Source organism: Henckelia pumila, chromosome 1 (assembly GCF_033568475.1).
Source record: "Henckelia pumila isolate YLH828 chromosome 1, ASM3356847v2, whole genome shotgun sequence".
Taxonomy (NCBI): Eukaryota; Viridiplantae; Streptophyta; class Magnoliopsida; order Lamiales; family Gesneriaceae; genus Henckelia; species Henckelia pumila.
In genome coordinates this window covers 32,560,639-32,632,727 of record NC_133120.1, presented here as the reverse complement: position 1 = coordinate 32,632,727, position 72,089 = coordinate 32,560,639, and the positions used below count along the sequence as shown (strand labels likewise).

At 39.2% G+C, this 72,089-nt stretch overlaps 4 protein-coding genes across 6 annotated transcripts; 3 read left to right on the top strand and 1 right to left on the bottom strand.

Moving 5' to 3' along the window:
- Window positions 1-34,294: 34,294 nt before the first annotated feature.
- LOC140861013 (uncharacterized) lies at window positions 34,295-35,119 on the top strand. Its single transcript, XM_073264014.1, has one exon. It carries the CDS (start codon window positions 34,295-34,297, stop codon window positions 35,117-35,119), a length of 825 nt encoding a protein of 274 aa, XP_073120115.1.
- A 57-nt stretch (window positions 35,120-35,176) lies between these two features.
- LOC140861009 (uncharacterized) lies at window positions 35,177-35,744 on the top strand. Its single transcript, XM_073264008.1, has 2 exons — window positions 35,177-35,357; window positions 35,593-35,744. Exons 1-2 carry the CDS (start codon window positions 35,177-35,179, stop codon window positions 35,742-35,744), a joined length of 333 nt encoding a protein of 110 aa, XP_073120109.1.
- A 3,564-nt stretch (window positions 35,745-39,308) lies between these two features.
- On the bottom strand, window positions 39,309-43,734 carry LOC140860997 (uncharacterized). The gene is made up of 6 exons (XM_073263997.1): window positions 42,017-43,734; window positions 41,410-41,551; window positions 40,979-41,234; window positions 40,503-40,762; window positions 40,234-40,379; window positions 39,309-39,852 (listed from the first exon to the last, which is right to left on the bottom strand). The coding sequence occupies exons 1-6, from the start codon at window positions 43,732-43,734 to the stop codon at window positions 39,309-39,311; spliced, it is 3,066 nt and encodes a 1,021-aa protein (XP_073120098.1).
- A 10,626-nt stretch (window positions 43,735-54,360) lies between these two features.
- Window positions 54,361-63,503, top strand: LOC140879778 (TNF receptor-associated factor homolog 1b-like). Of its 3 annotated transcripts, none has more exons than XM_073283696.1 (13): window positions 54,361-54,608; window positions 55,337-55,553; window positions 56,607-56,718; window positions 57,232-57,320; window positions 57,397-57,465; window positions 57,551-57,680; window positions 58,359-58,517; window positions 58,802-59,150; window positions 59,680-59,792; window positions 60,409-60,556; window positions 60,876-61,345; window positions 61,434-61,620; window positions 61,792-63,503. In XM_073283696.1, exons 2-13 carry the CDS (start codon window positions 55,376-55,378, stop codon window positions 63,244-63,246), a joined length of 3,459 nt encoding a protein of 1,152 aa, XP_073139797.1. In that variant the 5' UTR covers window positions 54,361-54,608; window positions 55,337-55,375; the 3' UTR covers window positions 63,247-63,503. The 3 variants fall into 3 exon arrangements, with proteins under 3 accessions (XP_073139797.1, XP_073139783.1, XP_073139789.1); XM_073283682.1 differs by having other exon boundaries at window positions 54,362-54,608; window positions 61,428-61,620; XM_073283688.1 differs by having other exon boundaries at window positions 54,362-54,647; window positions 61,428-61,620.
- The last annotated feature ends 8,586 nt before the right edge of the window (window positions 63,504-72,089 follow it).

Below are 72,089 nucleotides of genomic sequence, written 5' to 3'. Positions count from 1 at the left end.
ATGTCTCAGGGCAAACACCTGGCCAGAAGCTCATGGCCTAAAATGAGAACTCCCAGCAGACTATCCCTGCGACCTCTGCTATACGGTGGCCTGAGAACCTGATCCTGAACCAGATCCAGAACCGCCTCCCCCAGACAGTGGACAATCCCTTCGGATATGACCAGTCTCTCCACAACGGAAACAAGCTCCAGAAGCTCTACGGCACTTGTCGGATGGATGGTTCTTCCCACAGTGATCACACTTGTCCTTCTTACCGTAACGGACAACACCTCCAGAACCAGAGGAAGAAGAAGATCCAGACTTCTTGAAAGTTTGGGCACGGGGACCCAAAGAACTAGCAGGCCTCGACTGAGGGAAAGACCTGTTCCGCCGAATGCTGTCCTCCGCCTGGTGACAACGGCTCACCAAACCCTCGTAGGACATGTCGTCGCCAACCGCCACACGGTCATGGATCTCAGGGTTAAGGCCCTGAAGGAACAGATTATACTTCATCTCTGAGCTATCAGCAATCTCGGGGCAATAGGATAGCAGATCAAAGAACCTCTGCTGATACTCATCGATAGACATGGCTCCTTGTTGCAGACTCAGTAGCTCACCTGCCTTCGACTGACGGAGTGCAGGAGGAAAATACCGCTTTTGGAAAGCTGTGCGGAACTCGGCCCAGGTGGCCACTCCTCTCGCCGCAACAAAAGGTGCAGAAGTAAACCTCCACCACCTGCGCGCACGCCCATCCAGAAGATAGCCAAGGGTCTCCACCTTCTGCTCCTCAGTGCATTGGAAAGTCTAAAAAGTCGTCTCCATGCGGTCTAACCAGTTCTCCGCATCCTCCGGAGACTCACCTCCAACTAAGGGCTTAGGACCCATAGCTAAGAATCGACGCACAGTGAAACGCTCGTCGTCATGATGACGATGACGCCGTTCTCGACGAGGCTCCCGGTCGGCATCACCCCAACGCCCACCAACACTGCCATGAGAACTCCGGTCGTCACGATTTGCCATCTACAAAAATACCTCAAGATGAGACTAAATCCCAAGAATTCTTTTGCATGCTCTGATACCATAAATGTAGTGACCCTTACCCGGATCACCTACTAAACAGAACTTATGCATGAAATTAACTTAATTAAACAGATATCAGAATAAAACTGCAGAAATCATAAACAATATACAATCCCAAGTAAAGGAATCTGTAATTTATCCAATAATATACAACCAAATCGAATAGCTGTATAAACCCAAACAACAGTAATAAAACCTAGACGAAGCTCCAGCTGGCCAACCACTGACTAGCCCCTCCTGGATCCACCCTCCTCGTCCAATCGCAAACCTGCCCCAATGGAATAGGGTGTCCAGAAAATACAGAGTACGAGACGTGAGCATAAAACGCTCAGTACGAGAGTATGAGTATACATGCATGCAAAGTGAACTCCCTATAGACTCGAGGTCAAGGATCAGATAACAGAGACAGACTGGGCCCTGGTATGTAGCATGTTGTGTCGTCGCTTCAGGAGGTGGCTCCCATACCGAGATAACCGTGGATACGCCGGACCCAAATTGATGGAAGTCCATCCACTAACAGGATAGGGTACAACCCTACTAACAGACATCTCGAAAGAAATACAGCAAGATGCAAATGAATGCAGCATAATATCATGGCATATAAATCATGCAGTCACATAATACATGCATACTCAGTCAGGATATCTCGAACAGTACTTTCGTACCTCAAAACAGTGCAAGCTCTACCAACTCTAGGTCCACGCCTATAGTCTGCTCTACACTGCCAAATGATACTACTATCATTAAAGTGCTCTAAAAGCCTTAACTAAGCTATTGCATACTCCCAAATATTTATAGGAAGCAAAAGCTATACCTTCGTCCGTCGTTAGCCCTTTGATGTCGATGCCTCCAGAACTTGGGCACAACTCCGCTACGACTACCGAACGCCTCGCCGACCTCCGGACCAAGCCTAAGAAGACTAGAACAGCTTCAAAAGGACTAGAATGGAAAGGAGAACTCGGAATTGGCAAATGAAAGTGAAGCCTCGGCCTTCTATTTATAGACAACGATCGGAACGTCCGAACCTTGATCGGAACGTCCGATCCTGCCATCGGAGCTTCCGAAGATCCTGATCTGCCACGTGTCAAAATATCACTTGTTGACTCCGGATAGGGGTGATCGGAGCTTTCGGTCCTGATCGGAGCTTCCGATCTTGCCACACGTCATGCCTGACGTAATATCGATCGGAGCTTCCGATCCTGTTCGAAGCTTCTGATCCTGATCGGAGCTTCCGAACTCACCTTCGGAGCTTCCGAACTCTACCCAAGTAATTATGATTAATTCCTTAATTACTGATTTTGGTTACGAGCTACTACAGCGAACAATGTTGGATCCATATCCTCCAACTAACGGTCGATGAAGGTCCATCAGAGTGCGGTTGTTCTCTTCCTCAGCCATATTTTCTAACTCCTCTTGAGATTCAAAATTAATGGCTAAGTTATGTTGTCTTCGTTCTCTACGTATACGACGAAGAGTGCTTTCAATCTCTGAATCAAGCGGTATGAGGTCTTCAGAATCTCGAGCATGGCTCATATAACATGAGATATACTCCTGAAAAAATTTAAAGTGCACAAATCAACCACTTGAATAACAATTAAACAACGTAAAATAAAAACCTAGTCTCAACTAAATAATCAATCTTAATAGTAAACAAATATTCCCCGGCAACGGCGCCAAAAACTTGACTGATTATTTTGGTATTAAAAATAATTACTGGCAAGTGTACCAGGTCAAGTTATAATATAGTTGGACAGAGTCCAAGTCGATCCCACAGAGACTAATGTTTAAATACTAAGATATAGACTATTCAAATTAATCTAGGCTAAATAAAATGAAGGATTTTTCTGAACTATTAAACTAATTAAATTAAAATAAATTATTCTAAAACAGAAACTTAAATTAAATTAAAAGAGCAGAAAAGCATTAAGACTGATTCAAATTTTAGGAAAACGACCAGGAACACACAACGGTACCAGACATCGATAATTGCCACGTATTGAATTTAATCAAACAAAACTCATTCATATTCACGACGAAATTTCCTAGAATAATTATTAACCTATTTCTAGAATTAATAACCCTATTTTCATTTAACAGTCCAATTATTTCTAAATGAATTTAATTAAACAAAAACTCATTCACGAGTTATGGAATTTCAGCTTTCGCCGAAAATCGCAAACTGAAACCGAATACTATTTCTAGTCGGTTTAACCATGTGTTGATCAATATTTTTGAAGCTATATTTCAATCTTTTCTTTTTCAAGTCCAGATCGAATGACATACAGGCAATTAATTGGCAAGATTAAAAGCAAGAATTATGCACAAACATTAATCAATAAATATTCCATAAATCAAAATTTAATCAATCCGTTCCATGAACAAAAATCAATAGTCTGGCCCTATTGTGGCCCCGGTCAAAAGACGACTACTCCATAATAATAAAATCAAACAAAAGTTTCATGTTTGAATTCATAATAAAATAAAACAGAAAAAGAGGAAAAGAAAATTCTCAGCAATAGTGCCGAATCTTGCTTGCGTTGCGCGTTTCTTCTCTTCCAAGCTCCAGCCGTCAAATCCCGAAAATCTCTCCAAAATTTATCAGTCTAAAATCAGAAGTTCAAAAGTCCCCCTCTAATTAGGGCTTGATTCCCTTTTATACCTCCCTTATTTTCGTCCAAAATAATATCCAATATAGCCCAAAATAATCAGAATTCCAAAATTCCCAAATTCTGCGCGAATTATTTTTTTCCATATTTGCGATGTACACGGACCCCGGAATCTGGTCCGTGCCTAGGTCCGTGTATTAAAACTTCAGCAAAAACAAAATACGAAGCCACACGGACCCTCTTCCAAAAGGTGCACGGGGTCCGTGCATTTCTCTGTTATGAAAATCTCAAACGCCGAAGGTACACGGACCCTTTCCCAGACAGTGCACGGGGTCCGTGTATTATTTTTCTTCCAAGGTCTTTTGCTTCGAACATGCACGGACCCCTTCCAGACGATGCACGGGGTCCGTGCATTATTTCCTTCCTTCAATTCTCTTTGCTACTTAAGATTTTTCCGTGTTCCCCGGCCAAGTTCCAACGTGGCATTGAATTGTTTGACTTTTTCTTCAATATTCAGTTCTTCTCAAATCTTAGTCAAACCTAAAATCATAGAAAATAAGACGATTTATGCACAAAACTCGGAATATAAATGCCAAATAAGCACGAATACGACAAAATAAAGTGCCAAATAAGCTATAAACTTCGTGCTTATCAGTCTCCTTAAATTATTTAGGAGTATGCAATAGCTTAGTTAAGGCTTTTAGAGCTTAATGAATGATGCATGGGTATTTGCATTGTAGAGTTGATGATAGGCTTGGAACCTAGAGTTGGACTGCTAGAACTGCCTGTAGAAAGGTACGTAAGTACTGACTGAGATTGCCAGCGGATATGCATGCTTATATGTTGCATTTATGTGTTTGCATGTCATTGTTATTGATATATGGCATGTACATATCATCTTGTGCCTGTACGTCTGTACATCTTTTGAGATGATCCAGTTAGGGTTACTCAGCCCTGTTTGGGCGTTTGATATCAAGTACCCTTAGGTACTGATACCTAGAGACCTCCGTGGTCTGCATCCGAGATTCGGGAGTGAGTGGTCGCACACAGTGGTTAGCTACCCCGATGTGACGAGCTCGTACTCCAGGCGCCAGTCTGAGCAGTTTGTATACAGTTATCCCAGATATGGATACCCTGTCATTTGCATGCATCATATTTGTATGTTTATCCATGCTTTCGTATTGAGCTTAGCGCTCACGTCCAGTCTTTTCTGTGTATCTGGACACCCCATTCGACGGGGCAGGTTTAAGTGCGGGATTGAGCACCAGGAGTTTGGAGAGACCAGTAGCCCTTGAAGACAGCAAGATTAGCTGTAGGTTTATTTTAAGTAATTCGATTGGGTTGTATAATCGAGTCTGTAACGCCCCGATTTTATCTTAATTGACTTTATTTGAGATAATCGGAGATTCGAGAGTTCAAGAGCCGACTTTATTTTGTTCAGGGTCCTTTTTGCAAATTTCGGATTTTTGAGGGACTAAAATGCAAATATTGGATTTGTTAGATATTTATAGGAGATTTTACTATTCTTTTCACTGGATCACCTTCCTCTTCACGCCTCCCTCCTCCATTGTTGAAGAAATCGATTCTCCAAGCTATCAGATTTCATCTCGAGCTCGATCCGTCCGTTGAAATTTATTTCTGAAGGCAGATTAGCGATCACGGCTGCGAGAACTTCGTTCTACAGTAAGTATTTCTCCGATCAGATACGTTCTAGTTTTGGGATGTCGTTAGAATCGTTTGAGATTCGAGTATGTTGATCTTTGCAGAGTTCTGATCGTTTATTCTCTGTCGGTTTTGAAATAGAGTGTCGTTCGGAATTGTTATGAATTTTTGAAGGGATTTTCGAAAATGTGAGTTTGGATATGTGTTGGATTTGAGTTTGAATGTTTGAATGTTGATTGATTTGAGTCTATTGGATTGATATTATGTTGTCTGCATTTCCGGTTTGATCAGATTATAGCCGTTATGCCGTCGGTTTGAGTTTTGGATTGTCTATCGGTTCGAATTATTTGAGCCAAGCCTTCGATTGAGTTGTATGTTAATCTCGAGCCTTATTACTTTTTGTACAGATTGATTTGAGGCCAGTGGAGTTGCGAGATTGCAGCTTTGTGCAACTTGGAGATTGGAGCCGGTATAGTATCGATTCTCTTATTATCGACTAGGAAGTTTGATTGAATCTTGAATTGAGGAATCGTTGTTGTTTCCAGGTTTGGAGCATCGACGTTGTTGAAAAGAGGTATAAGATGACTTAGACTGGAATGGAACGTGTGACTCGAATCCGACTTGATTCGAGTGTTCCGAAGAATCACATATTTGCATGTTATTTCTCTTGAATTTAGTTGATTGAGTTATGTTTTGCATTGCATTCATCTTGAGCCAGAATCCTTGATTTGAACAGCGGGCAGGACGACCCTTTTATGATAGACGTTTTGGGGATTATATTGTGAGTGGCCTGGGTGTAGCCGTTTCACCTAGTGCTAGCATACTCCTTATAGTCGCACCAAAGTCTAGAGGATGGAGATACGTAGCACCACCTCGATCGGGAGAGTCGGTGAGTTGTTTACATGACCTCGTCCTCGGGATCCCAAAAGCAAAAGCAGCAACTCTTTTGATTATCCGACTTGATAATCCCAGATTTAAAGACATGCATTGCATTTATGCATCTGAATTGAGTTTATATATGCTTTCGAAATTGCATGGTTGTTAATTGAATATCTGGAAGTTGATGCATTTCGTTTGAGATGTTTTTATGATATGCATGTTTGTCTCTTTTACTGGGAATTATATTCTCACCGGATTATCCGGCTGTTGTCTTTGTTTGTATGTGTACTTGGCAACAGGTGGGGCAGGACCGAGTCAGAGGCAGCATGGCTAGGTGGTTGAGATGATAGACGTGAGGCCTTGTTGTTTTAGAAGTCGAATATGTAATCGAACGTAGATTGTATTCGAACTTGTTTTGTATCGGTTATGGAACTTAGAAGTGATGCATGTTCTACTAGATTGATTATTGTACAACTCTAGAACTTCATGTATTGTATTTTGACAGTTTGGTGTATCAATGCATGCTTATGATTAAGTTGGTTTATGGTTTTGCACTTTCCCAAGCTTTAGTTTTGCTTTTTGAGAGTGTTTTTCAGTGCAGGTCGAAGGGGCAGCGCGCCCGCACGACTTGAGGAGCGCCCGCGCCTCCCCTGGGCTTGGAATTTCGCATTTTGCGAAATTCCGGCGCGCCCGCGCCACCAAGAGACGCGCCCGCGCCTGAAGCTCGATTTTTAAAAAAAAAAAAATTTGTTGTTTTGCGACGTGATTCTGCGTCGCCAAATGTCCGATTTTGCGTCGCCAATTGTGCTGGATTAATTTTATGTTTTCTTTGTCGAGATTTGATGATTAGAATCGAGGTCTCACAGAGTCTGTTTAGCCGGTTGTATTCTGCCGGTCTTCTTGTATTTAAGTCTTCCGCAGCGATTTTATTTAATGCATGCTTAATTATGCTCTTATCTCTGATTAGGTAGCGGATCCGGTATGGATCGCTACATTTATGGTATCAGAGCCGCATGCAAGGGACTTAGAAAATGATAATGAGACTTTTGATTATCCTTGTAGGATTGATGAGGCATAGCGAAAGAAGATTTGGTTATTCATTACCGAGGCTTGCGACAGAAGTCTTTGTTATAAGGAATGCAACAGTGATGAGAACACCTGTAGTAGCATATCGATAGATAGATTGACTGTTGTGTACGGATCATCATTCGGTGCATTGGGATACAGATCGAAGAACATATGGATTCCAGCCAGGAAAGACTGGAAGAGAAAAACGAGTATATCATGTCAGATACCTTTGAGGGCTTTTTGGAACGAATGGTTTGTAATAACCCATTTGGTTTCAGTTCGAAGATATTCTCCACTCATAGTTGGAGAGAGTGTCATATAGACCTTCACCAGGAAATGCCTCGAGTGCTTAAGGCATGATGGGTTTTGAGTGTAAGGTCATTAAACTCATGCGGAACATGGTTTTGCCTGTATGCTTGTATCGATGCTTTCGGTAGGCAAATGGGAAACTTCATGTTCAAAGGCATGATATGGATACAAGAAGAACGCTGATGGTAGATCGTGAGCATAGGTGGTCGACTGACGTGCACTGACGCAGAGCATAGCTGGTTAGCTATCACGTGCCATTTCTCCGAAGTTCTTCGTAGGAGGACATGTAGAGAGACTTGGATGGGAGTATGCTTGTATCGATGCGTGTGTCGATTAGAAGCTTCATGCTCAAGAAACGAAGACTAGTACGATGATTTCAAATACTGTATTGTTGTAGTTGTAAACAGTATTTCAGTTGTAATGAATCATCGGAATTTGGTTGTATCATTTCAAGTTATTGGTTGTACATTTAGTTGTATTTTGAATACTGTATGTATTACATGGGATTGTAATAAAGAAGTTGTACATAACTTGAATTAATGTATATGTATTAATTATCCAGGAATTTGTGAATGACTGCGATGATTTTCTAAGTTTGGCTTGGTCCTAGTTGATTAGTGATCAACTATGCTAGCTCATGGGTTTTGAGTAAGCCAGCTGTAACTGATTGACATGGGGTTAGTCTAGGTGTTTCCTAGGATTGAACTAATTAGCCGTTTGACTGGCCTAATGTTAGGTGATGAGGTGATTCATCTGGAGGTACGTAAATATTGTTCGAATAGGAACTTTGGGCTTTGTTCTAGGTTGTTTCCTTAGAACGGTAATCTGATTGACCTTCGTTAGGTTGAGAATTGCGATGATGGGATTTCATCAGGAACCAGGTCGAGTATATGTCGAGTTGTGGACTATGATCATGACTAGACGTGATGGGGCGCGACCCTATGCTGGTATTACTCTGGGAGTCTTCGCACTTCGGAGGTTGTCTGGAAGCCCTTGTGCTTCAGGATCGGCGGTGGGAAGGCTTCTCAGTATAGAGTCTTGGTAACAGTCACGACGGGATATGACCATGGATTAGGTACCTGGTTAGGTACCAGTGGTTCAGATATTGTCTGACTGTCGTCGGAGATATTTGTTTGGATTTCTGCCGTAAGGACTAGTCCTGGAGGGATTTCCTTGACGAGCGTGTATTCTGAGCAGATAGTTTTAGTCAATGGGATACTGCGAGACTAGTGGATCTAGTCGATGATTGGGTTCTCTTGTGGTAGGAGTTATCCAGGAGATGGTTTTGTAAAATTGTCTGAAACATTGACCCGGGGGAAGTATCTTCCAGCAATGATGGTTTCCTTCAATAATGAGCTATATCTGATGCTAAGGATTGTACATGACTATTTGAGACGTGAGGGAAGCGTGACTTGTGATAGTGTACACTTGGTGGTAATTCCAGGTGGGACATCGTGGTAGGTTACCTCAGTCTTGATTTGTTTCGGTCTTAGCGAGGGATATAACTATCAGGAGCGTGTTCAACGATAGTTGGACTCTTTTGGACTTGTATTGCATCCTGAGTTTAGAAAGTCCTAATAGTAATTTTGAATGAATATAGACAGTGGATAGTATGTCTAGACGGGTGCAGGCTTAGCACTAGTGACTACGTGCAACTGTTGGTTGACTCTATCAGAGATAGAGGATTGAATCAAGTGTGATTATTTTGATTTCAAGTATTTAGGATTTGCGGACGTGTGGCAGTGAGATCATCGATACTGATCGAGCCCTGAGAGTTTGTCATTGATAAGTAATTGTCTGATTATAATTGATATCGTCAGGCGGAATGAGAGCTACAATAGATCGACTGGAATCGATCAGATTATTCCAATTGGTGCAGATTGGGATATAGTGAATCAGGAAGTACTTGGGATAGTACTAGAAATATGGTATGCTTAGATTCAGCGATTCAAGTGCATTTAGGGAATTCTTCAGCCATTAGGAATCCCCAGGAATGCGGGAATCGGGACTTTTGGATTCTGCAGATCACGAAAGTGGTCTTAGGTTGACTTGTGTGATCATAGTTTGTTGATATCGTTGCTGAGATTACCATGGACGGATTTTGATCTGAGCATAGCTTGGTGTTAGCAATGAGTGATCCATTTTGCGGAAATATGATTTAGTGATTGTCCCAGGATTGTCAGCGGACAAAATTTTGGGGACTGTTAGTCGAAGTGTTTTGCTTGGATGCTTCCAGCATAGTTCTCAAGAGTTGTTCTTGAGGGACGATTCGACAAGTGCTTATGGATTTCAACGAGCATTTACTGGTTAGCATTAGTTGCTTCATGGGATGAGACAACAGCTGAGACTTGTGTTTCTGAGTCTGGCGGGAGTGTTGTCGCTGATATCCCAGTCAGTTCTGTTATGCTGTGTCGTTGAGAGGTTGAGATAGCGGGATTGCCGCTAGTATTGATAGATTATGTGTGGGATCAAGGTGAACCATGGTGGTTATTTCAGTTAGCGAGTCAAGGGTTTTTCGTTATCTAGGACAAGATAACTGAAATCTTTTTCGTCGATACTATCTTTAGTGACGAGATAGAGTTAAGCGTTCGATATAGACTACTAATGCTGAGGATGGTGTTAGTCCATCCAAGAGTTTCAGCAGGATGGTAGTATATTTCGAGGCGATGACCTTGAAGAGTGCTTTAAGACAAGAAATTGTGTACAATGATTTTTTCACAATTGGGGTTAGTAGACAGAGATTTTGTCATCTGTTTACTTAGTTGGTTTTCTTGGGAACATCCGTCAGCATCAGGCAGGGTAAGTACTGAAGATACGTGTTATGATGCCAGGAATTGTTAAGATTTGGTTGTTATCCATGGCAGGATGACTAATGCGATCGAATAGATACTATCTACGATGGCGAGATTCGGATAAAGATCGATCGCAATCAGTCTGAGGATTTCAGATGGTTAGAGCAGGATCTAGATCTATTGTTGAGCGATTTGCGATAACATCGAGGGATGCGATGATATCGTTAGATCAGGGATATACAATGTGTTGTATCTTGTTTTGCTCGTTAGGCAGCGATGGAATTCGTGCGTGTCTAGAGATAGCTGAGAACTAGTTACGATCTTAGCAGGAGTGTCATCGCTAAGATTTGGAATCAGTGCGGATTCTAAACCAAGTATATGTTCTGATGTGATTGAACAGACCCTGCAGGTTAGCGAGGTTTGGGGTTGTCAAGGTTATTCGACCAGATGTTTCGAACTGGAACTATTGGTGGATTGGGCTAGTGGTCTATGTTACGTTCTCGGGGTTTACCCTAGATTTCGAGGACGAAATCTTTCAAGGGGGGGAGAATGTAGTAGCCCGTAACCAAAACTAACAATTAATGAGTAAATTAATTGAAGGATCATGTTCGGATTAAGTAAAACATGATTAAGGAAATTTCAAATGGATTAACGGAGTCCAGAAATGGATCCAGGACACTCAAAAATGGTGAGTATGTCTCGGCAGGTTCGGGCTCTTTGAACTTGAGTTCGGAGGATTCGAACATGGACGGAGCCAGGCTTCGGAGGCTCTGAAGACTTCGGACGGTCTGAAGTGGGTTCGGACAATCCGAACTCATGCGGCCAGCTGTCCCAAAATAATACGTCATTGGTGATGTCATCGGGAAGATGTTCGGATGACCCGAACAGTGTATTGGACAGGTGTATGGTTGCATGCGATTGGTTGGACTCGTGGCGGAGATCGGATGATCCGATGAGGCGATCGGACGCCCGAAGCAGTTCGGACGATCCGAAGTCAGGATCGGATGATCCGAACGTGCTCTATAAATATGAGGTCCGAGCTCCTCATTTGGTGTGAATTCCGAGTTCCTCTCCTTCGCCCACGTGGCTCTGTTTTAGGGCTTTGGGTACTCTTATTTTAGAGTTGGATTAGGGAAAATTATTATAGTATAGTCAGACAGTGTCTGACATAGTAGCAGAGCAGTGCTCGTGTAGCGGAGCAGTGCTCGAGGCTGTGGAGCTGCAGCAGGGGTGTGCCCCTAGTTGCGGGATAGTCGCCATCAGTGGACTGACGACGGACGCAGGTATAGCTATGGTCTCCTTAAATTATTTAGGAGTATGCAATAGCTTAGTTAAGGCTTTTAGAGCTTAATGAATGATGCATGGGTATTTGCATTGTAGAGTTGATGATGGGCTTGGAACCTAGAGTTGGACTGCTAGAACTGCCTGTAGAAAGGTACGTAAGTACTGACTGAGATTGCCAGCGGATATGCATGCTTATATGTTGCATTTATGTGTTTGCATGTTATTGTTATTGATATATGGCATGTACATATCATCTTGTGCCTGTACATCTGTACATCTTTTGAGATGAGCCAATTAGGGTTACTCAGCCCTGTTTGGACGTTTGATATTGAGTACCCTTAGGTACTGATACCTAGAGGACTCCGTGGTCCGCGTCCGAGATTCGGGAGTGAGTGGTCGCACACAGTGGTTAGCTACCCCGATGTGGCGAGCTCGTACTCCAGGCGCCAGTTTGAGCAGTTTGTATAAAATTATCCCAGATATGGATACCCTGTCATTTGCATGCATCATATTTGTATGTTTATCCGTGCTTTCGTATTGAGCTTAGCGCTCACATCCAGTCTTTTCTGTGTATCTGGACACCCCATTCGACGGGGCAGGTTTAGGTGCGGGATTGAGCACCAGGAGTTTGGAGAGACCAGTAGCCCTTGAAGACAGCAAGATTAGCTGTAGGTTTATTTTAAGTAATTCGATTGGGTTGTATAATCGAGTCTGTTTAGCCGGTTGTATTCTGCCGGTCTTCTTGTATTTAAGTCTTCCGCAGCGATTTTATTTAATGCATGCTTAATTAAACTCTTATCTCTGATTAGGTAGCGGATCCGGTATGGGTCGCTACAGGTTTACACTCCAATAAACCTTCCCAAAGAGACATTCTATCATTCCTGTTACACTTCGCATACACAACTGACAAATATATATCCACATGAAAAGCAGTAGACGACATTTTCAATTGCAAAAACTGAACATGATCCACCAAAACTTGCACATCCACTTCACTACCATAAAAAAAAACCAAATTGTGTTACTAACATTTGCTATCACATCCGAGAATCCAAATGATCTAGACATCCCAACCACATCAAGTTGACGCATAGGTTTCAAAATTGCCACGCACAAAAATCTGTTAACTTATTTAAGAAGCTTAATTCTTCTTTGGTCAGATTTATTATCAATCCCTCTAATATTCCAAATTAGACAATTCATTGAGAAAGATCGTTAGAGACTTCACCTTGATTTTTTGACGGAGCTTTTTTCAACGACGCAGGCACTGATTTTTTTCTTTTAGGAGGTCTACCACGACCACGTCCAGGACCCCATTTTATAGAATTATCCATTCAAGCAAATTGATCATCACCCATCTCGACAATCTCCTCAAACTCAACCATTTTCAGAATGGATCCCCTTGCCACAGCAGATTCGAAAATTGACTCATATGCACCTTCATCAATATCTTCCCAAAATTTTCCTATCAAAGTATGAGCTGGTATCATCTCACGCTGGGCCACAGTAGCAAATACACTAGTCTGCTCAATATTTTTTTCAGGCTCAACACCATCATTACCAATGTTAACATGATGTATAGTTTGATCATCCACATCTTGTCCCTCATAATCGTTTTCCAAATCGGCATTGGCTTCCATGTTCGATTCAGGAACTTTACTACCTTGTGGCTGGTCTGAACTCTAAGCTTCTGATTCTTTAAGTTTCTCAAAAACAACCACATTCATGGAAAAGGAATAGTCGACATCTTTTCCTAGGAACACCCCATCAACCCATCTTCCTTCTATTTCTTCATTCACGATTTCGTTACATTTAAGATTTATCTTTTCCACAGTCTCCTCAAGAATAACAACATCACTGCTACTGTTGTCTACTCCAAGATCCAAAAGAAGAGGATCAAATCTGTTTGAGGAATAAGGACTATTTCGAGCCACATTAACACCATATCCTTCAACCGCATCATGCATACCCCCTTCCGATTACCAACCTCCTTCCACTCCAATCTATTCGAATTTGCCTGCTTAGGAACGTTGGAAGTGGTGTTCATAGAAATGATCCGGACAGAAGATAAATCCGGTGGTCCACAGAATGGTGAGTTTGAAGAACCTTGGGTTCCTCAAATACCGCCTTATAGTTGGCTATAAGGTTTTTCACGAGATTAGGAAGCTCTTGCGGAGTCGGACTTGCTGTAGCAAGCAAAGACATGGTGATGGAATAACGAGCAGTGACGAGAGAAGTTCTCAATAGAGTGCATAACTTGTTATAAGATAGGGTCTCTGCATTAGTAACTTGATTACCCTTCAAACAAATACGTGTCATTGCCATGAGAATTCCATGGTTAAGGCCTCATGGTCATGGAGACACAGACCAAGTGTGCATAACCATTGCATTCCGAGGACCACATCTAACCCCCAGATCGATAATACGAATAAATTGATGAAAAAATCATGATCCTATATGAGTAAATAAACCTAAAGACAACATTTGTCACACCATAAATATTGGCCATTACCCATGTAGACCCGAAATCATTTGGCATTGTCACAAGGGATCCCCAATTTTTCAACCAACCCCTCTTGAATAAAATTTTTATGACTTCCCGTGTCAATCAAAATTTCAACTGGTACCTAATTGTGCGATGCTCTGATACAGAAAATACGAGGATTTTTCACATTGGTAAAAGTATGTAAACTGAACTCCATGTCCTCTTCACTCTTTGTGGACGTTTCAGTGCCCCTTCTGTAATAGATTTATCAAAGTGTTCCTCCCCTTGTCTGGATAAAACCATGATGCAATTTTTGCAAAGATGAGTGGGGCTATATTTTTCCTCACAACTGAAACACAACCCTTTTTATTTTTTTTGTTGATTCTCGATAAGGAATAATCGCTCTTAGCTGGCGGGGTGACGAACGGATTATGGTGTCTAGTAGACCCAGGTGGAATAGCAAATTATCCACTTTATGAAAAAATACCATCGGTGGTTTAGGATTCAGTGACACACTTGATCCCGATTGTGGAACAGCATTATAGAGTGCCCCTCGTAATTCAGCATTCTGATCATCAAACAATTGAGCTTTTTCCATGGCTTCAGTGAGATATTGAGGAGGATTGAGTAATATTTCTCGACAAATCTCTTGTTTAAGTCCCAAATACAAAAATTAAGAAACATAGCTTCTGAAACGCCAACCACTTGGTTCATTAACTCCTCAAAATCAGCACAAACTTTGAGACGCTCCCTGTCTGCACTAGTTTTGAAATATGACCCAAAGGATCAGCATAAATCGATGTCCCAAAATGCTCAGTAAGGGCGATAAAAACTGATCCCAATTTTTCAACGCCCCATTATAATCCATCCATTTAAACCACACCGCTGCGTCGCATTCAAAATGGAAAACCACTATCTCAAAACATATGTCCTTAGGGATAGCATGTAGAGAGAAATACCTGTCAATCTTATAAGTCCAGTTATGGGCGCCCTCGCCTTTGAATTTGAGTGTCGAATTTGAAGCCCTTTAATTATGATGATAACTCTTTCTCAACTACCCTTGGTTGTCATGAACAATCGCCCCCCGACTGAGAGGAGTCCCGCAAGTTTACTTTTTCTTCCGTGACGTGTTGAAACATTGGAGACATTTGGCCAAGGCATAACTCCATGGTATTCATGTATCGTTCTAGTAATTTGGTATAGGTGGCCAATTGAGCTTCAAAATGAAGCTTGAAATTGGATTCCAATTTTTTCATGGCTTTGGCAATATCTTTGTTTCTCATGTTGGATACTGGTAAAAGAAAGATCAACTATAGCACCAATATGATAGTAAACCAAGCACTCTTCGAGTTGTGCAGACTCCAAAGTAAACATCAATACATTAAAATATTCTCAATGTCCCTCACTTTTCTCAATTACAGAATATAAATCTCTTCACTTGAATAAAGCTCGAACAATCAATTAAAAATGCAAACAAATTCGTAACTAACTAGCATAAGCAAAAATAGTGCTCCTTTAACCTATGACATAATATTTCATCCATGTGGGTTTGGTATGCTAGCGTGAACGAATGTGTGGGTTCTCTTCCTTCTCCTCATCTACATGTGTATCTGCATCAAGAGTTTCCCATTTTGGCTCTTGGGTTTGATCAATATTAATAATTCCCTTCATAGCCCAATCGAATAATTCTTGGTCCACTACCTCTAGACCCATTTGAATTGTGATGGGCTTATCTTTGTCGATCACCTCTAATTCCACAACTTGATTCTTCATGTGCCGCCTCACATTTCTCCTTCCATTGCCACCATCACCCTCACTCTCACACCCATATATTTTGTAATGAATGCTAAAAAATTTTAAAAACAGATTTAAGAGTACACATAAATAATGAACATGCAATGAAAGAATATTTTCATAACAAGAATAAAATTATAATGGTATAACATGTTGCAGTGATGAAAATAACCCAAAGCTTGAACAAGAATATTGAACCAAACACAAAAATAGGTAAAAAAGACTCGAGAAATGAAACTAAGTAACTCAACCAATTTCTTACGGTAAAGAATGAACCTTAGTATACATTTGATCAAAAACATCAACTTCGTTACCCCTAATGGGTGTCTTAGTTGATGGAGTAGATAAACACTTTGCAAGATATCAACAGTTAGATTCTCCTACTAACACTTTTTTGGACTACCCTGTTGCACAGGACTTGCCCAGTATAGTTTACCTAGCTAGCATAGTTTGCAGGCTATTGCGTTAGTCCGGAGATTTATCGAGTGCGCACCGAAAATTAGCGGTTGCGGGTTCTCACGTCATAAAAAACATCAACTTCATTATCAAATTATGAATGTCGAAAAGAGTGATTCTTGATAAATTCCAAAAAAAATGGGTTTCAAGAGAGAATGCTGATTTTTTTTAAAAAAAATCATGACAGGGTTGGTTTAGGGGTGTTCTTCCTCGATTGATACTACTGTAGCAGTTGACCCTCGAAATATTTGATTTATTTCAATTGAGGTTGGTCAATTTAACTGCTTCCTTCTCGTATGTTGATGTCAAATTGTTAAACACTTAATATGTCTGGAATGATGTCAACTAACAGATTAAAACTATAATCAAATAACAAGTTTGAGTTTGTGAGTGAAAGAAGGTGCTCGACTGATATAAGAGTAAAATTGTAAAGTAAAATGCACAAGTGATTTTTTTATAGATGTTCGGAGCTAAAACTCCTATGTCACCCCTTCTTCTTCCTCGAAATGATTTACTCTCAAAGACTTTGACTATTACAACACTTTACAATAGCCCACTCCAATACTGGACTTACACTCAATTGCCTATCCCAGAACTCATGGACATAAGAACTCAGCCCTTGATTGATTCTTGTTACAATGAGGTTTGCATCACCTCAACTCATAAACAATTACAACACTTGTATGACAACTCAACACTTAGCACAATAAAATCTTAACTGATCTGATACATTGATATGCGTGCTTGTGTTCTTCGGCTCTTGATATATTCTTTGAAGCAAGATTTAAGCTCCTCAACAGAATATTTGTGATTAAACTGAAAGTGTTCAGTTTATCTCTTGATAACTTGAATATATTTGTGAGTTATTTATAGAGACGGATGCATCTTCAAGAACCCCTTGACATATATTTATACTTGGATTGTAACGGCTCTTTTAATTCAAATTGTGGGCGTTATCTTGTCTTGTCTGGTACCTTATATATCTTCTGACACAAAGGTGCACTTGTGGCGCATTGTGGCTTTGCGGCATCAGCTATATATGGAAGATCTTATCCACAAGAGTTAAACTGATGTAATGAATTCAGTTTTGATCACGAAGCCTTAGAATAGTTCAGTATTGCAATCGTTTAGTCTTGGTAATTCAGTTTCGCTTTTTTGAAGTAGTTTGGCTCTCTGAAAAGTTTGTCTTTGTGGGAGACTGATTCATTTTAGCTCCCTAAACAGAATACAATTTACCAAGTGAATTCAGTTTGATTTCCTTGATTTATTAATGAATTCAGTCTGGCTCTGGTCAAAGCCAACTCAGTTTACACACTTCTGTTTAACTTGGAATATTGTTCAGCCGGCCAAATCGACGTTTGAATATCTGTCGGCACTGTTCATGTGTTCTCCGCCCGTTGTTTCTCAGATCCCGGCATCGTCCAGGTTGATCCGACCATTTGGGTCTGCAATATGGAATCCTCACCTCTAGACACTTCAGCTGCATCTACCCTCATCATTTTCACATCTCCCAATCGACGGGAATTTTAGATCTACGGTGCGGTCCACGGATTTGCATGCACCGATTTCTCCTTTTTCCAATTACTCCGGCGTCTGTGCTTTGATTCTCAATCAATTTGGTAAGTATTCTCCTCTCTTCATGGGTAATCATATGGTACCTTTAATTGGGTCATCGGAGCTCCCGTTCGGAAATGCCCAATTTCCGATTGGGTTTTCCACTCCCGCAACCGAGTTACCTCAATTCACGCCGATTCTGACCGATTCTGTGGGAGTTGTCACCGGCTCTGGTCTCCCATCACCTTCGTCAGCGTCCCATGCACATCACAGTTCTTGGAAAACATCGGTAAGCGGGTGAAAAAATCCATTGTCACGTGCTCTCACTTACCTTTTTAAAACAAAAGATAATTCAAGTTTCGAGGACAAAACTCCCAATAAGGAAGGATGAATGTGAATACCAAACCTACAACATCAATAAAAATAAAAAGAGCCGATGGAATGAGGCATAAATACAATATAATTTTGAAAATTCAAAGAGCCAGATTCAACTGATTTGAGAGGAGTTGTGACAACACAATGAAGGAGGAATAATGGCGCTATTAAATGGAGTAATTAGCCATGAATGGAGGACCTTTCAGCTGGTTATTTGCAGCCTATAAATAGTGGCCAAAGTTAGAGTGAAATCACACCCAAAAACCTCACTGTGACGCCTAGAATTTCTTAATTTAAGTTTCATGCCTGAATTAGTCGTTAATATTTATTATTTTAATTATTTTAATTTTCTGTGCTAATTGGCTAAATGTTATATTTTTCCCGCGCAATAGAATTTATTATTATTAACTTTTGCGAAAATTAATATTTTTATTTTCGGACTAGTAAAATCAAATTTAATATTTTAAATTAGGATTCTAAGCTTGCATTTTTATTTAGTGCGATTTTAATTGTAGTCCTAATTTTTTTTTTGGTTTGGCATTTTTTTAGTGTATAGCACTTTTCCCTAAATTTCATAACACTTCAATTTTTTTTTCTAGGGTTATCTATTCTAACACTTGGACTCAAATATCTAACCCAAATCACTCACTCACTCACACAACACATGCACACATACACACAAAAGCGTCGACCTCCCCTGTTCTTCAAGAAACGCACGGCCTCTTTGATTCTGCTTCTGGAGCTCTTCAATCTCCGATTTCTTCTCTAGAAATCGTTCCATCTCTAGCTGGGAGTGATTCTTGAGCTCGATTTTTAGCTTTTTCCAGCTCTTTTCCCCAGCCCTGCTCTCGACCGCAGCTCACGAGATTTCTGGACATCCATCGATTTTTTTTTCTTCTTGCTTTAGCTAGGCAAGATTATGGCTTCATTGCTCACCTTGTAGACTATTATTGTGTGTTTCGATTGGTGTTAGATTTTTGTATATCTCTTTTTCAAAAATATCATGTATGCGTGCCCTGTTTGTTTTTTTTCACGGCCGGATTGTTTTTTTTTTTTGGGATTTTGATTGTTAGTTGATTTAATAATGTTCATATGTGAAGAATGAACAATTTTAAAGCATTGGAATGAAATTGTAAGCATGTTAGCCATTTTTCGAAAATTCAGAAATGTTCTTGGTTAGTATGTTCGAATTTTGTGTATTTTGATTGTTGGTGGATTGGTTTGGTGATTTAGGAGCTACCACGGGTGATATGTAGTTCACGTGTTAGCGTTAGATTGAATGAAATTGAAATATGGTCTTGGATGGGGAAATTCGAAACTGCCAGCTTCTTAGGAATTAGTTTTGGTTGAATTTGGTGGAGTTACGGATGGGCTGGGTTATGTTAAATTTTCAAGAGTTTTGGGGGAGCTTAGAAGTTGGTTAGTGATGCTAAGACAGTGGCTTGGGTTTGAGGTCAAATGGACAAGTTTGGTTTGGATTTGAAAGGTTGAACCTGAGCAGATTTCGTGGACTTAGGGGCTGTCCAGAACCGTGAGTTCATAACAGGGTTAGAGGCTGGTCTAGGTTAAGGTCTCGGGGCTAGTGATACCTTAGGATGTTATGGAAATGACATTTTGAACGGAGTTCAATTTGGTGGAGTTTTCCCTAAGTTTCAAGCCTTGGGACTTATGAGAGATAGAATTTTAGACGACAAGTTGCTGTCCGGGTTTGAACATTTAAAACAGTGTTAAGATAGGAATTTGGGTAAGGGCTCGGGACTGGAAGTATCTTAAGAGGTTAGGATTATGTCGTTTCAAGCGGAATTCCTTTTTGGCAAGTATTGAGTGAGTTATAAGATTTTAAGGCGTACCGCTCCATTCACCTAAGTGTTATAACTTTGGGTTAGATTCCCATCCTTGGTGTGTTCCCTAAATCACCATTCCGGTCATTCACCATCGAGTCTCTTGCATGTTCATGTAAGAGTGGGTGCCCAGTGAGCCAACTGTGTGGCTATGGGCTTTGTTGACTCTTTGTATAAACAATCTTTTGTATAATATTATTTACACTTTTATGGCAATGACTTTATATTACTTCATATTGTTATATTGTGATATACTATTGTTGTTTTGATAAAGACCTTGAATATACTATAGTGTATGTAAGATGTGGTAGAACATGGAGATGTCTATCATGAAATACATCTTATAGTCACTGTATATTCTAAAACCGTTCCTAGTCGATTGAGCCGTCCGATAATAAGGATAAGGATCGCTCGAGTTTGAGACTAGCATTTGCGATGCGGAGTACCACGTTTCATTGGTAGGGAACATGGAGATGTTCGAAGCATGCAAATGGATATTCATAGGATGAATAGTCGAACTACCCTATCCGGACTTTCCAAGTGGTTATCACTTATCGAGTGGATAAAGTCCGCGGTTTTGGTTGTACACCATTAGTCCTTACGACTTGAAACATCATGGAGACTCTATATGCTAGTACTGTGCTTTGACTCGTTTACCGACTCTGAGGGGGTCATCAGGTGTCGAGATTGGGTACAGTTACGACACATATAGGAGTCAATGCATTGTTGTCAAGGATTCACCACATACTTGCGAGTGTGGATATCCTATGCGATCTGAGGAGATATTAGTGTGACAAATCTCTGGCCAGAGTACTTGATGTGATTTAAGAAATGGTTTCTTAGTAGCACATGCGATGTCACTAATTTGATCTTCAAGATGCATTGCATAGTTATCGAATCTTGAGCGACTCTCGATATACCAATGGTTGTTGATTCGATCGGGATATATGGATGAAGGGACCGTACTGTACGCTAACCAAAATCTACTGGTTCTTGTAGGCACTATCAGTGATACCTAGGGAATCATGGGGCGATGTTGCTAGGCGCTTTACCATGATTCGTTGGGCAAGTCGGAAAGTGTTGTTCCGAGTCACAAGGAGTTGTGAGCCCACGGCTAGCTGTATCCCTGAACCATTGAGGGTCACACAGTGTAATGGAGTTTTAATCCCCGTTGAGATAGTTAAATTTAAAGAGTTAAATTTAATGAACTAAGGAGTTGGACTTCTTAATTAAGAGTAAGGGAGTAGGGTTTCCTAAAATGACATAGGGATGGACATTTTTGGAAACCACTGAATTCGGATTCAGGAAAATTTATTTTGACTTTAAAACGTGCAGAAATGGTTTCTGTGCACATTGGTGAAATCGTTTCATCAATCGGAGTCACGATGAATTTTATATTAATTTCTGAACGAGCGGGCTTTGCTTGTCGGGCCCCAGCTTATGACTAATGGGCCCTAAGGTGTTAGTGGCCTGCATTATAAATAAGTTATTTCAGTACAGAAATTACATACAACAGGTCATAATTTTTGAGAGCAAAAATTCGAAAACCCTATTCTCTCTCAAAGAATTTCGGCCGCCCCCTTGCTCTGCCCGAGAAAATTCCGGTCTGTGATTTTGAATCGCAGTAAGGAATAACGAATCAAATTCGTGTATTCTCTTCGCAGAAAACTTCTGATAGATTTTCTAGTGCAATCTATCAGAGGGATTAAACCTCTGTTCGTGGACCTGATTGAAGGAGTTCATCGGTTCCAGGGAGAGACAACAAGAGCAGAATTGTTCTGTTGGTGTCCATTAATCTCGTTGCGAGATTTGAGGTAAAATTTATTTAATTGTTATTTAAATTTTACACACACGTAATTCAATCGATGAACGGTTGATACCCATACCATGGAAACGTTCCATGAAAAATTTTTAAAACTTCCGCTGCACCGGGTATCAATCGTAATTGGTCTGGGAACTCGCCAGTTTTTTTCCAACAGTGGTATCAAAGCCAGGTTGCTCAGATCAATCGATTGAATAATCAATTGTACAAAATTTTTGAGTCTCGGTTTATGAAACAAAATAAATATTTTTAATAAAAAAAAAAAAAAATTTTCCGGGGCAAAACCCGGGCAGCGATTGGATCGCTGCCCGGTGGGGCAGCAATTGTTGCTGCCCCGGGCGGCGCACGGCGCCGCCCAAAGGGGGCGCACAGCGCCGCCCAAGGCGGCGACCGTCGCCGCCCAGGGCGGCGCACGGCGCCGCCCAGGGAAGCGTTGTGCGCTGCCCAGCGCAGCGCTGGGCGCTGCGCAGGGCAGCGCTCGGCGCTGCCCAGGGGCGGCGCTCGGCGCTGCCCAGCGCAGCGCTGGGCGCTGCGCAGGGCGGCGCTCGGCGCCGCCCAGGGCAGCGCACGGCGCCGCCCAGGGGCGGCGCCAGGCGCTGCCCTAAGGGGGCAGCCGGGCTGCCCCCGGCCCGCGCCCGGGTGCGGGCCAACCCGGGAGTGTCCCGGGTGGCCCGCGGGAAAAATTATATTTTTATTAATTTTAATATTTAAAATTTTATTTTTGGTCCGGTCAAAAATTGTTTTTGATTGGTTCACGAGATTTCGGATCGAATTGTTCGAGTCCGTAAATTTTAAAATTGATTTTGGATAAATTTGAATTTTTGGAAAATTTTAATATTTTATCCGTAAATTGAATTTTGAAATCAATTATTTTGGTACAATTGATGATAAGATATGATCTTATGATATATTAGATAAAATATGATTTTATTTGTAAAATTGGATTTTATAGATAAAATATGATTTTATTTGATATGGAGATAAAATATGATTTTATATGTGAAATGTGATTTTATATATAAAATATGATTTTATCTTGTTTAAATTTGAATTGCCACAGCATGTTATCCAATAAATTAATTTTGAATTAAATGTTATTGGATAAGGATGATCGATTGCCATGACCAATTTTGTAGGTGTATGTTAGGAATTTACATTTTGTCTTTATTGTTGTTGGTTTTATTAATGGGCCTGGTTTATGGCCCGATATGAATGTCATATAAAAGTGGGCTTGGTTTATAGCCCGTTCCCACCCCCTAAAAATGTATCCCCTACTTGTCATTGTTATTTAATTGTAAATACATTAGATTTAGTGGGAGATCAAGATTTGAAGATGGTGGGCCCAGCAGACAATGAAGACTGAAGAAATGTAAATTGGAAGCATATGTAATAGGATTGCATTTGCATACTGCATATTACCTAGGATTGGACTAAGACCCGTGATTGGCAACCACGAGTCAATTAGAAATGGAATCGATCATCCTATATAATATGTGATATTATGATTGTATGCATGTTTAGACATAAATTGCGTGAATCCGGCAATGCATGCAATAAATTAAAAATGATGAGACAAATATTTTTATAAATAAAATCCCTCATTTTAAATATGATTTAAAATTTATATCAAGATAAATAAAGGAAATTTAAATATTGTTTAAATGTTCCTACCTTCCATCAACGGTCAATGTATGTGATGCTACCCGCGGATACGGTCCGGCTCATATTATTGGGGGGGCCCGTTCGTCGGAAAGCTGTACATTGGATCGACAAATGTTGTAAGTTGGGTGGAACTCCCATGGGATCGGCTCATATTATTGGGGGATCCACATGGCGACCGTCCATCACAACTTAATATTGATGGGTCATCTTGACATGTCACTTTAAACGGCGTCATATTATTGGGCCCTTATTGGACATGAGGTAAATACATGGGGGTTGCTTTGGAAGCAATTGGGCTCTACCTTTTGAGAATTATGGTTGGCTGATATTATTCGGGACCATAAGTTTGTCAATTGGACTCCATGTTCTCACTAAGGAAAAAGTTTCCCGTTTTCACTAGAGGGTGGTGAAATCGTTAAAATAGTGGGAGTGAGATTCATAAAATTAAATTCGCCTATTTTATGTCTTAGTAAATTGTTAAACAATCATTGATATATGTCTGTTTTTCCTTTTCAGTATTTCATACAATGAATTCGCGAAATCCTTTATTCTCGATCCTCGAACAAAACAAGCTGACTGGCGCCAACTATACGGAATGGTTCCGGAAGTTGAAGATTGTCTTAACTTCGGAGAAAATGCTCTACGTGTTAGAGAAAGCACCTCCGAAGGAAGCACCAGCTGACATAAGTCCGGAGGAATTGGCCAAACTTGATGCATGGTGTGACCATGACATCAAGACCAAATGCTATATGCAAGCCTCGATGTCTGATGAACTCCAGAGGCGATTTGAGGACACGGTGAATGCTGCTGACATTCACACGCAACTCAAGGAACTTTTTGGGGCTCAGTCGAGGGCTGAAAGGTTCTCTACTGTTAAGGAGTTGATGACGTGCCGCATGCGTGAAGGGACTTCGGTCCGTGATCATGGGGTACGAGTGATTTGGCTCATACAGAAGTTAGCGACCCTTGATTTGGTGTTGGAGCATGAACTCAATGTGGACTTGCTGCTTCTATCTCTTCCTTCTTCATTTGATGGATTCGTGATAAATTTTAATATGAACAAGATAAGGCCACCCTTGAAGAGATGGTCAATATGCTCGTTACATATGAATCCACACTTAAGAAGGATAAGCCAGCTTTCTTGGTGGGCTCCTCATCTTCTGCTAAGAAGGGGCCAAGTATGAAGGGCAAGAAACGTTCTGCCCCACCCAATAAAGTGGAACCCGAGAAGAAGCAAAAGACAAAGGCTTCAAACGATGGAAAATCCAAGGATGTTTGCCATTACTGCAAGAAGCCGGGTCATTGGAAGCGCAACTGCAAGGAGTATCTTGAGCAGTTGGGAACTGCAAAGGGTATGTTCTATATCGAAATAAACATGTCACTTAATACAACTTCTTGGGTATTGGATACCGGATGTGGTTCTCACATTTGCAATGATTTGCAGGTGATGACAAGAAGTCGCAGGCTTAGAATGGGTGAGACCCAGCTGAGGCTCGGGAATGGTTCCAGAGTTGAAGCTACGGCCATTGGAGATGTTTGTTTGATTTTGCAGAATGGTTTTAAATTATTGTTGAGAGATGTTTTATTTGTGCCAGATTTAATTAAAAACATTATTTCTATTTCTATGCTTGATAGAGATGGTTATTCTTGTAATTTTGTGAATGGGATTTGCAGTATTTACAAGAATGAATGTTTAATTGGAAATGGACAACTTGAAAACGATCTATATAATTTAAAACTAAAAGACGTTCCAGTGAATTGTATTGACAAACCGGCAACAACAAACAAAAGGAAAATCGATAGTCAAACCCGGCAAACCTTTGGCACGCTAGACTAGGTCATATTTCCTCAAGGAGGATGAACAAGCTAGTGGGAGAGGGCATGTTTGATATGTCTGATATTAACTCTCTACCTACTTGTGAATCCTGCCTAAAAGGGAAAATGACTAAATCTCCTTTTAAGGGGAAGCCTGAACGTAGTCAAAATCTGTTGGATTTGATCCATACAGATGTTTGTGGTCCATTTAGAGTAGGGACTCAACATGGCCACACCTACTTCATTACCTTTACTGATGATTATTCTAGGTATGGGTATTTATATTTAATGAAATATAAGTCTGAAGCATTTGAAAAGTTCAAAGAATTCAAGGCTGAAGTAGAAAACAAGCTAGGTAAAAGTATTAAAGCACTTCGATCGGATCGAGGTGGAGAATACTTGAGTACCGAGTTTTTGGACTATCTAAAAGAGAATGGGATTCTCTCTCAGTGGACTCCTCCTATGACACCACAGCTTAATGGTGTATCGGAGCGCCGTAATCGAACTTTGTTGGACATGGTTCGATCCATGATGAGCTTCACTGAGCTTCCACCTTCGTTTTGGGGCTATGCGCTTGAAACGGCGGTATTGTTGTTGAATAACGTCCACACTAAAGCAGTGGACAAAACACCATACGAGTTATGGAATGGCAAAGCTCCTAAGTATTCATACTTGAGGATTTGGGGATGTCCTGCTTACGTGAAGCGGACAGTGGGAGATAAGTTGGATAGTCGATCCAGCCTGTGTTATTTTGTGGGGTATCCGAAGAATTCAATCGGATATTATTTCTATTATCCTGCTGAAACAAAGGTGTTTGTTTCGCGGAATGCCACCTTCTTGGAGAAGGAGTTCTTATTGGATAAGAAAGGCGAGATGATGGAACTCGAAGAAGTTCGAGAAGAACCCGAAATACAAAATAACGATCCCACACCTCAGGAACCATTGCTGGACACGCCTGCACCTAGAAGATCCGAGAGGACTTCTAGACCTCCAGTTCGATATGGTCTTCTTCTTGAAGAGGGTCAAGATGAACCCGACATTGGATGTGATCCAAGAAGCTTCAAGGAAGCAATTTCTGATGCGGATTCGAATTTATGGCTTGAAGCTATGCGGTCAGAATTGGATTCGATGCATACTAACCAAGTCTGGACTTTAGTGGATCCTCCCGATGGAATTGTTCCAATAGGGTGTAAATGGATCTACAAAAGAAAGCTTGGGCCTGATGGTAAGGTATTGACCTACAAGGCGCGATTGGTGGCTAAAGGTTATACTCAAAGGCAAGGAGTTGACTATGACGAAACCTTTTCACCAGTTGCAATGTTCAAGTCCATAAGAATCCTTATTGCCATAGCTGCATGGTATGACTATGAGATATGGCAAATGGATGTGAAGACTGCTTTTCTTAATGGAGACATTAAGGAAGAAATCTATATGAAGCAGCCTGAGGGGTACACATCCATGGGAAGCGAGCATAAGGTATGCAAGCTTCAGAGATCAATTTATGGTCTAAAACAAGCATCAAGAAGTTGGAACCAGAAATTTGATGAAACAATTAAAGACTTTGGTTTCATCAAGAACCCGGAGGAACCTTGCGTGTACAAGAAAGTAGTTAAGGATGCGGTGACATTCTTAGTACTTTATGTTGATGACATCCTACTCATTGGGAATGATGTAGGGATGTTGCAGTCAACAAAGATATGGTTATCAGGTAGATTTTCGATGAAGGATTTGGGTGAGGCATCCTACATTCTTGGGATACAGATCTATAGGGATAGATCTAAGAGAATGATAGGACTCACTCAATCAACCTACATCGATACCATATTGAAACGGTTTTCAATGGATGGGTCCAAGAGAGGACATCTACCCATGTGTCATGGAGTTTCTCTATCCAAGTCTATGTGTCCCAAGACTGATGCAGAGATAGAGAATATGACACATGTACCATATGCGTCAGCTATAGGTAGTATCATGTATGGGATGATATCTACCAGACCGGATGTAGCATTTGCTCTGAGTGTCACGAGCAGATATCAGTCTAATCCTGGTCAGATGCATTGGAAAGCCGTGAAGGACATTCTTAAGTACTTGCGAAGGACTAAGAATATGTTCATGGTTTATGGAGGACGAGAACTCAAACTGGAAGGCTATACCGACTCTAGCTTCCAAAGTGATGTGGATGACTCGAAGTCAACCTCTGGATTTGTGTTCATGCTCAATGGCGGTGCTGTCTCTTGGAAGAGTTCCAAGCAGGACACCACAGCGGATTCCACCACTGAGGCTGAATACATTGCAGCATCAGCTGCTGCAAAAGAGGCCGTTTGGATGAGGAATTTCGTCCAAGAGTTGGGCGTCATTCCTGAATTTGTTGGTCCAGTCCCGGTGTACTGCGACAACACGGGTGCCGTTGCTCAAGCAAAGGAACCAAGGTCTCATCAAAGATTCAAACACGTACTGAGGAAATACCACATAATCCGGGAGATTGTGGAAAGAGGAGACATCAGTGTCGAACGAGTGGCCTCTGCAGACAATATCGCTGATCCACTTACTAAGCCTTTGCCAGGACCATTGTTTGACAAACATCGCGAAGCAATGGGTCTACGTAGTATGACTAGTTGGCTATAGGGCAAGTGGGAGATTGTAAGAGTGGGTGCCCAGTGAGCCAACTGTGTGGCTATGGGCTTTGTTGACTCTTTGTATAAACAATCTTTTGTATAATATTATTTACACTTTTATGGCAATGACTTTATATTACTTCATATTGTTATATTGTGATATACTATTGTTGTTTTGATAAAGACCTTGAATATACTATAGTGTATGTAAGATGTGGTAGAACATGGAGATGTCTATCATGAAATACATCTTATAGTCACTGTATATTCTAAAACCGTTCCTAGTCGATTGAGCCGTCCGATAATAAGGATAAGGATCGCTCGAGTTTGAGACTAGCATTTGCGATGCGGAGTACCACGTTTCATTGGTAGGGAACATGGAGATGTTCGAAGCATGCAAATGGATATTCATAGGATGAATAGTCGAACTACCCTATCCGGACTTTCCAAGTGGTTATCACTTATCGAGTGGATAAAGTCCGCGGTTTTGGTTGTACACCATTAGTCCTTACGACTTGAAACATCATGGAGACTCTATATGCTAGTACTGTGCTTTGACTCGTTTACCGACTCTGAGGGGGTCATCAGGTGTCGAGATTGGGTACAGTTACGACACATATAGGAGTCAATGCATTGTTGTCAAGGATTCACCACATACTTGCGAGTGTGGATATCCTATGCGATCTGAGGAGATATTAGTGTGACAAATCTCTGGCCAGAGTACTTGATGTGATTTAAGAAATGGTTTCTTAGTAGCACATGCGATGTCACTAATTTGATCTTCAAGATGCATTGCATAGTTATCGAATCTTGAGCGACTCTCGATATACCAATGGTTGTTGATTCGATCGGGATATATAGATGAAGGGACCGTACTGTACGCTAACCAAAATCTACTGGTTCTTGTAGGCACTATCAGTGATACCTAGGGAATCATGGGGCGATGTTGCTAGGCGCTTTACCATGATTCGTTGGGCAAGTCGGAAAGTGTTGTTCCGAGTCACAAGGAGTTGTGAGCCCACGGCTAGCTGTATCCCTGAACCATTGAGGGTCACACAGTGTAATGGAGTTTTAATCCCCGTTGAGATAGTTAAATTTAAAGAGTTAAATTTAATGAACTAAGGAGTTGGACTTCTTAATTAAGAGTAAGGGAGTAGGGTTTCCTAAAATGACATAGGGATGGACATTTTTGGAAACCACTGAATTCGGATTCAGGAAAATTTATTTTGACTTTAAAACGTGCAGAAATGGTTTCTGTGCACATTGGTGAAATCGTTTCATCAATCGGAGTCACGATGAATTTTATATTAATTTCTGAACGAGCGGGCTTTGCTTGTCGGGCCCCAGCTTATGACTAATGGGCCCTAAGGTGTTAGTGGCCTGCATTATAAATAAGTTATTTCAGTACAGAAATTACATACAACAGGTCATAATTTTTGAGAGCAAAAATTCGAAAACCCTATTCTCTCTCAAAGAATTTCGGCCGCCCCCTTGCTCTGCCCGAGAAAATTCCGGTCTGTGATTTTGAATCGCAGTAAGGAATAACGAATCAAATTCGTGTATTCTCTTCGCAGAAAACTTCTGATAGATTTTCTAGTGCAATCTATCAGAGGGATTAAACCTCTGTTCGTGGACCTGATTGAAGGAGTTCATCGGTTCCAGGGAGAGACAACAAGAGCAGAATTGTTCTGTTGGTGTCCATTAATCTCGTTGCGAGATTTGAGGTAAAATTTATTTAATTGTTATTTAAATTTTACACACACGTAATTCAATCGATGAACGGTTGATACCCATACCATGGAAACGTTCCATGAAAAATTTTTAAAACTTCCGCTGCACCGGGTATCAATCGTAATTGGTCTGGGAACTCGCCAGTTTTCCAACAGTTCATTGAGTAAATATTTTTGAGTTCATTACATCTACACGTGCATGCTAAGTCTTATATCCAATAAAGAAAGGAAAATATTTTGAACGAAGTGAGATGATTGTGACTACATATTCACGTGTAAGTGTGGGGCTGGAGACGTTTAGCTTCCCTTACCAACTATTCATGTGTATTGTGTGGGGCTGGAGACGTTTAGCTTCCCTTACCAACTATTCATGTGTATTGTGTGGGGTCAAAGACGTTTGGCTTCCCTTACCAAATTTTCATGTGTATGTGTGGGGCAAGGAGAAATCTTAGTCTCCCTTACCACCAGAGCAAGATGGGTTGAGAGATATCCTGACTTCTTGCGGCATAGTGCACTACAGCCATGATCATGATTGAAATCACAGAGTCACAATTCAAGGATCTAAGTTCACCAAAAATTATTATGACCATGTTCTATACAGTTTATGCAATTCATTGAGTTTATTGGACTTAGCCTTGCACATGTCATATTCATGCACTCATTTCTTTTTACATGTTCATCATTTTTAAGCTTAGGGGAATGAACAATTATTTTTTTACGCATTATTTTAAATTTTGTGTGTGCTTGTATCTATGTAGTACTCGTTACCCCCCCCCCCCCCCAATATTCTTGCTGAGTCCTTTAGACTCGCTACACTTATTTGATTTCAGGTGATGACTATTACATTGAGGCTGAGGGGCAGGATCCCCAGAGCGAGGTCACTGGGGTGCAGGCCCTAAACCGACGTGCTTTTAGTTGTTCTGCAAACTCTGATGTTGCCCTTTTTATTTATGAGTGATATATTTTCATACACTATCAGTCATTTGCAGGATGTGTTTTCCCTGCTTTAAAACTTTTGGCATGTAAATGTGACGCCCAAAATCCTTAAATTAAATTCCATGCCTAAAATTTGTTTTAATGTTTAAAATTCTAAAATTTATGGTAATTTAAATGATTTAAATCTCTTTAGAATTTATTTGTATGATATTGAAATTTTAATTGCTTAAATTGCTTATATTGGTGACTTTCGGCTTCGGCACGCGGCAAAGGCGAACATAGCGGGAAAATCCTTTATTTTTAAATATAGATGATCTAAATTTCATGAGAGGTGAGAATATAAAATAATATCTTTCTTTTTAGATTTTCCATTTAAGAAAAATCGCGTAAGCGCATTTTCGCGCGTAATTCTTTAAATTTCCCAAATTAGCCTTTTTGGAACCGGATAAGTGAAATTCCATTCTTGGCATTTAAAATTTAAGATTCTAGACTTAGAACTTTAAATTAGAGGCAATTCTACAAGCTAAAATTTTAAAATCAAAACTAGCACTTTTATTGGTCAAAAACCACTTTTTGACTTGTCCTACTCTCACACACTCATACCTATACATATATATACATATTATATCACACACAACTAAAACCCTAGCTCTCTAAATCTCACTTAGCCGCCTATCCCTCCTATTATTCCCTCACTCCTAGCCTCCTCTCCCTTTCTCCCCAAGAAAACCATCGACATCACCTTTTCTCTTCTTCTCGCCGCCGGCCACCTCCTCCCAGACGTGCAGCCGCCGTCCAGCTGCCGTGAAGACACCTTGGAGGCCGAGTATCAGCTGCCATCCTCTCTATTCCTCCCTTTCTTTTTGGTTTGATATCTTGTAGAGGCAAGAATCTCCATTCTCTTTTTAAACCCAAGAATAGAATATGTGTTCTTGGTTCCTCCCTTTAAATTTTGAAATTTTCAGAATATTTTGTGCATAAATGGTGAATGTGTTTTCAAAATTCAGTAGGTATGGGAGTGGGAAATTGATTTTGTGTGCCTTTAATTTTTTACTTGATTTATGAAGTCGTATGGAATGAATTCTTGTATTAAAACAAAATTTTGGATGTCAAGGATGGAAAATCAGATTTTTTCATGTCGTGTTCAGCCCATTTTTATGTGTGGTTGATTGGATTTAATCCTCACTTGGTGTTAGGTAAGTTAAATTGCATTTATATGTTGAAATGTTGCGAAATGTATTAAGTTTGTGGCGTTTGAATCAAAATTTTATATGAATGGATGAAAGGGGTTGAGGGGCTGCCCATGGGATGTTCATAGGGTTTAACATGTGTTTTTGATTGAGTTTTGGGTTGATTATAGGGCTGGTCGTTGGGCTTTTGTTGGATTGTCGGCTAGTAGAGTTTTGAAGACGTTGAGCTAAATGTTTCGGGCAAAAAGGAGAAGTTAGGTAGCGTCGAGCTAGAGCCTTGTACAAGGGCCCTAGCTGGTGGTATGGGCATGTTTAATAGTTTTCCTTGAGGGTTTTTGATTTTTAATAGCTTGAGGGATGAGTTTGGGTAGCCATAGTTGTAAGATGACCAAAACATATTTTTTGTCACTTCGTCTTGTCTAGGGAAAACAGGGCTGGTTGGATTGGTAAATGAGGTCTGGGCAGGGGCTACCCCTGATATTCTGAATATATGGAATGTTAGGGTCATGTCGGTACAAATTGGGCTTGTTTCGGATAAGAATCGATTAGGTTAAGGGCGTTTTAAGTTGGGGTGTCGTGAGCAAATTTTTCTATTACCTAGGGGCTGTCTGGAAATTTAAATCATATGGGTGGTTTGGATTGCCATTTAAGGTTTACCACTGATCCTAGGCATACTTTAAGGTGTGTTTGAGGTGCTGGTTCAAACGGGAAGTTTTTTGAATTTAATTAGGATGAGTTATGGATATTTTGGGTTAACCGCTCGAGTTAAGCCCTTTTTGAGCATAAACTAAAGTGTAAGTTGAAAGCCCTTAAGCCTAGGGTGCTCACTTATACTCCAAATATTCATTCATATTATTTTCACACTATCTTTTGAGTTTCATGTCATCTAAATTATTCAACGCCATTTTTTCTCGTGTGTGACTTCAAATTTGTTTAATATTCTAGCCCCGAAGTCTTGTATTAAAGAATGCTTGTAAAGGCAAATGTTGAAATGAGAAAATGTTAAATGATTGAAGAGTATGCGAATGAAGTGAGTTGATTGTGACTTGTACATGCAATGTCGGTCGAGGGATGCCCTGACTCACTTGCCAAATGAGACGTGTAGTAAGCGGCTAGGAGACATCCCAGCTCCCCTACCAAATGAGACGTGTAGTAAGCGGCCGGGAATCCATCTCGGCTCCCCTACCAAAAAGAATGAAAAAGGGGCAATGTGGCGATGAGATTAATCTCGGTGTCCTTTCCAGCGTAGTATACTGCAGCCATTGATCGATCAAAATCATAGTCACAATCGAGGATCCAAATTCAAAGTAAAAGTAAAGGATAATTGATTCATGAATGTGTTTTCCATCGCATATTGCTATTGTTCTTACTTCGGGCATGTCATGACTTCTTCCCTCTTCGTGTGAGATTCATAAGTGTACTGAGTACTATTTTTAGTATTATGCATTATTTTGAACCCTTGCTGTGTTATTTAAATCTTGTTGGGCTTTTAGGCTCACTATTATGCTTGGTACAGGTGAGCATGCGGACGAGGCTGCGGGGCAGGATTTCCAGGGCCCATAGGTGTTCGGTGGCACACCCTGACCGTTGCCGCTCTTTTCTTTCCGCATTATGTCTTTGTAATAATTATACTTTGTCATATGTTGTTTCCTTTTCAGTAGCAGGATGTGTTATTCCCTGCAAATTATGTTGGCATGTAGACACTTCATGTTTCCTTTCGTCTGGCGTCAAACTAGTTACTATTCACGTATTGCTTTGTGGGATGTTTACCTCGGGTTGAGGTTTATTTTAAACCGCTGTTTGAGACAGGTGGATTTATTATTCAAACAAATAGGTCATGCCAAATTTTTTTAAAATTTTCCGTATTTTCTTTATTTATTTAGATATTAGTAGTTAGGGTCGTTTCAGTAAACTTAACTGTTTATTGTTCCGCAACTGTGTGGGATTAACTCTTTTTTTTTTAGATTATATGATTACTGTATTTGAATTTTTATCTTGTATTCATTTTATTTTGATATTAATGCTGACTGTGTAAGTTGGGCTTACAATATTTTGAAGCGAGTCATGGCGAAAATTTTTAAGAATTCCGCAAATCCCTTATTTATTATTTATATTTTAGAGGGTATTAGGTCGTTTCAGTTGGTATCAGAGCAAGGTCTTAGTTTGGGCTGTGCCTACTACCGGTTGCCAAAACTCAATGGATCTCGCCTCAAAGTCTGTAAGATTTATGTTTCATTTATTACTATTTGTTCAGATTAGTAGCGTTAGTTTCCTAAATTATTTGAGCATGTTTAAGTTTAGATAAAATATTTTTCTTTAAGCATGAAATTTAAATTTTTGGAATTTGAACTTGCGCACAGATGACACCTCGTCGTGATCCCCATGAACCTCCACCACCTCCGCCGCCGCCGCCACCTCCTCCGCCCCCTCCACCAGTTGATGTTGGTGCTCAGGTGCTAGCTGGCCTCGCTTGTATCTTAGAGCAGCATGCCGAGGCCCCCAGGGCTAGACCTAGTGCGATCTATGAGCAGTTCAGGAAGATGGATCCTAAGGACTTTTCTGGCACTACGGATCCGATGGTAGCGAAGGGCTGGATTCGCTCGCTTGAAGCGATTTTCCTCTACATGGAGTTGGGAGATGGAGAACGAGTTTGCTGTATGACGTTCCTACTCAAGGAAGACGCTGCCTTGTGGTTTGAGGGTGTGGAGAAGACTGTTGATGTTACCACCCTGACTTGGGAAGCATTCAAGACCCTCTTCTATGAGAAATACTATACAGCTGAGGTGAGGGCGCAGTTGAAGAAAGATTTCATGAGTCTCCGGCAGGGAGATCTGTCTGTATCCGAGTTTGTGCGCAAATTCGAGAGGGGCTGCCACTTTGCTCCATTGATAGGGAATGATGAGGCGGAGAAGTTGCAACATTTTGTTGCTTGTCTTCGGCCTACTATTCGTAGGGATGTGATTTTGTCTGAGCCCGCGGACTATGACGCCGCTATCAGGAAGGCTTTACGGTCCGAGCAGTCCTTGAAGGACATCAGTGCTGAGGTTCATGGCAAGAGGGCCTTCACTCATCAGGGCCACCATCAGCAGCAGAGCAAGAGGCCATTTGTTGGGCCACAGAGACAGCAGGGACCCTTCAGACCTCAGGGGCATCTGGCCCATAGACCCCAAGGGCATCATGCTTAGAGACCTCAAGGGCATCAGGCCCAGAGACCCGCTCCTCCCAAGATTGGGGAGAAACCCATGTGCACGAATTGCAATCGTGCTCACTTTGGAAAGTGCCTGATTGGTGCAGGAGTCTGTTATCGGTGCAAGAATCCGGGGCACGTGGTTTCAGATTGTCCATTGCACATGATGCCGACTCAGGAGAGAGTCTATGTGATGCAGGCCGAGGAGGCTGATCCTGATACCACGCTCATCACAGGTAATATTTAGAATATTTAATTAAGGGTGATTTAATTGATTCATTGAAGTAATTTTTGATTATGAGCTTCTCTTATTGGGAATTTGAACTTATTAGGTTGCATGTTTCGTGTTAGTTATCTGTGTTGGCATGAATAATTTTGGTTTTTGGGAATTCGATGACTTAGAATGAACCTGGGTAGAACTAGTTTTGTTCGTGTTCAATCTTTCCGGGGTTGTAATCACCTTTAATGCAGGTCGAATTTTAGTAGCCGGTGTGGCCACTAGAGCCTTGTTAGGCTCGGGGGCTACACATTATTTTATTTCGGAGGCTTTTACCCGCAAGCGGGGTATTGAGTGTGAAGAGCTGTTTGGTGGATTCACAGTGACCATCCCATCGGGGGAATAACTGTCCACGAGGAATATAGTGAAGAATCTTGAGCTCTTGTTGCAAGGGCAATCAGTGAGTGCAGATCTGATAGTTTTGCCCATGCCTGAGTTTGACATGATACTTGGGATGGACTAGATGACGATGAATGTTGTGGTGATTGACTTCCAGCAGAGATCAGTGATGGTCAGACCGGAGGGAGAAGAACCGTTTTGGTTTTAGACTACTAGGGGTTCGAGGAGGACTCGGATTATATCTTTCATGCAAGCTAAGCAGTTGGTGCATGATGGAGGTGAGACATTCTTAGCCAGTATATCTTTGACAGAGTTGCCACCACGTCCAGATATTTCAGATGTGGACATTGTCAGAGATTTTGAGGATGTGTTTCCAGGCGATGTTGCAGGTATTCCACCTGATAGAGAAGTTGAGTTCTCTATTGACTTGGTACCGGATACTGTTCCAATATCTAAGGCACCGTATAGATTGGCTCCTACGGAAATAAAAGAACTAAAAGAGCATATTCAAGAGTTGCTTGATAAGGGATTCATACGCCCTAGTTTCTCTCCGTGGGGCGCACCAGTGCTCTTTGTGAAAAAGAAGGATGGGAGCCTAAGGATGTGCATTGATTACCGAGGGCTGAATGGAGTGACGGTAAAGAACAAGTACCTGCTTTTTAGAATTGAGGATCCCTTCGATCAGTTGCAAGAAGACTCTGTATTTTCGAAGATTGATCTTCGTTCCGGTTATCACCAGTTGAAGGTGAAGGAATCAGATGTGTTCAAGACACCATTTAGGACTCGTCATGGCCACTACGAGTTCCTTGTGATGCCGTTCGGAATGACAAACGCGCCCGCGGTATTCATGGATCTTATGAACCGCGTATTCCAGCCATACTTGGACCAGTTTGTCATTGTTTTCATTGATGATATCCTCATTTACTCGAAGGATAGAGAGGAGCATTCGCAGCATTTGAGGATTGTCTTAGAGGTGCTCCGAGACCGAAAGTTGTTTGCTAAGTTTGACAAATGCGATTTTTGGTTGGAGAGAGTAGCATTCTTGGGGCATGTCATTTCCGAGAGAGGTGTTGAGGTAGTGTAACACCCTCAACCGATGAAGATGTTACAAACTAACATGACGTTAAAACTAGTTCGGAAAAGAAAATTTTTTAAAGATGTATGCATACATCAAACCTTACTTAAAACATTTCAGAATAGTTTACAAACCAAATCATAACAATTTGAAACATAAAGCGTATTTTCTTCAATTAACATAACAACATTTAGTTCATTAACTTGACACAAACACTCTCAACACATAACACACTCATGCATCGTCCGCCGGTCCGACTCCTTGCTCTTCTTCATGCCCGGCATTGAACTAATCGACATATGCATAAATGTCATCCTCATTACCTGCACCATTCAAATATAGTGAGTCTAAAGACTCAGCAAGAGTATGCAGTAAAAATCATGAGATTTCAATAATCATTTAAACTTAACATAACATAACATAAGCTTATCATTTGGTGACGAATTATGCAAAATTGTGGCAACCGTCATAATGGGCACATTCATCTTTTCTTGTTGATCAACAATCATATGGCATTACGCCTCGTAACATTCGTTCTTTCATTTTCGGAGGCCCCTCTGGAGCTCATCCCGGAGGACCTAACCCGTACATTGAGCCGTATTTGGGAGGGCCCCTCCGGAGCCCAAACCGGAGTACCGTTCCCGTATTGCCACCACAAAGACACATAAGACATCAAAATATTTTCATGCATCAACATATTATATCTTCATAATTCAACATAACATTATTCATTCATGCTTCATCATTATTCATTTCATCAACATATCATTTCATTCATCATGAAGCATCATTGAAACATCATAATTTCCATCTTAACTTTTGTTTCATGAACATAAAACTTTACTCGATAATTTCATGCATGTAAAAAATGATAAAAATCATAATTTCATATTGAACATAGGTTTCATGAAAGAAACTTAGACATGTACATGCATCACATAACGTAGTCGGTCCACGTAAGTCGTTCTTTTCGTTCTTGACTTAAAACTTGAAACCTTTTGCATAGAAACTCTTAAATATATTTTAGAAGCCTTAAAAGATCATAACCATGAATTAAGGACTCAAAAATCAAAACTTAAGAAAATTAATTCGAAGCTACAGCGCTCCAGCGCTAGAAGAGAGGCGCTGGGGCGCTATACTTAAGCATTTATTGTTCTGCTGCACTGCAGTTGCTATGCATTCACACTGATATTTCAAGTTCTTGCACCCAGAATTTAAAAAAGTGGTAAACATAAAAGTTTTAGCCCTTGATCTAAACTTTCAAATTCAGAAACCCTCACTTTAATTGGATATTTCAGTAGAAAGTTATGCATTTGCTCCAGAGATGTGTCACTGCCAAAAATTCAAACCACTTGACACACTTCGGGGCTATTTTGGCCAATCTTATAGAATGATTTTGACAAAACTCAAAGCATGAAAGTTGTAGCTATATGAGTTATCTTTCAAATACAATTAGCCTCATCTCATTTGGATTACTACAATAGACTTAATCCACAAAATTGCAACAAGTGTTGCTAATCCGAGACAACCCAACACATGCAACGCTTCAAAGCTTTAACTAAAACTAACTCAACACTTCAAAATTCAACACACACCTTCAAAATCAGTCCTTTCTCAACTCTAAACCATAAGAATCTATCATCACATATTATTTATCAAGAATTTCACAAGAACGACTTACATATCACGATATCATAAACCTCATGCTTTTATGCTTCTCAAATCTTTAAAATCATGCATAAAACTCATCAACACACATCATTTCTTATCAAAATAGATATATCTTGAATGGTGGTTTAAAATTCTTTAAAAACTTGCCTTGAATGGAGGAGGAGTTGATCCGGAACTTCGGAGACGAGCTAAACCTTGGACGAACTAAAAACTGGTACCTAAAACTCACTTGAATCTTGAAGGATTTGATGAAGGAGATAATGAATAGTGAGGGGGAGGAGAAAAACGTGTAAGGGAGAGGAGGATAATGAATAAGTCTGATAGAATATGTCAAGGGAATCACTAACATGTAGGGTATAAGGTTGTTAAGTGTAGTTTTCATAATTAATGCACATCGTGTATTGATTGCTTAAAATGCAGTCAAAGAAACACATCTCGACTCGTCTGATAAAAAATTCTATCTTTTGACTCGTTTATAAAAAATGTAACAATATCATACTTAAAATACTCGTAAAAATGTACTCTATTATCTCGTTCCTAGGTTAGCCTCGTCCCGCGAGTCCAGAATCGAACTCTACCTGGAATCATTTACTTAATCAAAATTGTTACATGTAAGATAAACATAATCATGAAATCATAATCATTAAATCATAACTTAAACAATTTAAGGCATAAAATCATTAAAAATTTATGTTTAAATAATCGTGAGCAAGTTTAATGGATTTTTGGACTTTACAATTCTACCCTCCTTAAAAGAATTTCGTCCTCGAAATTCGACTTACCAAATATTTCTGGGTATCGGCTACGCATATCTTGTTCGGTCTCTCAAGTAGCCTCTTCCACTAATTGATTGCGCCATAAGACCTTTACCATCTTGATCTCTTTGTTTCTCAGCTTTCGGACTTGTGTATCCAAAATTTGGATAGGTATTTCTTCATAAGACAAGTCTGGTGTCCATAGAACTGGCTCGTGGCAAATGACATGGGAAGGATTTGAGATATACTTTCTCAACATTGAGATATGGAATACGTTATGTACACCTTCCAAGTTTGGAGGCAATGCTACTCGGTAAGCTCTTGTTCCAACCTTGTCTAGGATCTCGAAAGATCTTATATATCTTGGGCTCAACTTTCCTTTCTTCCCAAATCTTAAGACTCCTTTCCAAGGTGAAACCTTCAAAAACACGTGATCACCTACTTGGAACTCCAACTCTCTACGCATCTGATCGGCATAGCTTTTCTGTCGACTTTGAGCCGTCAACATTCTGTCCTTGACTTTTGCTATCATATCGACTGTCTGTTGCACTATTTCTGGCCCTAATACAGCTCTTTCTCCCACTTCATCCCAATGCAATGGAGTCCTACACTTTCTACCATACAAAGCCTCATAAGGAGCCATTCCAATAGTAGCTTGATAACTATTGTTATATGTGAACTCCACTAAATGAAATTTTGATTCCCAATTATTTCCAAAGTCAATCATGCAAGCCCTGAGTAAATCTTCCAGTATCTGAATCACTCGCTCAGATTGTCCATCTGTCTGCGGATGAAAAGATGTACTAAAAGCTAGCTTTGTTCCCAATCCATGATGTAAACTCTTCCAAAAGTTTGAAGTGAACCTAGGATCCCTATCAGAGACTATCCTTGCTAGAACTCCATGCAATCTAACTACCTCTCGAATATATAACTCTGCATATTGATTCATCGAGAAGTGGTTTCTAACTGGTAAGAAGTGAGCTGACTTTGTCAACCTGTCAACTATTATCCATATTGAATTCATTCTTCGTTGCGTAATTGGTAGTCCAATCACAAAGTCCATTGTGACATCTTCCCATTTCCAAGTGGGAATATGTAATGGTTTCAGAAGTTCTGCTGGCCTTTGATGTTCAACTTTCACCTGTTGACATGTCAAACATTCGCTAACAAACTTAACAATGTCTTTCTTCATACCTGGCCACCAGTATAGAATCTGTAAATCCTTGAACATCTTTGTACTCCCTGGATGAATAGAATATGGTACCGTGTGAGCCTCAGTCATCACATCTTCCCTCAGTGAATTTACTGCCGGTATCCACATTCGCCCTTTGTGATGCACGACCCCATCCTTCACCGTATACAATGCACCCCCTTTTGCTTCATCTTTAAGTTTCCAAATTAATAATTGCTGGTCTGAAGCCTGCCCTTTTCGAATCTTGTCGAGCAAACTTGGAATCATTGTTAAGGTTGATAAGGCACAAACTTCCATTGGCTCAACTACTTCCAATCTGAGTCGTTCAAAATCTACAAGCAACTCTTGTTGAGTTGTCATTCTATTCAAAGTTGCAGATTTACGACTCAAAGCATCTGCTACTACATTAGCTTTACCCGGATGGTAGCTAATGTCACAGTCATAATCTTTCACCTATTCGAGCCATCTTCTCTGCCTCATGTTCAACTCCTTCTGTGTGAAGAAGTACTTCAGACTTTTATGATCGGTGAAAATCTGACACTTCTCACCATAAAGGTAATGTCTCCACAGTTTCAGTGCGAAGACAACTGCTGCCAATTCGAGGTCATGGGTAGGGTAATTCTTTTCATGAATCTTCAACTGTCGTGAAGCATATGCTATTACCTTTCCATCTTGCATCAGGACAACCCCTAATCCACTCTTGGAAGCATCTGTATAAATTACGAATCGACCTATGCCTTCTGGTATGGCTAGTACTGGTGATGTCATCAACTTTTTCTTCAACACTAAAAAGCTTTTCTCACACTGATTAGACCATTCAAACTTCACACTTTTGCGAGTTAATGACGTTAGTGGCAGCGCTATCTTGGAGAAATCCTGAATGAATCTCCTATAGTAACTCGCTAATCCCAAGAAACTTCGTACTAGAATTCTTTGGAGTAACCCAATTTTTAATTGCTTCTATCTTTGCTGGATCAACCTCTATTCCCTTAGCCGAAACTAGGTGACCCAAAAATGCAATCTGTTCCAGCCAAAATTCACACTTACTGAACTTAGCAAACAATTGTTTTTCTTTCAGAACCTGCAAGAATGTAGTTAGATGCTGACGATGCTCATCGAAACTACGAGAGTAAATCAGTATGTCATCTATGAATACTATGACAAACTGATCCAAGAAAGGCTGGAACACTCTGTTCATAAGATCCATAAACACTGTCGGTGCATTGGTAACTCCAAACGGCATGACTAAGAACTTGTAGTGGCCATAACGAGTCCTGAAAGCCGTTTTAAGAATATCTTCGTCTTTCACCTTCAATTGGTGATAACCTGATCTCAAATCGATCTTGGAGAACACTACTTCCCCTTGTAACTGATCAAACAAATCATCTATCCTTGGAAGTGGGTATTTGTTCTTCACTGTTACTCGATTCAGCTCTCTATAATCGATGCACAGTCTCATAGACCCATCTTTCTTCTTGACAAACAATACCGGTGCACCCCAAGGCGATACACTCGGTCTAATAAAGCCTTTATTGAGTAGCTCTTGTAGTTGCTCCTTCAATTCCTTCATTTCAGTCGGTGCTAACCTGTATGGTGCTTTGGAAACTGGTTGGGTTCCAGGCATTAATTCAATTCCAAATTCTAACTCCCTAGCTGGAGGTAATCCTGCAATATCATCAGGAAATACTTCTGGGAAATCTCTCACTACTTCGACGTCTTCAAGTTTCGTTCGAGGTAATTCTTGGTCGCAAGTGACACTTGCAAGAAAACCTGCACATCCTTTATTCAACAGTTGCCATGCCTTACCCACTGAAATTAAAAGAGATGAATTGTGTTTCGGTGTGGCATGGAATAGAAACGGTTCTCCATCATTAGTTTTCAAGGAAACCATTCTCCGTTTACAGTCTATAGTAGCCTCGTATCGAGACAACCAATCCATCCCGAATATCACGTCAAAATCAGACATATTCAAGATAATAAGATCAGCAAGTAACTCGTGACTCTGCATTTGTACACTGCATCCTCTGATAATCAAATCACTACTCAATTCTTCCCCTGAAGGCAAGGATATACTAAATCCTGATATTGACTTATCCGGTACTAATCCCGATTTATTAACAAATTCAATAGATATGAATGAATGTGTAGCTCCAGTATCAATTAAGACATGAGCGGGATTACTGGAAACATTAATCATACCTGTAACTATAGTTGTATTTGGATTCACTTGATCATGTGCCATTGCAAAAACTCGTCCTCTTACCGGTTCTTTGGATTGAGGGCAATCTTTTCGATAGTGCCCTGGCTTTTTGCAAAGGAAACATACTCCAGGCCCTGCCATGCATTTACCTGAGTGAAGTTTTCCACATTTTTGACAAGTTGTTGGTGCAATTGCCGGTTTTGGTGCTGGTAGAGCCAATTGTTTCTGCCCCTGAGGTCGAGGCTGCTGCTGTTGGTATGGTCGGTGTTGGGGTGGGGCTTGGTACGGTCTCTTTCTGCTAGAATTTCCTTGTTGGTCCCGATTCTGATAACTAGATCTTTTTGCCTGTGACTCTCGGATAATGTCGTTTCTGTCCTTTTCGGACAGCATGGCCTGGTCCACCGCATCTTTGTAATTTTTCGCTCCACTTAGTCTAACATCCTTTCTGATGAAGGCATTCAATCCTTCTGTAAAATGTTTCAACTCTTCAGCAGGATCACCAGAAATCATCGGTACAAAGTATCTTCCCCTTTCAAACTTCTTAACATACTCCGCAATCGACATGTTTCCTTGACGGATTTCCAAAAAATCTCTGGCCAACCGGGTTCGGGTGCTCACTGTGAAATATTTGTCGTAGAACACATCCTTGAATCCATTCCAAGTAAGGGTAGTGAGGTTCAACGCTGCTTTGGCTCCATTCCACCAAACACGAGCGTCATCGCGGAACATATAGGTAGCACATCTCAATCTATCCGCATCCGTGATCTGCATGAATTCAAAAGCAGTCTCCATAGCTTGGAACCATTGTTCTGCTATCAAAGGATCAGTCTTTCCTTTGAACTCAGGTGGTCCCAACTCTAAGAACCTTTTGTATATAGGGTTCTGATTAGCTGTAGGATGGTTATTTTCAGCATTAGTTGTCTGGGCTTGAAGCAACTGTTGGATTTGAGCTCCCTGAGCACGGCTTTGCTCTTGAAGCAGAGCAGTTAATCCCGCCAAAAACTGGTTGTTTTGATTGTTCTCACTATCTGGCCCGCAATCACTATGGTTGTTGTTTGCGGAATTGGTGTTGCTGTTGGTGTTGTTTCCCCTACGTGATGTCATAGTCCTAAAGTCCAATATTATCCACACCGCTCAGTCACGATTCAAAACGTGAATATACTTTAACATATAACATGCATACATATATCTCATTGCATTATCATACACATAATCACATAAGACACATAACTTACAGACATGAAGACGGAGCGTTGGAGTCGTGGCGAGTATGCATGAGTGTTTCAAGAAAACCCAGAGCGAACTGCTCTGATACCAAACTGTAACACCCTCAACCGATGAAGATGTTACAAACTAACATGACGTTAAAACTAGTTCGGAAAAGAAAATTTTTGAAAGATGTATGCATACATCAAACCTTACTTAAAACATTTCAGAATAGTTTACAAACCAAATCATAACAATTTGAAACATAAAGCGTATTTTCTTCAATCAACATAACAACATTTAGTTCATTAACTTGACACAAACACTCTCAATACATAACACACTCATGCATCGCCCGCCGGTCCGACTCCTTGCTCTTCTTCATGCCCGGCATTGAACTAATCGACATATGCATAAATGTCATCCTCATTACCTGCACCATTCAAATATAGTGAGTCTAAAGACTCAGCAAGAGTATGCAGTAAAAATCATGAGATTTTAATAATCATTTAAACTTAACATAACATAACATAAGCTTATCATTTGGTGACGAATTATGCAAAATTGTGGCAACCGTCATAATGGGCACATTCATCTATTCTTGTTGATCAACAATCATATGGCATTACGCCTCGTAAAATTCGTTCTTTCATTTTCGGAGGCCCCTCTGGAGCTCATCCCGGAGGACCTAACCCGTACATTGAGCCGTATTTGGGAGGGCCCCTCCGGAGCCCAAACCGAAGTACCGTTCCCGTATTGCCACCACAAAGACACATAAGACATCAAAATATTTTCATGCATCAACATATTATATCTTCATAATTCAACATAACATTATTCATTCATGCTTCATCATTATTCATTTCATCAACATATCATTTCATTCATCATGAAGCATCATTGAAACATCATAATTTCCATCTTAAATTTTGTTTCATGAACATAAAACTTTACTCGATAATTTCATGCATGTAATAAATGATAAAAATCATACTTTCATATTGAACATAGGTTTCATGAAAGAAACTTAGACATGTACATGCATCACATAACGTAATCGGTCCACGTAAGTCGTTCTTTTCGTTCTTGACTTAAAACTTGAAACTTTTTGCATAGAAACTCTTAAATATATTTTAGAAGCCTTAAAAGATCATAACCATGAATTAAGGACTCAAAAATCAAAACTTAAGAAAATTAATTCGAAGCTACAGCGCTCCAGCGCTAGAAGAGAGGCGCTGGGGCGCTATACTTGCGCATTTACTGTTCTGCTGCACTGCAGTTGCTATGCATTCACACTGATATTTCGAGTTCTTGCACCAAGAATTTGAAAAAGTGGTAAACATAAAAGTTTTAGCCCTTGATCTAAAATTTCAAATTCCGAAACCCTCACCTTAATTGGATATTGCAGTAGAAAGTTATGTGTATTCTCCCGAGATATGTCACTGCCAAAAATTCAAACCACTTGACACAATTCGGGGCGATTTTGGCCAATCTTATAGAATGATTTTGGCAAAACTCAAAGCATGAAAGTTGTAGCTATATGAGTTATCTTTCAAATAAAATTGGCTTCAACTCATTTGGATTACTACAATAGACTTAATCCACAAAATTGCAACAAGTGTTGCTAATCCGAGACAACCCAACACATGCAACGCTTCAAAGCTTTAACTAAAACTAACTCAACACTTCAAAATTCAATACACACCTTCAAAATCAGTCCTTTCTCAACTCTAAACCATAAGAATCTATCATCACACATTATTTATCAAGAATTTCACAAGAACGACTTACATATCACGATATCATAAACCTCATGCTTTTATGCTTCTCAAATCTTTAAAATCATGCATAAAACTCATCAACACACATCATTTCTTATCAAAATAGATATATCTTGAATGGTGGTTTAAAATTCTTTAAAAACTTGCCTTGAATGGAGGAGGAGTTGATCCGGAACTTCGGAAACGAGCTAAACCTTGGACGAACTAAAAACTGGTACCTAAATCTCACTTGAATCTTGAAGGATTTGATGAAGGAGATGATGAATAGTGAGGGGGAGGAGAAAAACGTGTAAGGGAGAGGAGGATAATGAAGAAGTCTGATAGAATATGTCAAGGGAATCACTAACATGTAGGGTATAAGGTTGTTAAGTGTAGTTTTCATAATTAATGCACATCGTGTATTGATTGCTTAAAATGCAGTCAAAGAAACACATCTCGACTCGTCTGATAAAAAATGCTATCTTTTGACTCATTTATAAAAAATGTAACAATATCATACTTAAAATACTCGTAAAAATGTACTCTATTATCTCGTTCCTAGGTTAGCCTCGTCCCGCGAGTCCAGAATCGAACTCTACCTGGAATCATTTACTTAATCAAAATTGTTAAATGTAAGATAAACATAATCATTAAATCATAACTTAAACAATTTAAGGCATAAAATCATTAAAATTTATGTTTAAATAATCGTGAGCAAGTTTAATGGATTTTTGGACTTTACAGGTAGACCCCTCCAAAGTTCAAGAAGTGTAGGAGTGGTCAGTACCTAGAAACGCAACGGAGATTCGCAGTTTTCTCGGGTTGGCTAGTTATTACCAAAAGTTTATCAAGGGATTTTCATCCATTGCAGTGCCCTTGACAGCATTGACCAAGAAGAATGCTAGGTTTGTTTAGAGTTCCGAGTGTCAAAGGAGCTTTGATGTATTGAAAGAAGCTCTTACATCAGCACTAGTATTGGCCATGCCATCAGGGCAAGGTGATTTCGTGGTTTACGCAGATGCTTCCAAGTTGGGATTGGGAGCAGTTCTTATGCAGCGTGATAGGGTTATTGCTTATGCTTCTAGGCAGTTGAAGGAGCATGAGAAGAATTACCCTACACATGATTTAGAGTTGGCAGCAGTGGTATTTGCTCTCAAGATTTGGAGACACTATCTCTATGGAGAGAAGTGCAAGATATTCACGGACCATAAGAGCATCAAGTACTTCTTCACCCAGAAGGAGTTGAATATGAGGCAACGAAGATGGCTAGAGTTGGTAAAAGATTACTATCTTGAGATCAGTTACAACCCGGGTAAGGCTAATGTCGTTACAGATGCGTTGAGCCGGAAGACAGCAGTGGTTGCTTCCATGTCAGTGGCTAGACCATTGCAGGATGAGATTCAGAGGTTCGGATTGGAGTTCTATGCTGAGGGTAGGGCTACTAGATTGTCAACCTTGTCAGTGCAGACCACATTGTTTGACCGTATCAGAGTTGCTCAAGCAGATGATGAGCAGCTGAGAAAGTGGAGACGGAGAGCTGAGGAGAAGGACAGTTGTCTGTATTCAGTGGTAGATGGGATTGTGAGGTTTAGAGGTCGACTTTGGGTGCCCTAAAGTGATTCTCTGCGAGTTACTATCATGGCAGAGGCGCATACATCACCGTACTCTATCCACCCAGGCAGTACGAAGATATATCAGGGCCTTCAGCAGTTATATTGGTGTCCGGGCATGAAGCGTGATATAGCCCGCTTTGTATCAGAGTGCTTGACATGCCAGCAGGTCAAAGCACAACATCAGAGACCTGCGGGATTGCTTAAGCCACTCCCTATCCCCGAGTGGAAATGGAAGAATATTACCATGGATTTCGTTGTTGGCTTGCCGAGGATAGTGAGAAGTTCGAATGCTCTTTGGGTTATTGTCGACCGTCTCACTAAGTCGGCGCACTTTTTGCCAGTAAGGACGAATTTCTCTATGACTTAGTATGCGGAGTTGTATATCCGGGAGATATTCAGGCTACATGGTATCCCTGTTTCCATAGTGTCTAATAGAGATCCGCGGTTTACTTCATCTTTTTGGAAGAGTCTTCACTCAGCTTTGGGGACAAAGTTTTTGTTTAGCACTGCCTTTCACCCCCAGACGGATGGACAGTCCGAGAGGGTGATACAGATTCTAGAGGATCTTTTGAGAGCCTGCGTCTTGGACTTTCATGAAGTTGGGAGTCGAGGTTACCATTGGTGGAATTCGCTTATAACAACAGCTTTCAAGCCACCATTGGTATGGCGCCTTACGAGGCACTCTATGGGAGACCATGTACATCACCAGTATTGTGAACGGAGATTGATGAGAAATCAGAGTTGGGACCCGAGATTGTTCAGCAGACTGCAGAGGTTGTAGCCAAGATCCGGGATAGGATGAGGACTGCACAAAGCAGGCAGAAGAGTTACGCTGACCATAGGAGGAGAGACTTGGAGTTCTCGGTGGGAGATCATGTGTTTGTCCGAGTAGCACCTATGAAGGGAGTTATGAGATTTGGGAAGAAAGGGAAATTAGCACCGAGGTTCGTAGGACCCTTCGAGATTTTGGACATAGTAGGGGCATTGGCATATAGGGTGGCCTTGCCTCCTAACCTTGATGGAGTTCATAACGTCTTCCATGTATCGATGCTGAGGAAGTACGTCTCGAATCCGTCCCATGTGCTTAGCATGGAACCTCTTCAGTTATCTCCTCACGTGATGTATGAGGAGAGGCCCATCCAGATTTTGGATCGACAGGAGAGGAGACTCCGTAACAAGTCGATTCCTATGATCAAAGTGAGATGACAGAACCATTCAGAGGAAGATGCCACTTGGGAAGCAGAGGCAGATATTAAGACTCGTTACCCAGAGCTTTTTGGTAAGTCTTAATTTCGATGACGAAATTCCATATTAGGGAGGGAGGAATTGTGACGCCTAGAATTTCTTAATTTAAGTTTCATGCCTGAATTAGTCGTTAATATTTATGATTTTAATTATTTTAATTTTTGTGCTAATTGGCTAAATGTTATATTTTTCCCGCGCAATAGAATTTACTATTGTTAACTTTTGCGAAAATTAGTATTTTTATTTTCGGACTAGTAAAATCAAATTTAATATTTTAAATTAGGATTCTAATCTTGCATTTTTATTTAGTGCGATTTTAATTGTAGTCCTAACTTCTTTTTTTTGGTTTGACAATTTTTTAGTGTATAGCAATTTTCCCTAAATTTCATAACACTTCCATTTTTTTCTAGGGTTACCTATTCTAACACTTGGACTCAAATATCTAATCCAAACTCACTCACTCACACAACACACGCACACACACACAAAAAAGCGTCGACCTCCCCTGTTCTTCAAGAAACGCACGACCTCTTCGATTCTTCTTCTGGAGCTCTTCAATCTCCGATTTCTTCTCCAGAAATCGTTCCATGTCTAGCTAGGAGTGTTTCTTGAGCTCGATTTTTAGCTTTTTCCATCTCTTTTCCCCAGCCTTGCTCTCGGCCGCAGCTCACGGGATTTCTGGACTTCCATCGATTTGTTTTTTCTTCTTGCTTTAGCTAGGCAAGATTATGGCTTCATTGCTCACCTTGTAGACTATTATTGTGTGTTTCGATTGGTGTTAGATTTTTGTATATCTCTTTTTCGAAAAATCTCATGTATACGTGCCCTGTTTCTTTTTTTTTTTTCACGGCCGGATTGTTTTTTTTTGGGATTTTGATTGTTAGTTGATTAATAATGTTCATATGTGAAGAATGAATGATTTTAAAGCCTTGGAATGAAATTGTAAGCATGTTAGCCATTTTTCGAAAATTCAGAAATGTTCTTGGTTAGTATGTTCGAATTTTGTGTATTTTGATTGTTGGTGGATTGGTTTGGTAATTTAGGAGCTACCACGGGTGATATGTAGTTCACGTGGTAGCGTTAGATTGAATGAAATTGAAATATGGTCTTGGATGGGGAAATTCGAAACTGCCAGCTTCTTAGGAATTAGTTTTGGTTGAATTTGGTGGAGTTACGGATGGGCTGGGTTATGTTAACTTTTCAAGAGTTTTGGGGAAGCTTAGAAGTTGGTTAGTGATGCTAAGACAGTCGCTTGGGGTTGAGGTCAAATGGACAGGTTTGGTTTGGAATTGAGAGTTTGAACTTGAGCAGATTTCGTGGACTTAGGGGCTGTCCAGAACCGTGAGTTCATAACAGGGTTAGAGGCTGGTCTAGGTGAAGGGCTAGGGGCTATTGATACCTTAGGATGTTAGGGAAACGACGTTTCGAACGGAGTTCAATTTGGTGGAGTTTTCCCTAAGTTTCAAGCCTTGGGACTTATGAGAGATAGAATTTTAGACGACAAGTTACTGTCCGGGTTTGAACATTTAAAACAGTGTTAAGATCAGAATTTGGGTAAGGGCTCGGGATTGGAAGTAGCTTAAGAGGTTAGGATTATGTCGTTTCAAGCGGAATTCCTTTTTGGCAAGTATTGAGTGAGTTATAAGATTTTAAGGCGTACCGCTCTATTCACCTAAGTGTTATAACTTTGGGTTAGATTCTCATCCTTGGTGTGTTCCCTAAATCACCATTCCGGTCATTCACCATCGAGTCTCTTGCGTGTTCATTGAATAAATATTTTCGAGTTCATTACATCTACACGTGCATGCTAAGTCTTATATTCAATAAAGAAAAGAAAATATTTTAAACGAAGTGAGATGATTGTGACTATATATTCACATGTAAGTGTGGGGCTGGAGACGTTTAGCTTCCCTTACCAACTATTCATATGTATTGTGTGGGGTCAAAGACGTTTGGCTTCCTTTACCAAATTTTCATGTGTATGTGTGGAGCCAGGAGAAATCTTGGTCTCCTTTACCACCAGGGCAAGATGAGTTGGGAGATATCCTGACTCCTTGCGGCATAGTGCACTACAGCCATGATCATGATCGAAATCACAGAGTCATAATTCAAGGATCTTAGTTCACCAAAAATTATTATGACCATGTTCTGTACAGTTTATGCAATTCATTGAGTTTATTGGACTAAGCCTTGCACATGTCATATTCATGCACTCATTTCTTTTTACATGTTCATCATTTTTAAGCTTAGGGGCACGAACAATTATTTTTTTACGCATTATTTTAAATTTTGTATGTGCTTGTATCTATGTAGTACTCGTTATCCCCCTCCCCCCAAATATTCTTGCTGAGTCCTTTAGACTCACTACACTTATTTGATTTCAGGTGATGACTATTACATTGAGGCTGAGGGGTAGGATCCCTAGAGCGAGGTCACCGATGGTGCAGGCCCTTGACCGACGTGCTTTTAGTTGTTTCGCAAACTCTGATGTTGCCCTTTTTATTTATGAGTGAAATATTTTCATACACTGTCAGTCATTTGCAGGATGTGTTTTCCCTGCTTTAAAACTTTTAACATGTAAACTTAACAGTTTATTGTTCCGCAACTGTGTGGTATTAACTCTTTTTTTTTTTAGATTCTATAATTGCCGTATTTGGATTTTTATCTTGTGTTTATTTTATTTTGATATTAATTGCTGACTGTGTCAGTTGGACTTACAATATTTTGAAGCGTGTCATGACGAAAATTTTTAAGAATTCCGCAAATCCCTTATTTATTATTTATATTTTAGAGGGTATTAGGTCGTTTCACTCATCCAATACTTTCCAATATTGAGCATCAAGCCATGCCATTTTATATCGAGAAAAATTGCCGCTGGAATTGAAAGTTCAGCACAATATGAAGCCAACATGAATCAAGTTTTGAATCATATTTTTCGAAGCCCTACAACAACATTTTTTGAAGCCTAAATTCGGCTCATTGTCGAGCATAAGTTCTATCAAAAATCTCGAGAAGTCGACAGCGTTTTGAATCAAGTTTTGTTCACTTTCGAAGCCTTTCAACAACATTCCGAGAAAAAAATTGTCCATGTTTTTGGAGCAAGCACCTACAGCAACCATCGGAGCTTTAGCAGCATATTTCAAGCCAAAAATCTGCTCGAATTCGATCAAGAATCAGATCTGAAGTTTGATCAAAGAGGCTGCATTATTCTGCACAAAACCAAGCGGCCTATTTCCTCCTAATATCGATCAAAGTTTGGTATTCGCCCAAGTTCGAGAAGAGTTTTGCTCAAGTTCGAGGCTTTCCAACAACAGTTATTCCTACACGTTTTCCTAATATCAATATCAAGTAAGTGGGATTTTTCACCTATCTCCTCCTAAGATCGATCAATGTCTGGTCTTCTCTAGCTTCTACCACCTATCCCATGTCAAAAAAGGGTACAAAGGAAGAATTTGAGCTTGCAGAGCCATCAGTGCCAAACTCTGCCAAGCCAATGATTCCGGCTATAGGATACTTCTGAGTAACATTAGTTATTACTATCTAAAAAGGGGAATGAAAGAGGATATTTAATATAAAGTCCAACTTCTCACCTCCCAACCATTTAAGTAGATGAAGATCTAAAAGTTTTCAATTTATTGGAGAGTTTATGGATGATGTTAAATCGAATGAATAAAGGTAGATTAATATGACGATGAGATTAAATAGTCATCTTGTTCGAGCTACGAAAAATTACGCTTTAATTTTTGAAGTGCTATCGCATTCCAAATGCTTCCAGGGCTATTTAGTAACATTTGGTAAGTGGGATTTATTTTAAAGTCACATTTTATGTCCAAATAAAAATATATTTACGTGTATATTTTAAAATTATGGTTTTTCCAAAAATATGATTAGCGATTACTGATCTTCGTGCAATGAAGAATTATGAACCCAGTGGCAGAAATACATTATTCAGAACACTACTAATTATTGTTTAATATTAATAGGCAAGTCTCACCCCTTAGAGGATTAAAAATATAAGACATTGAAATTAGTTTATGAATGAGGAACATAGTAATTTCAGTTCACTTGCGAATAATTTATGTGATCACCGATCATTGCTATTCCAATTTTTATTATTATTTTTTTTTGTAATAATACTCTAGTATTATATATGTATTGCTTTCAAAATCGGGAGGATTATCGATTTATCGCACACATATGTTGAGTGACGATCATATTCTCACCCCATTCATCCTTCTTCTAATAAAAAATGAAGATGAGGCGAACGAATTGAATAGAATCGCATTTTTGGGAGGGTAAATAGCTGATGATGTTGATTTTCTACTAATGTTAATTGAAGAATTATATTGTTTCTTGGTTCATAATATTTTTTCCCTGCTATTATATTCAGGAATTTCATAATATAAAGATGCATAACATAATATTGTTTTTATGGAACTAAAGACTGATTTCAATATTTATGTGCTACTGAAGTTTGTTGTTTTCAAATTCTTTTCTAGAAATATGCCGATGTCACCAGCTTCGAGCACAGAGCGTGATATCGAACTTGTTACATGTGCATTTTTTTTAAAATTTTTTTGATAGATGTTACATGTGTATTTTTTAATCCCTAAAACATATATATTTTGTTTTTATTAATTAAATTTTTAAAAAATATAAGTTTTTCTGGTAAATTATTGTCATCAAACAACTTTTGTATGCACTTATACATGACATAATTTTTAAACACGATATTTATTATTTTATATGTAATTATACATGACAACGGATTGTTAAAATTTTTACTAAATTAAAATACACAGTCATTAGAAAAATTGAATTTGGCTAAAAATGTGAACGGACAAAATTGCCACTATTTTTTTTTTTTTTGTGATCTAAAATCAGAAGGGCAAAACAAAGATTGGACCAAACCCAACCTTCCCCACACTCACGTTTCTTTATTCTCCATCATCAATCCTTCCACACGATTTCAATGTTCTTTTTTTTCCGAGCTTAGAATTTATGTTAATAAATCTTATATCTTACTAATTGATTATATAAGATATCAATTGATTATATTCAAATATTAGATTATACACGCAATGCATGTATCCCGTAGCTAGTTATTATTATTAAGATAAATATAGAAATATTTGTTTTATGTAGAAAATTAAAAATATATACACAATGATATAACTTGGTTGCATCAATAAATTCGCATAAAATTTTCGAACAATATCACATATATATTTTATGAATGTTCTGTAATCATATATTTATTGTCGGCAAGTAATATTTGCATACGTAATACGATCATGTAAAAGTTTCGAGTAGTATCACATATATATATTACGAATGTTTCATAACCGCGTATTTATTATCGACATGTCATATTAACATTTAATAAATCTTATATCTTACTAATTGATTATATAAGATATCAATTGATTATATTCAAATATTAGATTATACACGCAATGCATGTATCCCGTAGCTAGTTATTATTATTAAGATAAATATAGAAATATTTGTTTTATGTAGAAAATTAAAAATATATACACAATGATATAACTTGGTTGCATCAATAAATTCGCATAAAATTTTCGAACAATATCACATATATATTTTATGAATGTTCTGTAATCATATATTTATTGTCGGCAAGTAATATTTGCATACGTAATACGATCATGTAAAAGTTTCGAGTAGTATCACATATATATATTACGAATGTTTCATAACCGCGTATTTATTATCGACATGTCATATTAACATACATAATCCGATCTCTTGTAATAAAAATATTATAATATAATTTTTAAAGATATAATTACGAATAAAATAAGAAATAGATAAAAAAGTTTATATTTTAAGATATTTGAGAGTCAAAATTTAAAAATTTCACCAAGGGAGATTTTATCGTTTGCTAGAGAGGAGAGGGGAGAGAGAGGGAGGGAGAGAGTTTCTTCTCAAAATTCAACGAAAAAAAAAAAAAAACCCTAACCCCAAATTAGACCAACGCTTCCCAATATTTATTGAGCAGAAGATGTATATGGTCACATCGGAATCATATAAATACCCAATTATTTTTTTCCAATTTAATTTCCTCCGCCTCTCTTTTGCTGCTCTTCCTGTTCAACTCCTCAAATCTTTCTCTATCTGATACCTCTAATTGGTAAAACTAACGCATGAAGCCTCATTCTTTTTTCTTGAGGTCCATTTGTTGTCTGTTTCTCGATCTGAGGAGATTGGCTGTTTTCTGTTTTTATTCAATTGATTTTCATGGGTTTATTGATTCGATTTTGAATTCATGTCCGGGTTTTGTTGTTGTAGGGCTTGCTTGTTTCAATGGGACTGTTTTGGGATTTTACCTAATTGATGTTCTGATGGGGGTTTGTTATTGATTGGGTTGACAGTTTGGTGTTGAGGGATTACTGGGATTTCTTGATCACGTCGAGAAGGTTTAGGTGTTTGCTTGGTGGTTGTTAATTATGACTAATGGGAGTTGGGTTTATTCTTTGTTCATTTGTTTTCAATCGATTTGGGGATTCTGAACCGGGGTTTTATCAAATTCTTTGTTTTCTGATGTGGGTTTCTCGAGGTTATGGAGTAAGAACGGAGTTTGGTTCATTTTGTCTGCTGCGATTGCAAATTATTTTTCTTTCTGTTGTTTAACCCGTGCATTCTACAGAACAATTGAAGGGTTCTTTGTGTTGTTTGGCAGCAAAAATGTGCCATCCTTTTGCATTAGATACAATCCACCTTGCAAACTTTTCATGTTTTGTCAAATGAATTTGACTATTTTTTTACCATCTAGTGCTGATATTTGTTTGCCGGGCTTCAATTTCTTCACTTTCTTGTGTTTAGTTTTGCATTTTCACGACGCTTTTGTGTTGATTGAAGGTGGAGAAGGGTAAGGGTAAGGGTCGAGGAGTGGGAGAAATGGCTGGTGTTGCATCTGAGGAACCAGTAGTAGGAAGATCGGTGGATGAGGTTCCAAATGGTCAGCAGCTATGTCAATCAGGGGAAGCGTTGGTTGAATGGAGGTCTTCAGAGCAGATTGAAAATGGGACTCCTTCTACTTCGCCCCCTTATTGGGATAGTGACAATGATGATGGAGGTCTGCTGTTTTTTCCTCTTAATTAACTTGGCAGGGGAATTATGATCTCTTCTCTCTAGTTCTTGGCATTTATGTTTTGAATTGACTTGCTATATCAGTCAATGACTGAGTACAATGCTTGACATCTGTAGGACAGTGTGAATTTATTCTGCTCAATCCTTTAAAACATCAGTTCTCAATTAAAGGAAAGAGAAAAATGAAAAGGAAAGAACATTAAAAGTTACAATGACAAAATATCTGAAAGATTTTGATCACATTAATAGATAGTGATAATATTCTCAATGAATACCTTTTCTTTCAACTCCACGACTTTCGTAGTTTTGTCTTGCCAATCAAGCTCGATGTGAAGTTTATTTTTATCTTTGACGAAAACAACTTGGGCAGAAGGATATCTTGCAAAGCTGGCCTCTGGCATCATAATTTTATGAAAGTGACCAAGGAACTGTGACACGGTGCTTGTCATCTGGGATAATATTTCTGCTGGTTTTGACCTTTCTGAGTTCATATACACGTGCTCTGACATTCATGTTATAATCTTGCTTATCACTTCTCCCGATGAGGATGGGGGCATTTCTGCCTTCTTGAGATTTAGAAGTTCAATACTGTCGTGTGGATGTAGGCATTAAAGTGCAATGAGCTGAAGGAGGTTAGAGAATATGGAAGGAAACATTGAATCAAGATAGGAAAATATTATTGTGGTGAATAAATTGAGAGTTCATACCTGTAGGTTTGCACATATCAAGTTCTTTTTTTTTTACTTTGCATACCTCGCTCAAGTTGGCATTTTTTCGTATATTCTAATTATACGCCTCTGTGATATCCTTTTCATTGTCCCTAGGTTGTTATTGTTATTTTTAATTTAAAGCTATTAAGTACCTGACATAGTATTTGGGTTTTGGAAATGGCGTATTGGATACAACTTTTTTGTTTTCTGCATGTTCAAATTTACCTGTCCATCTTATAGTATAGAATATTACATGCTTTAACTTGTGTGTACCATTATAACAACTCTGTCATCATCATTTTTCATTTGTGCCTCTTCCTATGCTGCAGGACCAAAACCTTCTGAGTTGTATGGAAAGTATACCTGGAAGATTGATAAGTTTTCACAAATAACCAAAAGAGAACTTCGGAGCAATGCATTTGAGGTTGGTGGATACAAATGGTATGTTCTAAAGTCAAATTTTTGTTACCTGGCTTTGCATAATGATCTCCAGTCATCACTAATTCCAAATATCTTTACATATTTGATAATGGCAGATGTTATTGCTTTTATTCTTTTTTGCATCCAGAAATAAGAATAACCATCTTCTTGATTATTTCTGATTTATGTTATATTCTTTTAAGGAAAGCATTTTTCTATGCATTTTACAACTTTCTCAAGACTATAAAGTTGTCCTTGGAGGATCTACAGGCGTGAGTACCGGCTTTGTCTTCTACCATTTGTGGTGCTTCTCGTAGTACCAAATGAATGGATGTATTTCAATTAGTTTTTTTTATCATTCTCTTACTAATGGACTCTCATCAATTTCAACATAGCCACCTTCACAACAAAAAAATTTTCTTCCTGTGTGCCATCACAATGTCTTAATTTTTGTTATTTTTATGTTGTATAATATATAGCACTTCTGTGGAATAGTGGAACTGAATGTTGATATGGTTTAACCTTGATTGACAGGTACATTTTAATTTATCCTCAAGGATGTGATGTTTGCAACCATCTCTCTTTGTTTCTTTGTGTGGCCAATCATGACAAGCTTCTGCCTGGTACGGTGTGTGATTGTTTTTGTCTACTAAATATGTTGTTTGGAGTCTGTATCATGTGTTGTTTCCATATGGATAGGATGGAGTCATTTTGCACAATTCACCATTGCTGTGGTGAATAAAGATCCTAAAAAATCCAAATATTCAGGTAGTTTTGCTTTTCCTTGTTCTTTTTGTAATTAATATTCCAATCCTTGTCAGATCGACCTTAAAGTATTTTGATTAACTTGCAGATACGTTACATCGTTTCTGGAAGAAGGAACATGACTGGGGATGGAAAAAATTTATGGAGCTATCAAAAGTGATGGATGGATTTATTGATGCTGACACTTTGATAATTAAAGCTCAAGTCCAAGTAATAAGGTACTCTTATGATAATTTCGCTTTCAATTTTTTTTATGGTTGGTTGAAGATAATAAGTGGCTTATGGTCCATTAAAGAAGTAAGATCAGTGATGCATATGTTATTTAATTATATTCTATTACCTTTTTAATCAGCCCCACTTGTAGCACGGTGGAATATGTTTACCTGTGGTTTGAAAATCAAATCTATAGTGTACTGGTTAAGCACAATCGAAGAGGATTTAAATTACGAATTTGAATATTTAACTGCCAGTTGGCCACTTAAGGAAACCTAGAAACTGACGTTTGCTTTCTGTATCAGAACACATTCTTCCTTTGATGAATATGATACTCTTTGTACAATCTTTTCATTTTCACATATGCTTGCATCTGATTGAGCTTGTTAAAGAGCTTGATAGATTCTTTCTGCTGCCTGATTTGAGTGAGTTGGATGTCCTGGAGGATGGATATCATTTCGCATATTGAAGAAAAGAAATGAAGAAGATATAAAACAAAAACAATAACTTATCATTTTTTCCATGCATCATGGTCAAATTGAACACTCATTTGTAAGATCTACTGGAAGTGTGCTTTTATCTACTTTTTCAGTCGACCAATATTGGGTGCTGTATTTATTTATTTTTTGTGCTTCAGTCAGTAGATCCTTTTCAGAATTTAAAGCTGAGTTACTCATGCGCAGGGAAAGAGCTGATCGTCCATTTCGTTGCCTCGATTGTCAATATAGGAGGGAACTTGTCCGAGTATATTTGACAAATGTAGAACAAATTTGCCGTCGTTTTGTAGAAGAACGTCGGGGCAAGCTGGAAAAGCTAATAGAGGATAAAGCTAGATGGGCGAGGTAATTTGTGCCTGTTTTTTCTCGCGTTGACTCTTTCCTGCTTATACAATGATTGAAAGTTTTTTGCATTGAGACATGATTGGAAGCAAGTCAAACTAGTTTGATTAAATTTGATCTGACTACGGTTACTGTTTAGAGATACATATTGACAAAAATTATGTCATGTATTTTACACTCTTATTGTCTTTTTATTCCAAGTGTGATAGCTAAATTGTTGAAAGTTAGTTTCAAATTGATGTACGTAATGGCTCAGTAACGTATTTGCAACTTGTAATAAATTTCAGCTTCCGTGCTTTCTGGTTGGCTATGGACCAAGGTTCCAGGAGGCGCATGTCTCGAGAAAAAACAGACTCTATACTAAAAGTACTTGTGAAGCATTTCTTCATAGAAAAAGAAGTCACATCTACCCTGGTCATGGATTCATTATATAGTGGATTGAAAGCTCTTGAAGGCCAAACTAAGGGAAAGAAAAGCAAGGGAAACATTTCAGAAACAGAAGAATTACCAGTGCGTGTTATTTGCATTGAGAAAGAAACACTTATGCTGGTGGATGATGTGTTGCTGCTACTCGAGAGGGCTGCCATGGAACCTTTGCCTCCAAAGGACGACAAGGGTCCTCAAAATCGTACAAAGGTGAGTAGCACCATGATGTGAAACTATCTTTACTTTGCCTATTGTGTGCCATCGAGCTTTGTTTTCAGCAGTTACAAATTAGTGACAACCATGTGCCAGTGGAGGTGTTGGTGGCAAATTCTCATGGAAATCGACTGCTTTATTGTTAGTTCACATATTTTACTTTTGTTATTTGTTTTTCTATTTTATAATCATCCATTTTCTTAAATGGAGATTGTAAAATTCTACATAGGGTGGCAGTGGACATCTCCTTCGGTAAACAACTAAATATGCTCACTGAATTTTTTTATAAAGTCTGGTGATTCTAGTCGAAACAAGAACTCTGTGACTTTTGCTAGAATGTTATTGAATGTGGTAGGCATGATTTAGTAATAATTTCTTCTCCATGCTCGTCTGTTCTATTTAAGCATTTAATTGCAGTTTTAATCTTTATTTTACACTTCCACGAAGCATCTGCATTGAATCAGACGGAGTTTGGCTGTAGTTTCTTGTTAAATGAGCATCTTCTGATTCTAGGTTCTTGTTTTAGGATGGGACTGCTGGAGAGGAGTTCAACAAGGATTCTATTGAACGTGATGAGAGGCGGCTTACGGAATTGGGTCGTCGTACCATTGAGATATTTGTCCTTGCTCACATTTTCAGGTATTTCGTTTCTGATTGTCCATTTTATGTCATTTTGGTATGGCCACACTTCAGCCTTCCACTGTATTATTAATTGGTCGTCGTTTTGTTCTGCAATTAGCAGCCTAAATTTCCCCCACTTAGATGTAGGTGCTGAGTTAACCTTTGGGAAGGATCAAAGTTTATTTCGTTGCTCAACGTAGAACTTCACACAAGCTGAACCGAATTCAAGTAGTGCTATACTGCTATGGTTTGATCTGGCACTTGTCGAGCTTGATCAAATAGTTAATAATATGAGAAGTATTGACTCCCATGCATGCAAGTTCAAGTAGCTTGGAATTTTTTGAAAAGTTGAAAGTGATTGGAATGCCTTTCCAGTTTCTGTATAAGTTGTTAAGACTAATATTTATTGAAAGATGTGAGGTAATTGTCTTTTTGAATAACCTTTAAAAGATCAAGAATAAGTACATGTGATTCAAGTTTGAGGAGCTCAATGATCATCATCTTTACTTACGGTTTCTTGTGTGACATGATGGAGTACGTTACCCCAAAGCTCCAACTGCCTCTGCGATACTTTTGTTGGATTAGTAGTGGTAGGCTCTGCCAATTTCCTAAGTATTTTCTGTTGCCTCTTCAGTAAAATTGAAGTTGCATACCAGGAGGCTGTGTCTTTAAAGAGGCAAGAGGAACTAATTCGTGAAGAGGAGGCAGCCTGGCTTGCTGATGTCGAGCAGAAAATGAAACGCGGAACAGGGGATAAGGAGAAGAAGTCTAAAAAAAAACAGGTTTGTTGAAAGCACTATTAACAACTAGCTTTGCATATATAAGCAATTCTTTTTTCGAAAGACAAGTTTTTGACACTTCAAATGAGATTGAATATTCTTTTCCCACAGCTTGTGTGATGCACTTTGTGAAGAATTTTGGATTGAAATCGTCCCCTCATATTTACTGATTTCTTACAATTTTGTTACTTTTGGTGAATGGGTGAAACAAAAGTAAAGCCTCCCAGTTTTGTTTTGTGTCTTGATGCTATCAGTAAGACAATGGGAAAGTATTATTGAGTTTTTTGGAACAGAGTGAAATCTTGAGAAATTTTATTTTCAGGGAAAGCAGAAACGTAGTAATCGCAAAGGAAAAGACAAGGGCAGGGATGAAAAGCCTGATGTGAACGTGCTAGACAAGACTGAGCAAGATATTACTAACATTGCAAGAAAAGGATTATTAAACATTGAATCAGAAGCGGTACTTGAAAAAGTTGATGCAGTGGAAGATGTGTCAGATCTGTCTGACTCTGCCGATCGTGTTCCTGAATCGCTTCCACCAGATTCAGAAGACAGAGATTCAAGTTCCTTTAATTGCAATGTTGACATGTCTGAAGTGCATTCTCCCACATTACCAAGTGGTAGCATTATTACCGTGCTTTCAAGTGTTCAAAATGGAACTGAAGCTACGAGTCTATCTATTGTGGATGATAGCTCATCAACGTGTTCCACTGATTCAGTTCCTTCTGTTATGACAAGTTTGCCTGGCAATGGCAATTCTAGCAACCACAAAACCCAAAAATATTCAAGCAGGTAAACATTTCTATTTGATTGCTGGCAGGATTTTCAGCAGGTATTATGGTTAATATCATGATGTGTTGCTTCGACTCTGCAGTGGCAGGAACCCACAACGCAGAGTGACTTCTGAGGCAATTGTCTGTGTTAATGACGAACTAGGCCAACTAACTGAAACAGCACCAGATATAAATGGTGCTGCACGAAATTCCAAGACCATTGAATCTACTCCTAGAGCTGCTGTTAACTCTTTGCAGGACAGTGGTAACTTAATGGGGCGGCATATTGAGAAGGTTTTTCTTCCTTGCTTCATTCATGTGATATTTTATTTGAGAAAAAGTAAACAGAATAGTTTTTTCCTAGAGTTTTAGTGCTTTTACAAGCACCCTACAAAAAGTTTTTGTACTGCTCCTGTCTTTATTTCTTCCGTCCTTGCTAACCTTTTTAACCCTTGTTTACTGTAGGAGGAAGTGCATGGAAGCTCCCGTGTCAAACACATGCGCGATACGGAAGTGTCTGGGGATGGTACAGCGTCTGTGAGGTCGCCACCCCAGAGCCCTTCCAGAAACACTCCATCTATCGCTCCTTTGAAGTTGGAATCTAAGATAAAAGCTGCAAGCGATCCAATTGTTGGCAAGAAGTTGTCTTTGGACAGTCCTAAACAATCCGACAGATCAACAGGCTTGGAAAAGCCAGCTGAAATTGCTGCCACATCAAAACGCGAATCTCAGAAATTTTCAACTCCAAAGCCTATAGAAAATCCATCTGGACATCAAGTACCCGTTTTGAGTGAAAAACCTCCTGCACAAGCCATGCGAGTCACAGCCGAAAGGCCCTCTATGCCTCCAATGCCTGTCGCATCTAGGCCCTTGAGCGCTCCTATATTTCCTGCCCCTAGGCCTGTCATTTCCAAGGTTTCTGCCATCCAAACAGCTCCTACGTTGGCACGTTCAGTTAGCGCAACTGGTCGGCTTGGTCCCGAAGCTACTGTATCTTCAAGCCAGAGTTATGTTCCTCAGTCCTATCGAAATGCAATTATAGGGAGCCATGTTCCTGTAAATTTGCCCTCCTATACTCAAAGTCATTCAGCAAGTCCAGCGGTAAATGCATCACATTCGTACTCACAAGCACCGGCCCTAGTATCTGCGCCATTCTTTTTACCACACAACTCTGAGAGGATGGATTCAAATTCAGTCAGACCAAGCTTTCCATATGGAATGCAGAATCACCATGATATGTTGCCGAATAGACCGGTATGGATGGAAACTTCTCAAAGGGATAACAGCAGGAATTTAAGTACTGATTGTCCCTCCCTACTTAATGACATGCAAAGCTATGATTCATACAATCCGATGCTCAGCAGGTCTAAAGATCACCCCTCATCCGAACTCCCAGCCAGCACATCTGGTCGTCAAAGCCGTGGATTGGTGGATGAATTTCCGCACATAGACATTATAAATGACTTGCTTGAAGATGAACAGGGAATTGGGATGACAACTCAATCAAACTTTGGACGTTCAACTTTCAACAACGGGCCCCACAATCTAAACCGGCAATTCAGCTTCCCGGGTTACCCCAGCATGTCTGGTGGTGGCCTGAGCCAAACATCTGGCTCAAGTCAGTCTGAAAGGACCCATAATTATCTCGACACTGGATTTCAACGGGGATACGGTTCATTTGCTGGAAACCCTTATGATTCAGTTAGGGATATAATTCCCCAAGCTGGTCAACAGCCATACATAAATGGTCCGATTGATGGTTTGATACCGAACCAGTGGCAGATGGCTGGTTCTGAGTTTCCCTATTCGAGCATCAGGAATGCAGATAACAGTAGCTACCCTTATCATATACTTGATTATCCTAACCACAACGTTGGTGTCAACGGGTACACAGTATTCCGGCCATCAAATGGACTTTAAGTTTACAACCTGGGTTTTCAACGGAAGAAGAGGGTCTTCTACCGATGAAACAAGTTTATCTGATGGAAACCAATGGTGTTAGATTTGGGTCTGGGGGTGTAACTTACTTTTGGTGAGAGAGAAACACTTTGTAAAGAATGATTCTGCTTTCTTTGTTCCATTTTTTTAGTTTTCTAAAATGTTGGGCTTAGTGGCTTTTGAGCTTGACATATTAACTTGAATTTTTAGCTTTATCAGTATATTTGAGTTTCTCATCATATTTGTCTTTACTTATTGCTGATACTGAACTAAATTGTACATTTCTTGCTTGCAATTGCCCTATGGTGAGTTTGTGTTATCCAAATCGGAAAAATCAAACACTGAACAGAAAGTTGGATTTTGAAATTCGAATATAAATGTTAAAATTAAAAATAATTTGGTTGGTTTCGAATTATATATGTCAAAATCAAATCGATAGGAAACCGAAATTTCATTAACTAATAATTTTATTTATATTTATATTATATATATATATATATATATATATATATATTATGAGATGATATTTAATGAATGAAAGTGTCATTTATAGTAATTTTTAGTTCATTATTGTTTATTTAAGTCATTTAGACTTTGAATTTAAATGTTTTAAAAAATCATGTAAAAATATAACATATTATATTTTAAAATACATTTATATCTAATAAAAATAATTGTATACAAATTAAAAACTGAAATAACCGAAACGAACCGGAAGAAAACGGTTTGGATATCGGATTATATATTTCTAAAATCGAAAACCGAAAAAAAAACCGAAAAACGAATCGACCGATGAACACCCCTAACATCGATGGTCCTACTTTCGGTGTGATTTTATAAGACGTTCGAAATGAAGATCTCCGTGTAAAACAAAAAAGTTCTGATATATCTCAAATATTTCGTTTTGCAGTGAGATGTTATTAAAAAAAAAAAGAAAAGAGATTACTTCTCCGAGTATATTACAGGCTCACCTAGTATTTTTAAGTGAAAATGTTGTTTTATGTTTTTGGATTTGGGTAAAACAATTAACAAATTCAATCATATCATTTTGTGTAAGTTGTGAGTGTGCCTTTCAATCAAATGAATTATTTCATGGAATCTTTACATTTCGTCTTTTATATTTATTTCTTTATAGTTTTAGTATTATATATTGTTAAACTTCAGTTTTAGTTTTTTATATTTGTCTTTTTAAAAATATTTTAAATCATTTTCTAACATTACGTTTATATGATACACTCCCCCAATGAATGCAAAATGACTGAAATTTCAAAAAATAAGATGATACAAGATTAATATTGAATTTGACAACATTCAGAATTAAGATTCCATTTTTTCTTATTTTAGACTCTAGATCAACTAGAATCACAATTCAATTTCTTTGGTTTGAATTGATTGAACATTATTAAATCAAGTTCGGAACTATGGATCAATCTCGCGAGCTCATCTAGTTTTTGAACTGTGTACAATTTTGGTTATATATTTGGCTTATTACAATTTTAATATTTTAATTCTTTATATTGACAAATTTCAGTTTAATCAGTATATTTTAATTTTTTATAATTGTAATATTTTTCAGGCGAAAACTCTAATGTGACACTGAACAACGTCATGTCCGTGTCATTTTCATGTTACGTGGAAAAAAATATTGCAAGAAAAAAATAAATAATAACACACTAAAACTAAAATTTGATATCAGAGTGTTGGGTCCGGAAATACAAACAATCTTGATTTAGATAATAACAAAAAAATTTTATTGTGTTTATAATATTGTACTCAAGTGTGTAATTAGTAGATCAAAAGTTGAAAGTTTGAGAAGTTGAAACTCAAATTTATCAACTGAATTTCTGGCGAGCTGAAGCCTTTCGAGCATATCTCACAGCTCGGTGATCCAAATGACTAGAGTCAAAAACGTTGAATAGACAACTAAAAAGTCTACAAGTCATACTTCAGATCCGTTGGACTAGTTCGGATGTTATGTAGGTCAAACTGACACCTCAAGATAGAGCTAGACGAACTTATAGCAGCAAATAGTTTTGATAGATCAGTTCTGGTTACATATCTCTCAGCTCCATTATTGAAATGGAATGATTTACCATGCATTTCAAAGATAAGATCAGGATCTACAAATCATATTCACAAGTCAAAGTCTGAATCGGAATTTAAGAAGCTGATAAATGGCATTGAAGTGTCTGGTTCTGCACTCAAATTCAGTTGAGATGAATTTATGGAATAGTTGAGTTTTCGGAGCATATCTCTCTCGTAAGAACTCAAAATCAAATGATTCTTGATGCTATGGAAAGCCAAGACAAAGAGCTACAGCTTTCATGTTCATCACTTTATTTAAATACAGTGATTCTCTCTGGAATCACCTACTAACCAAAAAATTAAGTATGCAATTAAACTTAAACAGAAAACGAAATCAAAGTTAAACGCTGAAACTTAAATAATTACCAAACAAGCATAAAAAACCGGTAAATAGCTGGAAATTAACATAAATGATAATACAACTCAATCGAATGAATAAAAATCGAATAAATATTTCTTAAACTAAAAACCACGAAAACTCCTGCCTCCAAGCCCTAGTCACCTAATCAACCACTGAACTCGCTCTTTATGCACCTGCAAACTTGTTCCGTCGAATGGGGTACCCGAGACAAAAGCAGGGACGTGAGTGCTATCACCCAGAAAGCAAAGTACGAGTACAAAAATCTATATGATGCATGAAACATGAAATATGAATGCGCTGGTACACTGGGTCAAGATCTGGAATATCATGCTAAAAAACATAGGTGCCACCAGTATACTCACGATGCTCTGAAGATACGTGAGTGCCACATATTGAACCCCGGATCTTGGACCATCACCGTTTGGGTAAAACCGCACATGCAGCTCAGTCGATACTATGGGTGTCACAAGGTACCTAATCTGAAACGACTCGTTCATACTACTACTGAATTGTTTTTAAACAAATACTTAAATACTTAATATAAATAAATAAACACTTAATATATATTATATATATCGTGTAATAATACTAATAATACATAAATTACTTAAACTAAAATATAACTTTCCATAAAATATTCTACATAAAAATTCCATAATTTTTGCATGCAAATAAATATCTTTAAAATAAATATAAATCCATGCATAAAAATATTTCAAATTAAATCTTTCATAAAAATATCATCGCTCGAACTCTCATAAAATTCTCAACATAAAAATCCATAAACTCATAAATAAGATAAATAAAACTTGTGCGGAAATTGTATTAATATTCAAAACCATTCAAAACATAAACTTGAGCATAGGCCACGGGCTAGCCAACCACCGTGAGCTCATACGTCCTCATCGTCAGTCGGGGTAATATTCTCCATGTCATAATCTTGCTCACTTGCACCATTTAAGTCTAGTGAGCCTAGAGACTCAACACATTCTATCTCATAATAACAACATGCTTCAAAATTCATGTAACATATAATACATGCAATATACATAATATATATATATATATATATATATATATATATTTATATATATATATATATTTATATATATATATATATATGCATGTCTTTAAACTTCATAATCCATGATCGTCACATAAGTATATCATACATACTCTTTACATAACATATTCATCATGCATCATATTTAGGACATATCATAATTTAAAATCTCTGAAGGTTATATCCATGCCGTGTGACCGTGAAAGTGATTGATCAATCAAATAACCAACGTACGTGGCCGTGAGATCTCCATCTCTTATGCCACTTCACCAGGCTGACCCCGGATCCATAGGCGCATCATCATAACATATGGAAAGGTAATCGGGCCCCAGTATTCCAACTCACAGTCCCTACTCTATGGAAAGGGCTCCGGGCCTAGGTATTCCATCCCCAATCCCGTATTTGTCACACACCCACTTCAATTTTCTTAAAATATTTTTCATGTCCAACATCATACATATAACATGTATTATCATCATGTACATGCATAAAATTCTTCATGATCTTATTTTCATAAAATCTTACCTGTAAATATATATTTAATTATTTTATATTTATATAAAAATAATACTTTTACATACTTAAAATATTCATGCAAGAATTAAATATATATTTACGGACCATGCATATTTTTCATGGATTGGTTCAGGCTGCTGACTCCTTAGACTTAGGTCCATAAACTTCTAGACTGGCCCAATAAATCAACTTAGATCCATTAACTTAAATTTAGTCCAAATAATTTATTTAAGCCCAATAGTACATTCATGACCCATTAATTAGCCCAAACCCATTAAAAACTTAATCTGGCCTAATAGGCCCAATTTACCATAAACTGACCAAATAATTTCCAGGGGCCCTAGACCCATAAAAATTAATGGATTTACTTAAATAATTATTTAAGCCCAAATAATAAAACCCATGTGGCTCATTTATTTAATTAACTTAGACTTAAGCCCATATCACTTAAACTAATAATTAACATAAAAATAAAATACCCGAGCTCAACTAACACAACCCGGACCCGGACCCAAATAACTTGACCCGTGACATTTTAGACCCGACCCGGACCCGAAAACCCAAGCCCGGCCCGCCTAAACACAAGACACAACCCGAGCCTTCCTCTCCCTAAGCCCAACCCGCGGCAGCCCTGAGCGGCTTCATAAAATCTGATCCTGCTGTCCGCTCCGGCCACATCTGGTCGTGAAACCACCGCCCATACTTAGAATACATCCAGGTGATTCTAACCCAACAAATTTTACCTCAAATCGAGCCTTGTAGAAGGTGAACAAACCAAAACAATCTACCCCTAGTTCCTTCTCGCGTGCAGAACGTGACCCGCCACTTCAGGCCGTTTGGCCGCCCAGATACGGCCATTAACGGCCAGAGAACCACCTGTAATACCTTCCCCAAACTCCTCAATCTGCGAACCAGCTAGAACCAACCTCTAACTCGCACCCTACAGTGTGAGACCTCGGTTCTAAACAACTAATCTTGGCTTAAACAACAATTAAGCATACAAGATCCAAGACCAAAGTAAGAAAGAAAATTTTTTTTTTAAAAGGGGGCTGCGCTCGGGCGGGCAAAAACTGCCGCTCGAGCGCGTCCTAAACTCCAGCACTGCTGGACAATAAATAGGGGGGATGCGCTCGGGCGGGCAAAAACTGCCGCTCGAGCGCGCCCTCTGCAGCAGAAACAGAACAGAGCAGAAAAAGCTTGGCAACTCAAACTAAAAGTTATTCCATACATCAAACTCAAATTCATGCTTTAAAAACATAACTTCTCCAGTTATTACATGAAATGCTAGTGTTGATCAACTACGCACCAGTCTATAACATGCAACATAAGACTCGCATAATCGATACAACATAAACAACGAAGTTCGAGATCTAAACATGTTCCAAAACAACTAGGTAGACATGCTGACACGACTTCTAAACCGAGTCTCACTACTAGCTCTCCCTCTTGTTGCTAACCAGGCCTTCGCTGACTTGGTCCTGCCCCACCTGTTGCCAAGTACACATACAAAACAAAGCAATAGCCGGATAAACCGGTGAGAATGATAATCCCAGTAAAAACAACATATCAAGTAATACAACAATAAACATGCTTTCAAGACAACAAACGAAATCAATAACGATGTAATGAAATGCATGTCTTTAAACCGGGATATCAAATCTGATAATGAGGGATTGCTACTGTGCTTTTGGGATCCCGAGGGTGAGATTACGTAACGACTCACCGACTCACCCAATCGAGGTGGTGCCACGTATCCCACTCCTCTAGACTTTGAGCAACTATAATGAGTATGCTAGCACTAGGCGAAACGACTAGGACCTAGGCCACTCAATCATAGTTCCCAAACGTCTAAACAAAAAGGGCGGTTCTGCCCGCTGAAAACAAGATTGGCTCAAGATGAATGCATAACAGAAACATAAAACATAGCCATATAACAAAAGCTCAATCAAAACAACAAAACACAAGTTCCTCATGCTAGAACGAGTGTAGATGCAAGTATGTGATTTTTAGGGAAACTCGAGAACCAACTGTCCCGAGTATGCTATCCCGCTATCGATGTCTGCTTTTACCTTTCAATGCAGTAGTTCCAACTCTGGATAAGCTACAACAAAAGGTTTAATCAACAACTAAACAATCCAACAACAAAGGCAACGGTTCAAGGTAATCTCTTTACCGTTCTTCATCCAATTCTCGACGATCAAATGCTGCTAACACAGGGCTTGACAACTCCAAACGAATCTGTTCAGATACAATCAAAGATCAATTACCATGATCGACTTACAAGCCAAGTTCAACAACTTCAAAAATGGTTCAAATCTCCAAAACTCAAACCGACGGCATAACGGCTATAACTGAACAAACCGACAACGCAGACAGCAGTTCAATAGCGATATAACCTCATAACAATTATAAAATAACCAAAACAAGGCAATCCCAACAAATCTCAAATCATAATTTTCGAAAATGGCTTCCAAAAATCATAACAATTCCGAACGTCGCTCAAATTCAAAACCGACAGATAATAGACGATCAGAACTCTGTAGAGAACAACATACTCAAATCTAGAACGATTCTAACAACATCCAAAAACTAGAATGTATCTGATTGTAGAAAAACTTACGATATAACAGAGCTCTCACTGCAGTGATTGATAATCTGCCATCAGAAATAATTTCTAACGGACGGATCGAGCTCGGACTGAAATCTAGAAGCTTGAAAAGTTGACGGGGCATTTCAATGGAGGAGGAGCCGGCTAAGGAAGGAGAAGGATTAAAGAGAAAAGTCAAAATCGGCTCGTGAACTCTGCAATCTCTGATTAACTCAAATAAACTCATTTAAGATAAAAATGGGGCGTTACAATTCTCCCCCTCTAAGAAGAGATTTCGTCCTCGAAATCAACAATAACCACAACTCATAAGATAGAATAAAGAACTAAAGACAGTAAGAAGAACTCACGTCATCCGAATAACTCCAAAAATCGCTGTCTCATGTCAGATTCTGTCTCCCAAGTCGCTTCCTCGACTCCGTGACGGCTCCACTGCACTTTCACTAATGGAATCAACTTGGTTCTGAGTTGCTTTTCTTTCCGATCAAGGATCTGAATCGGTCGTTCAAAATAGCTCAGAGTCTCGTCTAACTCTGCTCGTCAGGCTGAAGAACATGAGAAGGATTTGGATGATACTTTCGCAGCATAGAGACGTGAAAAACGTCGTGAATACCAGATAAAGATGGAGGAAGTGCAAGTATATAGGCAAGATCACCTATCTTCTCGAGAATCTCGTACGGCCCGATGAATCTCGGAGATAACTTCCCTCTCTTACCAAATCTGACAGTGCCTCTGAAAGGTGAAATCTTCAGAAAGACTCGGTCTCCCTGATCAAAACTCAGAGGTCTATGCCTGACATTCGCATACTTCGCCTGTCTATCTTGAGCTGACTTCATTCTTGTCTGAATGATCTTAACCTGCTCTGCCATATCTCTAAGCATCTCCGGTCCCAAATCTAGTGACTCGGACAATTTATCCCAAAACAACAGAGATCGGCACTTCTTACCATACAAAGCCTCAAAAGGCGCCATACCGATACTCGCTTGGAAGATGTTGTTGTAAGAAAACTCGACAAAAGGCAAAGAATCCTGCCAACTAGTGCCAAAGTCTAGCACTACCGCTCGCAGCATATCCTCTAACGTCTGGATAGTCCGCTCAGACTGTCCATCGGTCTGAGGATGATAAGCTGTACTCAGATGCAATCGAGTACCAAGTGCCCCCTGAAGACTGTGCCAAAAGTGAGAAGTGAATCTAGAATCTCTGTCTGAAACGATCGACTTTGGCACACCATGCAATCTCAAAACATTTCTAACATACAACTCAGCCATCTGATCATGATGATACGTCATTGCACATATACTCAACATTAAATCACATAAACTCAACCCCATAACACATTTAGCAAAATCAGCCCCTTAAATGCCCAAATTCGAAACCCTAACATCACAACATCATGCATTTTCGAAATTATTGCAAGAATTCTTAAGGGTGGGGGTAGATATTGCTTGAATGTTAGCCCAAAGAAATAGTTACACTTGCCTTCACCAATCTACCAACAAATTTCGAACAAGAAGAGGAGATAAGAGTGTAACTTCAACCAAACACCAAGCTAAGCACCTAGGGGAGCTTCTCCGGTGGCTGGGACGGCGGCAGGCGGTGGCTGGAGGGGTTGGACGGCTTCTTCAAGGGAGAGGGGAGAAGTGGGCGGCTAGGGCTAGGGTTTGGGAGTTAGGGTTTGTGTCTTGATTTTAATTGAAATGTTTTAATGATAGTGTAAATTAAAAGTGTAGTGTATTGTGTGTAGTGTTTTAAAATTTCACTTGTACTAGCAAAAGTACTACTTGTACTATTAAAACTTTTTACCTCAAACTTTTTGCTATTTTCAAACTTCTAAATTTAAAATTTCAACTCTCAACATTTTAATGGAAATACCACTAACCCGGATTTAATAAAATCCTATTTTATGGAAAATTTAGGAAATAACCCAAGAAAATGATAAAATTGCTTTTTGACCCCTAAAAATTCAAAATTTGCATTTTTGGCCAAAACCCCTCTTTTACCTCTAACTTAAAATCTTAAAATTAAAAATCTTGAAAATAAACCACCGAAGCCCACCGTCGTCGCCTGCCTGGATAAAAATTACTAACTAAACAGTTCAAGGCATTTAATTCAAATAAGTCAAGCAAGGCTAACTTTAACTGAAACTTAAACAATTAACTTCAAGAAATTTAAAATATAAATACTGAAAATAATTT

What these genes read in the sequence shown, in the direction of transcription:
- LOC140861013 (XM_073264014.1), top strand. Translation starts at nt 34,295, where the DNA reads ATGACACCTCGTCGTGATCCCCATGAACCTCCACCACCTCCGCCGCCG.
- LOC140861009 (XM_073264008.1), top strand. Translation starts at nt 35,177, where the DNA reads ATGTGCACGAATTGCAATCGTGCTCACTTTGGAAAGTGCCTGATTGGT. An exon ending in TGATACCACGCTCATCACAG is followed by an intron (nt 35,358 to 35,592) that starts GTAATATTTAGA and finishes CCTTTAATGCAG; the next exon opens with GTCGAATTTTAGTAGCCGGT.
- LOC140860997 (XM_073263997.1), bottom strand. Translation starts at nt 43,734, where the DNA reads ATGACATCACGTAGGGGAAACAACACCAACAGCAACACCAATTCCGCA. An exon ending in TGATGACTGAGGCTCACACG is followed by an intron (nt 40,380 to 40,502) that starts GTACCATATTCT and finishes ACATGTCAACAG; the next exon opens with GTGAAAGTTGAACATCAAAG. An exon ending in ATATGGATAATAGTTGACAG is followed by an intron (nt 39,853 to 40,233) that starts GTTGACAAAGTC and finishes TTTGTATGGTAG; the next exon opens with AAAGTGTAGGACTCCATTGC.
- LOC140879778 (XM_073283682.1), top strand. Translation starts at nt 55,376, where the DNA reads ATGGCTGGTGTTGCATCTGAGGAACCAGTAGTAGGAAGATCGGTGGAT. An exon ending in GAGGTTGGTGGATACAAATG is followed by an intron (nt 56,719 to 57,231) that starts GTATGTTCTAAA and finishes CTTGATTGACAG; the next exon opens with GTACATTTTAATTTATCCTC. An exon ending in GTCCTTGCTCACATTTTCAG is followed by an intron (nt 59,793 to 60,408) that starts GTATTTCGTTTC and finishes TTGCCTCTTCAG; the next exon opens with TAAAATTGAAGTTGCATACC.